The following is a 72,089-nucleotide window of genomic DNA, read 5'->3' as shown; positions in this document are numbered from 1 at the left end:
ATGAGTCTCATCAATGGTGCATACTCATCCCTTAGGAATCTGAAAGGAAAAACAGCGGTTAAATGTCTCATACACCCGGGCTTGATATATGGCTCATAGTGAAATCTGTCTAACTGCTGGCGCTTATTCCATTCCTCCCCTACATTTGGTATCCCAGTGGCCTGAGCAATCATCTCGGGTGACAAGGTGAAATCCACTCCAGCAAGGTTTACATGACCATTCTGCAAATGTAGGACGAATAAACGAACCAGTTCTCGGTGATGCTGGATTTGTGAGATCCGCTCACAATATTCAAAACATGATTGATATCGAGAACAGTTCATTGCAAGTGGACAAGCTTGCAAATGAGCCAAAGAAGTGGGCTCCTCCCTGACATGCCGACCACCTTTGCCACTTTTGTGATACCTCCTTGGCACCTCTATTTCTGGTGTAGAATCACTGTCATAACTCTGCTCATAAGCTGACTTGGTTTCTGACATATTGTTGAAGACAAGATGGCTGGAATATATATGCTGACTGTGCACACAATTGACTGTAGACTTTTTCCTGTTTTTCAAAATGCTGTGACCAAGGGGACACAAATACAAGGGAATTGTTAGGGAAGGGGGAACATTAGGAACATAGGGGCAATGGAAATAAACAAGGAATTTAGGGAAGGGAAAGGATATAGAAATTCTGATAATTTTTAGGGTTTGGGGTGAATTAGGGGATATTATGTTTGTAATAGAAGGGAGGGTTTAGAATTTCGTAGAGGGATAGTGTAAGGTTTTATGAAGAATTTTGAGGAAAATGTTGGTGAATATGGGAGGGGTAGGAAACACAAAAGTGGGAAAACCTTGGCAGCATATAATTTTGAAAACCCTACAGCAAACTAGACCTTTGAATTCTCACAGCAAACTGAGGGTTTTTACATTTAATTTTCATGGCATAGCTAGCATAATTTATTTACATACATCTTGCAAAACTGAGTACAAACCATGGACATGAAGCCTACCTATGTTTTAACTGAGTTAGAGGAGGAGTTGCACACTTGCTGGCGAATTTCTGAGCAAAAATCCCAACGCGTAGCGCGCCTCACCCAACGCGTAGCGCGCCCCTGGTGCATAGCGCGTGAGTAAATTTACACTGAAAAAGGTGTGCTGATGCGTAGCGCGCCCTGGGTGCGTAGCGCGCCCTGGGTGCGTAGCGCGCCAATGCTGATGCATAGCGCGCCCCTGAAACTAGCTCGATTTGCTCACCAGCTTGTAAAATCGCCCTAGAATGGATGCACTTGCTCTTGAGATGTGAATGGGTTGGTTATGAGGAGAAATGCCTTTATATAGACTCCCTTTTAATTTTTACTTGACCAAAACCCATTTTGTAATGTTTGGTTGTTGACACTTTTTCAGATTAAATAGGCTCTGACTTTTTGGTTTCCCTTTAAAAACAATTGGTTGAAATAATGATTTCTTCTGATAATTTTTTGCAGGGATAGCTCTGATGCTCTGGCAAAGGAGACCAAGGCTGCGCTTGGACATTTGGAGAACTTGAAAATTTTGACAATTTTTACAAAAATGAGATGGTGACTTATCTTCAAAACAGAGTTTTGAAGAGAAGTCCTTATTCAGCTGCACAATGACGAAAATTATTGAAGTGATGATCTATCAAAGACCTCCCTCTGGCCTGCTGGTCTTCTAAGACTTTTCAAGACAAAAAACTCAATCCTAGACCTAAGACCTCAAAATTTAAAACCTGATTGTAAATGACCTTTAAAGACTTATTTAAATAAACAGGCCTGAACCAGCAGTGCCAAGCATGAGGGGAATAAGTGATACAACCCACTCCATCAGAGTTTATGGCATGCCTAACGAAGTGCAACTGATCAAAACTGATGGGACACCTAATCATGAAATGCAAAAGAGCTTTGATCTCTGATGGAGGGATAACTAGACCGACCCTAACATTGGCTCCAATGGGGATGGTAGCTCGTTGGAGATGCCAAGAACCGCAGATCTCTGTAAGAGCTAGATAGTGCCTTCATCCATTGGGCGATGGAGTCATTATTTTCGACACAAAAACTTGAGAATTTGACTGAAAAACCAAAAATTGCTTTGACCAAACTAGACTCAAAACTTAAAAGATTTAGACAACTGACTTGACAAACTTAGACTAACTAACCTTCATTTTCAGAATTATAGCCTTCACCTCGGGCCCCAGACTGAAGATGATAAGTTAGTTTTACATGTGCAATAGAATAAAAGTAAAATGATATGTACAATGATGATGAAATGAGCAGAAAATACTCAGAAGTAATATTTCTTTAACAGCCGACCATTAATCGGCCCTCCAGGACATTCATCTCCATTCATTTCTTTGAGAAGAAAAGCGTTCTGACCACGATAAGCTGCAATCTTATAAGGACCTTTCCATAAATTGTCAAATTTTCCATGCTTTCCTTTGTCTTCATGTCGAGCATCCCATCTCAAGACTACCTCATCTAGCTGAAATGTGTCCGCCTTTGCTTTCCGGTCATAAATCTTTTTGATGCGCTCCTGTAACTTGCAAGTGTTTTGAAATACCTCCTCCCGTGTCTGCTGTAAATGAATCATTTGATTAATCCTTCTCTGCATGGGATCTTCCTCACTACCCGCTTCTTGAAGCAATTTGACGACCAGGACAACAAGTGAAGTTTGAAAAACTGTGTCTATTCCGTACACTAACTCGAAAGGAGACATGCCAATAGACTTTTTCTGACTCACCCTATCAGCCCATAGTGCATTTATCAACTTCTTGTGCCAGCCCTTTTTACTGATTTCCAACAATTTCTTAATGATATTGACCAAAGATTTATTAGATGACTCCGCCAATCCATTTCCTTGAGGATGATATGCGGTTGAATGTCCCAAGCTGATATTGTACTTATAACAAAACTCAATCATCCTCTTTGACTTAAATGCTGCTGCATTATCTGTGATTAATTTACTTGGGCATCCAAAACGTGATAAAATATTAGTTTCAAGAAAAGAGATAATTACCCCATCCGTGGCTTGTCGAGTAGGAATTGCTTCAATCCATTTAGTGAAGTAATCTGTGGCTGTCAATATACATCGATGCTGTCCTGATGATGCCGGATGAATTTCCCCGATGAAATCCAATCCCCACTGCTAAAATGGTGCTCTAACCTCAATTGGTTTGAGAGGCAATGGCTGTAGTTTCTGCTTCCCTTCGAAAATTTGGCATTCATGACAATTCTTAACAGCCTTATATACATCTGAAAATAATGAAGGCCAATAATAACCTGCCCTTAGAATCTTGTTCATTGTGGTTTTCCAAAACAGATGGCCTCCACAGTCGCCTCTATGAAAGTCTTCCACAACTCTTTTGGCTTCCTCTTCTACCAAACAATTCAATAATATTCCACCAGGATCTTTCCAATACAATGCAGAATTTAGTATGCAGAATTTTGCAGCTTTCAATTTCAATGTCCTACTTTTGTTTCTAGGGATTCCGGGAGGTGAAGTCAAATGTGGAAGTACGTATAAAATGTCAGCATACCAAGGAGAAGAAAGAAACATTTCAGATACCTGAACGGATGAATTCTCCTCATCTTCATCAGACATGGCAGCAATCAAATTTATGTCTAGACCTTGCAAATTTGTTTCAGCCATTAACTTGGCGAGTCCTTGACCTTTGATCAGCTTGGTTGGTTTAATCTCCACATCATACTCTAATAATGCAGTGATCCACTTACCCCTCCTACCTTCTGGATCTGCCTGTACTAAAATATCTTTAACCGCTGCGTTAGGAACATAAGCTAGAACATGGGAATGCAATAAATACACACGGAAATCTTTCAAAGCCTTTACAAGCACAAGTGCTTGCTTCTCAATGATGTTATATTTTAATGCTCCATCTCTTATAATCCGACTGAAAAAAGCAATGGGCTTTTCAACTCCTTCCCTCTTCTGCATTAATACAGCTGCCAAAGTGTGCTAAGAAGCAAATGAGAACAAAATAAAATCCTGAGTGTAGTCTGGGCTGATCAAAATAGGAGCTGAAGAAAGAGCTAACTTCACTAAATTAAATGATTTCACTGCCTCTTCGGTCCACTTTACCTGACTGTCCTTTTTCAGCATGCTCGTGATTTCTCTAAGATGCTCTGCTAGATTTGGAATGAAGCGACGCAGAAAATTCAGTTTACCATTGAAGGACTGAATTTCTTTCTTGTTCCGGGGCTGTTCAATTTGCTGAATGGCTTCAACACGTGCAGGGTCAATACGGATGCCATCTTTAGATATGATGTGGCCAAGAAGTTTGCCTTCCTCCATGGCGAAAAGACTCTTTTTCGGATTCAGCGAAATGCCATATTTTCTGCACTTTTGGAAAACAATTTTCAAATGATACAAATGTTCCTCATCAGAATTTGAAAACACGGTTAAGTCATCCAGATAAACAACCAAAAACACATCTTTCTCATTGGCGAAAGCCACGTCCATTGCACGCTGAAAGGTGGCGCCCGCATTTTTCAAACCAAACGACATCTTTGCATAATGAAACGTTCCCCATGGAGTGGTGAATGCTGTTTTGTCACGGTCATCTTTATGTACTAAAATCTGATTGTATCCGGAATAGCCGTTGAGTAGTGACATCCTTGATGCTCCAACTACTCGCTGCAATATATGGTCCATTTTGGGCAACGGATAATTGTCTTTTAAGGATACCTTATTCAAATTTTTGAAGTCAATACATAAACGGATTTCACCTGTTTTCTTCCTTACGGGTACCAAGTTTGATATCCAATCTGAAAATCAGATAGGCACAATGATTCCTGACTTATACAATCTGTTTACCTCTTTTTCAATTGATGGCAGCAGTTTCGGATTGATTCTCCTCAACTTTTGACGAAAAGGCTTCTGATTTGGCTTAATAGGAATAGTATGCTGTATGATATTTGTGTCATATGTTTTCAGATCTGAGTAATCCCATGCAAAAACATTAGAAAATGAAGACAGCAATCTGATATACTCTTCCTTTACCTTTGGTGACAATGACTTTGATAGCTTTATCATCTTGGGATTCTCAGCTGTCCCAATGTTTACATCCTCAACACCTTTTTCAGTTGGTCTCAATGTCGGTTTGCGAGCCACATCATCTTGGTCAAACAGCTCCTCTAAAGGAATCAATCCCTTAGGAATAATATTGTCTTTAAGTTGCAGCACGTCCATATGATTTACTTGTATATTATCACTACCATCATCATGTTCAGTATCTATTGAGGTATCTTTGAACTTACCCTTATTTTGCAGAAACTGATTGATCTCTTCATCATCTTGAAAGACTTGCCAACACCGCTGATTGTCTGGGACGGTAGGACGATGTTTCACATGAATCTCAAACTTGTTGCTAGAATTCATCGGAATTTTTAGATTGCTTGCTGCCTTAGCAAGTCCATCAGCAACACCATTTTGTGTGCGAGGCACACATGTCAAGGTATGTTCAGAAAATTACTTCAAAATATCTAAGGCTGCATTTAAATATGCCCTCATACGAGGATGCTTGGCCTGAAACTCACCCTTAACTTGCTTTATCACCAACTCGGAATCACCATAGACTGTAATCTTCTTCGCTTTCAACTTTCTAAGAATCTTAAGGCCAGCAATGAGAGCCTCATATTCCGCCTCATTATTTGAACAGTGAAATGCTAGTTTATAGGAACACACTCTCACCTTGCTTGGAACTTTGTCTTTAGCGGAAAAGGGACTTCGAATCCACACACCAATACCAGCACCTTCACTACCTACTGCGCCATCAAAATTCATGGTCCAAAGACCATCTTCATCTTCTTCCAAGTGTTGAAATTGTGTTAGTTCTGTTTTTTCTGTTTGCTGCCCCTTATCCTTGGCTGGATACTCCATAGTAGCTTGCTTTTCTCCTTTTTCCTTTTGCAGAACTTATCTGAAATTTTCAGTGATCTCTGGTATATCTTCCGCCTGAATTAACTGACTCCGCCTGAATTAACTGACTATCTAGATCATTAAAACTATCAGCAAATAAAACAAATGACTCCAAATCTGTATGTACATAATTTACAGGATGATTGATTGGCTTCTCTTTGCTAGTTATCATGTATTTCATCTTTTGCTCTCGATATAGCTTTCTCATTTGACCGAAGACTGGAATTGTAGCATAAGAAAAGTCTAGCTGTAGAGTTCCCTTCAACTTAGCCCCCCAAGATCTTGAAAGTAACATACCAAAACGTGGAGGAATATCCGCCACAACCACATCCATCAAGACATTCTTCGCTGGGATTTGGTCTAAGCTAACAACCAAATCTTTGATGAGCCCGATACATCTTACACGGCTGGAATCAAATGAATACAAATCATGATATTTTCTTGTAATGTCTAACCCCAACTTCTCCATGATCGCCTTTGGCATCAAATTGTGCGAAGCACCCGAATCGAACATAGCATTGTGCAAAACGTATTCATGCAATCTCAAACTGATATAAAAGGGAGGAACATCACTATCAGGGGACTCACCATCCAATGCTGGCCCAAATATCAATTCTGGCTGATCATCTTCAACGTTCACCGTGTCAAACATGGGATCAAAATTCAGAATTTTAGAGACTTGACTTCGGTAGCTGCTGTTTTTCATGATTTCAGTCAAAGGAATAGATACTTTTAATTTGGAAATTTCATTTTCCAAACTAAATGCTGAAACTTTATCAACTTCTTTGACCGGAACTTCCCTCCTATCTTTGATTACACTTGGCTGATTTGTCTTTCCTGCTGCTGATATCTTGCTAGTTGTGGGATCAATTGTCTCCTTTCCTTTTTTCTGTGGTATCGGTGAATCCGTCTTTGGTGCTGTGGCTTCTTTTCTTTTCTGAATCGGATTGATAGGCACATCTCGGTTCCTCAATGGATACTGCTTCTGTTGAGTGGACAAGGCATTCAAATACCCTTTTTGGTAATCATCTAAATCTGCATCATTAGCTAAGATAAAATCTTCATCTTGTTGGGCGCCTGAACTTTCTCCATACTCTTCTTCTTCAGTGATGTAAATGGGCAGATCATAAGGAGTAAAGAAGTGATTTTGGTCCCCTACTACATCAGCATCTTCATCTGAATCTTGACTCACAAAATTCTGCAAAAGAGGAGTCTTGATCGGTTGCTGGGCTGCCGGCTCTTGTATTCTTGGCTCACGCTGCTTAATTCTGAACTGAGGTTGTTGCTGGCCACGGTAATTTGGATTACGAATCTGCGGTTTTGATTTGTCAAGGTTGATTCTTTTGAGCACTTTTTCCATCTCACGAAGCCAAGGCGGTTCTGATGTAGATTCTTCCTTTATAGTCACTCTTTTCTTTGCCTTCAACCGTGCTCTCTTGTCATTCAGATTTGCCTCAACATTAATAGCAATCTTTTGCATATCTTCTAAAGTAGGCAGATCTCTATCCCGTAATGAATAGGCCATCTCCGGATCAAAACCATCCGGGAATTTGAGAAGAGCTGATTTTCTAGATGGCCTTAAATCATCTGGAATAGCATTATAAACTGTATTGAACCTGATAATATAGTCTTGGACAGACTCACCATGATTGCGTTTGATATTATTGTACTTGGCATTGATCTGAAGCGGATCCTTTCTGAGTTCCCAACGATCTAGAAACTGTCTTTGAAGTTCAGCCAAGGTAGGTATACTTCTGGCTCCCAAGCCTCTAAACCATTTTCTACCTCTCCTCAAATGTTTGCACAAACAACCACATAGTTACATCCTCTTCATCAATCTCATATAAATCACAAAAATTTGCCATTTTGTCTATGTGCTGCTGAGCGGACACACTTTGAGGAGTGCCATCAAATAAAGGAATCTTACTCTGATAATCCGCGGGCATATCATGCAAATCTTGAGGAAGAGCGAGAGGAGCAAACCGAGCAGCCATTGCTCTTGGTGGATTTGGTCTGGGAGTAGTTGGCGGAGAAGATGCAACCGAAGTATGAGGAGGTGTAAGTGGAGGTGAAGCGATGTGGGATGAAGGAGGGGAATTAGCTGCAGATTCTGAATGAGTAATTATAGGTTGCACAGGAATGGTGGGAATGAAAGGTGGTTCGGTGGGATTTTTCGAAGCGGGAGCCGTGATAGTAGATCCAATATTCGCAGATGCAGCTTCTAAGAAATCAGCAATATTTGCAGCTTGAATATCACTCTGAAGGTGCCTCTAGATAAAATTTTCAATTAATTTATTATGTTTTTCAACTTTAAGAGTTGCAGCAAAATCAGGATTTGGAACAAGATAATCAAGTGCACTTTCGGATTGAGTTTTGAACAGCGACAATTCAAATTTCTCGTCAAAATCAAGTTCTTCAAGATACTAAAAAACTGCAGGACATGAATGGGATTTAACCAAGGGAGTCGCCGAGCTTTCTTGACGGAGGATTTTTCGAATCAAGTTTGGGTTTTCGTAAATAGGAGGTGGATTCGGATCTGGATTAGCTCTCGTATGTCTTTTTGAAGCTAGTGTGTTTATCAGAAAATCAAGGAATTAAAATAATTCAGCCAATCGTTTTCTAGACTCAATCATCCAAAGGTCTAGAAAGATCAAAAGTACTGGGGTGATTTGCAAAACAAGTTTCACAAGCTAACCGGAGATTGACTGAAGCAGCGTTTATCTACTTTCGCTGATGCAAAGCAAAAGCATTTCGAAGGCTACCTGGCATAACTTCAGGCTCCGTCTAAGACTTGTGAAACAAACTCATCAGCAAGCAAACCATTGAGATTTCTTCCCCAGTATGGTCGCCACTATGTTAGCGCTCAAATCTGCCTCAGGCTGAAGAAGGCAAAACTCGAGGCAACATCAAACCACGCTCAGCCTCGTAGCTAGCCCTACGAGGACAGGAGAGGGCTCTCTCCGGGTCTATCTCGGCAAAAGGTTTTCAAAGGGGCTGAGATGACCAATAAGGAATACTAATCTTAGTCTAGATATTAAGTGCAGAGGTTTAAAGGTGATTTTTTGGGATTTTTTGTTGAATCAAAGGAAAAAGCAATTTTGGGTGCGGGGATGAGACACAGTTTCTGCAGAGGTCTGCTTGGAGCGAGGTAGGCAATTGTTTTGATGCTTTTAAAGTGGTGTGGTGAATAGATCAGACAGGTGAGGAGCTAAGGAGAGTAAGCAAGAGCAAGGGTTCTCCTTAAACTGAAGAAAACATGGAAAATTAAACAAATTTAAAGGCAGTGCACAACAAATTTATGGATTCTACCTTAACACTTCATTGTTCAATTGCAGAAGATGAGAGATGGAAAAAAGATACACCTAACAAACTTACAAGTACTGAAAGAAGCACACCATCAAGACATAAAGCCACAAGAATTCCAAATAGTGCTGCAAATCCCTGGTCTTCCCTTTGCCAAAATGCTGAAGTAAAATGTACAACAAAGTCTCAAAGCCTCTTCCCAAAGAGTCCAACCATGAAAATGACTAAGAAAATACATAATATAGGCAAGCTAACACATTCCCTTGCCTCTAGGGGTCGAGCTCATCATCCTAGGAGCTGTTTCAACCAATTCTAAACAAAGCGCTACAATCTAGGCAGTCAAAACAACTTGCCTCTATAAGCTAGGAAACCAATCCATTCATTAAATGTTTGCTATTTCATTAATGAATCATCTAGAATAGGTAAATAAGTGTCAAGACAACATAAAATTACATTAATTACATCAAGGAGGGTGAAAAATCCCATCACAAGTCAAAACTGGTCCAAATGGCTGCGTTTTCCTGAGCTGAAGATGAAAATTTTGGAAAATATCTTGATGCGTAGCGCGCCAAAACCCTACGCATAGCGCGCCTTTCAACCCACTTTTGGGGCACGTCCCGAAATCCAAATTTAGCTCAGCTTGGCTTGTTGGAAAGCCTTGGATGTATACTTTCCAACCCAAGTGGAATTTTCCAATTTGGTGTCCATTTGCCCCTCCAAATGTTCATTCTCCCAAGGCTGCTACCTGTGTGTCCAAAAAGGGGCAGTGAGGTCATTTTTTGCATGTTTTTTGACCTTTTGGGGACCCAAAACCTGATGAAATGCCTTGGCAGTGGCTGAGCAGATGTATTTCATCATGAAAAATCCAAAAATGCAAACCTTTCTTGAATTGGACCTCCCCATCTTCAGGGTAGCGCGCGGCGCGCTACGCGTTGAGGGCAAAAACCTGTTTTTAATACAAAAATTTCAAAATTGACAAAAACTTCTCCAAATTTTTTGAAATTTGAGCTGAGGGTGTCTAATCAAGTACCATGCTCCTTCAAAGAGGCTTCGGCCAAAATTTGGAGTGGATCGAGCCTTTTTCTCCATTTTAGTGCCTTGCTCAATCACCCTTTAAGGATCTTCAGTTTCTCTTTGCAAACATGCATGCGGGCCCAGTAATGATTCTTCATATGGCGGAGCATATCTTTGTCTCTGTTTGCCTTGGCTAACAATTTCTCTAAATGAGTGTTCACCCGGATGAGCATAGACTCTCGCTCAATAGGTGTCAAATCACCGGGTCTCTTACGGGCCAAGTTTCGGTCTTCTCGGATTCGCCACAACTCATAAAGAGTGTGTTCATCTTCTAAATGTTTGTTGCGCTGCTCCAAGTAGTTGATTGTCCAATTGGCCATTTCCAATTTCTGTTGCAACAAGTGATTCTCAGCCTTTTGTTGTTGAATGACCTCCTTTAGCTCTAAGCTAGGAGAGCTGATATCAAGGTCAATAATATCCGTGTCCGGATCTCCTGAAGGTCCCTCATCCAACATGGGTTGCTTGCCTCTGTCCTGTACCTGTGCCTGTACCTGTGCTGCAGAAGGCGAGACCCTTTCCACCTGATGTGGAGATAATACTCGCTGCGCCGATGAAGTCAACGAGACCCCTTCCACCTGATGTGGAGATAATACTCGTCGTGCAGATGCAAATAAGGCCCTGTGGCCTCTCTGATATGTAACATATGAAGGAGCGCTAACATGCTCGGGTTCAGGAATGTCAAACTGATGTGAAGGCCATCCCTCATCATGGACAATCTTAGGAAGTGGCTGTGGCACCGTGAAAAAGTCGCGAGAAATGAACTCCTCCCAAGCAATACCCTGCTGTGCCAACTGATGCATCACTATGATCTTAATCAGTGCATAATGATAGATGCTCTTATGCTGCTGTGCTGGGGCCTTCCTTTGTACTAAGGGCACCATCCTCTCTATGTTGCGACACATGAAAAATGGAAGGTTCATCATACGTACCCTTGTAAAATGCATTAACAAATGGATATGGTACGAATAGAGACGTGAAAATCTGCCCTCACAAGTGAAATATCGAATGATGAGTCTCATCAATGGTGCATACTCATCCCTTAGGAATCTGAAAGGAAAAACAACGGTTAAATGTCTCATACACCCGGGCTTGATATATGGCTCATAGTGAAATCTGTCTAACTGCTGGCGCTTATTCCATTCCTCCCCTACATTTGGTATCCCAATGGCCTGAGCAATCATCTCGGGTGACAAGGTGAAATCCACTCCAGCAATGATCCAGGTGGGTATTGGTGGCCACCTGCCAAGTCCACCTGGACCCCCACCATTGTCTTTCTCAGCATTTTCAGTTTCCTTAATTGTAGCACAACTTACTATTTTTAGCAGTTTTTCGGGTCCTGAACTTCTGGAGCCGTTTTGAGGCCCTAAACGACATTTTTTGGGGAATCCGTGAGCAACATTGGACATGTTGCCCGTTCCAACAATGATAGTGCTCGGATAGATCTTTCTAATGAGCTATTGTACGCGTCAAACAGAGATCATATGCCAAAGTTACGACCCCGGGAAGTTGATGTACCAACTTACCCCAAACGGGGCCCACAGTTTGGCATTTCATCTCCTAGGTTTAGGTTTTGGAATGTTAAGGGTTTTCCATTGTTTCTCAACAATAAATAGGCCTTCGAGCCTCATTGTAACACAGTTCAGAGGCATGTAGCCATCACATCTCTTCTCAGAGATAAGCTACCATCGCCCTAGCTGGTTTATTTCCATTTCTGGTTGTAAGCATATTTCAGTATGTTCCATTAATGAAATGAAGTATTATTTCCGCTGCATCTTTGTGTATATGGTTATCTCTGTAATTTGTTGCGTTCCTGTTTAAATCCGGATCAAGCAAGGTTTACATGACCATTCTGCAAATGTAGGACGAATAAACGAACCAGTTCTCGGTGATGCTAGATTTGTGAGATCCGCTCACAATATTCAAAACATGATTGATATCAAAAACAGTTCATTGCAAGTGGACAAGCTTGCAAATGAGCCAAAGAAGTGGGCTCCTCCCTGACATGCCGACCACCTTTGCCACTTTTGTGATACCTCCTTGGCACCTCTATTTTTGGTGTAGAATCACTGTCATAACTCTGCTCATAAGCTGACTCGGTTTCTGACATATTGTTGAAGACAAGATGGCTGGAATATATATGCTGACTGTGCACACAATTGACTGTAGACTTTTTCCTGTTTTTCAAAATGCTGTGACCAAGGGGACACAAATACAAGGGAATTGTTAGGGAAGGGGGAACATTAGGGACATAGGGGCAATGGAAATAAACAAGGAATTTAGGGAAGGGAAAGGATATAGAAATTCTGATAATTTTTAGGGTTTGGGGTGAATTAGGGGATATTATGTTTGTAATAGAAGGGAGGGTTTAGAATTTCGTAGAGGGATAGTGTAAGGTTTTATGAAGAATTTTGAGGAAAATGTTGGTGAATATGGGAGGGGTAGGAAACACAAAAGTGGGAAAACCCTGGCATCTATAATTTTGAAAACCCTACAGCAAACTAGACCTTTGAATTCTCACAACAAACTGAGGGTTTTTACATTTAATTTTCATGGCATAGCTAGCATAATTTATTTACATACATCTTGCAAAACTGAGTACAAACCATGGACATGAAGCCTACCTGTGTTTTAACTGAGTTAGAGGAGGAGTTGCACACTTGCTGGCGAATTTCTGAGCAAAAATCCCAACGCGTAGCGCGCCTCACCCAACGCGTAGCGCGCCCCTGGTGCGTAGCGCGTGAGTAAATTTACACTGAAAAAGGTGTGCTGATGCGTAGCGCGCCCTGGGTGCGTAGCGCGCCAATGCTGATGCGTAGCGCACCCCTGGAACTAGCCCGATTTGCTCACCAGCTTGTAAAATCGCCCTAGAATGGATGCACTTGCTCTTGAGATGTGAATGGGTTGGTTATGAGGAGAAATGCCTTTATATAGACTCCCTTTTAATTTTTTCTTGACCAAAACTCATTTTGTAATGTTTGGTTGTTGACACTTTTTCAGATTAAATAGGCTCTGACTTTTTGGTTTCCCTTTAAAAACAATTGGTTGAAATAATGATTTCTTCTGATAATTTTTTGCAGGGATAGCTCTGATGCTCTGGCAAAGGAGACCAAGGCTGCGCTTGGAGATTTGGAGAACTTGAAAATTTTGACAATTTTTACAAAAATGAGATGGTGACTTATCTTCAAAATAGAGTTTTGAAGAGAAGTCCTTATTCAGCTGCACAATGACGAAAATTATTGAAGTGATGATCTATCAAAGACCTCCCTCTGGCCTGCTGGTCTTCTAAGACTTTTCAAGACAAAATTAACTCAACCCTAGACCTAAGACCTCAAAATTTAAAACCTGATTGTAAATGACCTTTAAAGACTTATTTAAATAAACAGGCCTGAACCAACAGTGCCAAGCACGAGGGGAATAAGTGATACAACCCACTCCATCAGAGTTTATGGCATGCCTAACGAAATGCAACTGATTAAAACCGATGGGACACCTAATCATGAAATGCAAAAGAGCTTTGATCTCTGATGGAGGGATAACTAGACCGACCCTAACAGTACCTCGGCCTATAGTTATGTCAGAAAAACATGTGTTACCAGCAATTCAAGAAAATGAACAACCTCCTGTCAGTGGTAGAAAATCCTTTTACCGTCATATTCCTTCACTAGATGAAGCCAGTTCTTCCACTAGTATATCACTATCTACAAATCAATTGTACATACCACAAGAAAAACCTTTCTTTGCTGTAAATAAGATGTTTCGAACATATGTTAGTCATACTACACCTGTTGATGAATTCCAGTTTGCAAATGGTAGATTTGTAAAAGGAGGTAAATGGCCGCCTAAAAAATTTTTCAGTACTTCTTCATCCAATACTAGATAGCCAGCAACAAGAGTTGACTGAGCTCCTTTACTAGAACAAAAATCACAAAATCCAAATGATATGGACCAAGTATACTAGATAGGAAACTATCTAACCACTTGGTGTTCACATGTTGAAGATGTTCTAGATGACTTAGGCAAACAAGCAGATTTGATAAATGCTAATATGCAATTGCTCTATGATGAGAAACAATCAAAAAAGATAGAAAAGGAAGAAAGAAGAAGAAGGAGATAGAAGAAAAAGGCCAAAGAAATCCCAAGATTTCAAATAGATATGAGTGCACCCAATTATTGGGATCAAGAAGAAGAAGAATCAGAAGAAGCAGTAACTATGACTAGTGTAGAAGAGTCCACTTCAAAAAACACTGGAAAACTAACCAATGAAAAAAAGGAAGCATAGAAAACAGATAAACCTTTTGTTTCAAAGAAAGAAGTGATAACCCTTGACCAAGCTGCCTCTAAATTTCCTTCTTTTATCTTGCCATCCATAAATAACCAGAACAAGGCTCATTTCCTGAAAGAAGTGAATAAGTATCCACATGTTGAAGAAGATCTGTATGCTACCAATACAAGTGGTTATATTCTAGATTTGGATAATTCTTCAAACCCTGGAGAATCAATCCGGATTTGGATAGTTGCTCTGTATCAGATGTAGATTAAAACAAAATTGGATAATGTATCCATTATGGTCCTAGCAGAAGAAAGCATGACTGGTATAGTCTATGATTGGTCGATGGGACCATCAAAATAAGAGAGAAGAGCCATCATGGAAGCTGGATTGTCTACATTAGAATTATTGCTAAAGACACAGTTCGTGCCAAAACTGATTAATGAGAAAAAGCAATTGATAACGGATCTTAGTCGAATGGAATTAAAAGATTTGAAATACTTTGATCAATTCAGTAAAGATTTCATGGCTAAGGTTTTCAAAGCTAATCTCTCAAATGATGTGGCTCAAAAAATTTCTTTTTTGTCAAAATTACCAGGCAATCTAGGAGACCTCATTATGAAAGATCTAGATGTACAGAACAAAAGACTAGATCAAGTTTATTGGGTTGACCTTCTTTTCAGAATTACAGAGAAAGTTAAATACTTATGCTGGCAAAAGAAGGCGCATGACATCACACCCAGTTCAGATGTCTGCAAAATCATGCTACCATGGACACCATTCAAAAAGAAAAAGAAAACAAAGAGGTATGGTAGATTTAAACCCAAGAGAGTCTCAAATCCAAGAAAGTCGTTCCGAAAGTATAAATTTTTGAAGAAAAGATCAAAACCAAGAAACAATAATTGTTGTTTCATTTGTAAAAAGGAAGGACATTTCGCACGAAAGTGCCCACAAAATTCATCAAGTAAACTTAAAGCTTGTATAGATATAGAAGAATTTCAAGATGATTGGTCTATAGTAGAATCAGAAGATGATATTTCAGATGTATATATTTTGACTGAAATATCAGATGCAGAAGAAGAAGAGTGTGTCCAAAAGATGAATATTTGTTTATCTTGTTCAGATGATGATTTTTCAGAAGAGCTCCATTATAGTGAACAAGAAGAAGAAAGTGAAGAAGAAAGTGACATTGAAGTCACTAGCGAAACAACAGATGTTTCAGAAGATGAATCCGAAAGTTCATGGTCAGAGCAGCCAGAACAAAAAGGTAAGCAATTTGTGTTACCTTTTCCAGAAGTAAATTCTTTCTGTCCATTTCAGAAAAGAACCACAGCCTCGACCAACCTTCCAAAACTAGAGATCAATAGAGTAGAAGAAAATACTTTGTTAAAAAAGATATTCAAGACTAATAGCCTTATCCCGGTTCAAGTTCAAGTAAAAAATGAATGGATATTTGTTGATGAATTCATAGATACCGGTGGATCGAACAATTTGGCTAGACCATTTTTGTTTAAATCTCTGTGGAAACCATTGCAAAATATATTGGTGTCTGAAACCATAGGAGGATCTGTGAGTTTAACTCATTATGTAGACAATATTCCATTAAAATTTGGGGGGAGTATAGTTAAGATTTCTGCAATACAACATTTTGATCCCTCAGCTAGTTTAATGTTGGGAATTCCATTCTTAAATTCTGTGCTTCCAATAACAATCAACCAAGATAAGCTGATTATAAATCTGAAGAAGAAGGCTATTGCTGTACCTAGATTGTTTATTGCAAATTCAGAAGCAAGACATGAAAATACCCAGAAAAGAGGAGTCGGAAAGCCATTAAAAGATTCTGATGACTGGAAAGAAGTTCTACAAATCTATGAATCAAGAGCAGAATCTAAATCAAAACAAATGGCATGCATGTATCCCAATTGGTCTACAGAACAAACTGTTATCCATAACAGACTTCTAAAAAGTTGTTCAGAAAATCCACAACAGTTTTGGGTAGTAGAAAGTCTAATGCAAGAGATTGTGACCTTGCATGATAATGGAGTCAAAGGGAAACTGATTCCTTGCACTCCTTCAGATGAGAAAGAAATAAAGAGACAAATTAAAAAATTGTTAGAAATATAGCTCATCAAGCCAAGTGAGTCTCATTATTCTTGTTCAGCATTTTTGGTAAGAAATAATTCTGAGATATTCAGAGGTAAACCTAGAATGGTGATAAATTACAAACCTCTAAATGCAATTACTCAGAGTTTTAATTATCCACTACCAAGACCAAAAACCATAATGCAGAAAATATAGCACAGCAAAGTATTCAGCAAATTTGATATGAAGTCTGGATACTATCAGATTCAAATACAGAAAGAGGACCGGCATAAAACTGCTTTTATTTGTCTTGCTGGATTTTACCAATGGAAAGTTGTTCCATTTGGTTTGAAAAACGCCCCTACATTCTTCCAGCGAAGAATGGATTTCATTTTTGGCAAGTATGATTTCATTGTAACATATATTGATGACATTCTCATTCATAGTCCAGATGTAAAAACCCATCTAGAGATTTTAGAGATTTTTCTAAAAGAACTTCAGCGGCATGGCATAGTTTTATCAGAAAGAAAAATGTCTTTATTCCAAGATAGTATTGATTTTCTGGGAATTCATGTAGTCAATGGTGCAATTCAGATGCAGCCACATGTGTTGACTAGATTAACCCAATTTCCAAATGAATTGAAAGATACAAAAACAATTCAGAGGTTCTTAGGAGTCCTGAATTACATTCACAAGTACATCCCAAGATTGACAGAGAAAACAACTCCAATAAGAAAACATCTCAAAGAGGGATGGTCACTAGAAGCAACAACAACAGTCAAACACCTGAAAGCAGAATGTTAGCAATTGCCAAAACTCCAACCACTAGGTGATGGTCTACTTATACTCCAAACTGATGCTTTTTTAGATTTTTGGGCAGTCATTCTTTTTGAACGAATGGAGAAAGGTGAAGAAAGACTCTGTGCCTATGCATCAGGTGAATTCACACCCAACGAGAAGAATTATTTCATAGCAGAAAAAGAAACATTGGCTATATTCAATGGGATACAAAGTTTTGAGTTATACCTTACAGCTATGAAATTCTTAATAAGAACAGACTCCAAGAATTTCAAATATTTTTTATCTGCCAAGATATCAAGACAAATTGCAAAAGGAAGAATTCTTGCATGGCAGATTTGGTTCCAACAGTTTGATTTTGAAGTCAAATGGATACCAGGTAATTCAAATTATTTGACAGATTCATTAACTAGGGATATGAATAAAGCATTCATTACTTGTCCAGGTTCGTGTTTTACCATTCCAGGAAAAGGACCACAGGATGATAGTTTTTATACATTTGTTGATAGATTTAGATTGCTTGAAGGACATGCAAGCCATCTTGCAGAAGAAATCAAGAAAGTTGTGGGAATGAGACTAAGAAGAAACACTTGGATAAGAAAATGCCAAGCTTGGCAATCCAAGAATATAGGTATGTGTTTAGGCCTAGATGCTGAACTGGTAAAGGTATATCCTTTGCCTAACATGAAAGTAAAGTTATTTTTCAGAAGTCTCTCAGATGTATGGTCTAGTGAATATATTGAAAAATGATATGGATCCTAAAGGTTTTAAACTTTTATCAACTTATTGGAGGAATTGATTTTGGTCTCAGCATTTTCACAGGAGCAAAAATTTTATATCTTGAAGCCATTCCTTTTAAGTCTGAAGTAGAGAAATACATTCTATCTCTAAAAATCCCAGACATTTTTGAGGAATTCGAAGCATCCCTTTTGCAAAGGTTTGATGAGAATTATGCACCAAATGACACTTTTCCTCAATATGAAATTTTTGAAGGATTTGCTGACTGGGAGATAAAAGATGGTTTCTGCAGAAAAAATCCAACCACTAGGATATCTTAGTGCATTCAAAGGACGTTGCAATATCTCAAAACTTTCTCATCTCCATGGGATTATCATAGTCTCAAACTAAGGGAAAGTATCACTCCTAATCCTTTTGCACAGGTTTCTAGTCATGAGCAGATCAGAGAAATCTAGACCAGCAATAATGAAGAAATGATTAAGCAATATGATGGATAGTTCAATGAATTCAGAAATCTGAGGTTAACAGAAAAAATACAGATTCTACAAAAAATGGATGACTTACAAGGAGATCCAAAGGCATTAAGATTCATAATTAATCAAAAGGCGTTGGTAAATATCAACGTTATTTCAAGTAATTGGAATAACAATGTAATCCATATTATTAGTCTGATGATTACAAATAGAATCTATACATCTATGATTTTTGAATTAGGTTGGAAAAACAAAGATTTTATGAGTGATAATTGCAAAGAATGGGTTCGACATGCAATTGAAAGTTCCACTAATATGTTTCAAATTTTTAAATGGGAACTTTTAAATGGCATCGAATTCGCAGTACAGAGGTCACCCATGATCAGAATTGTCTTTAAAGATTCTTTCCTAGATATCGAGATCAGTCCATTATCTTTCCTTACCAAGTTGGGAAAACAATTGGCTAGGTACACACCTCAGCAACAAGGTATCCACTAAATAAAGATGAATACGGAAAAGGGAGAATCATCAAGAGCATCATCAAAAAGGACAATAATTTTAGATGAAGATGCCAAAGGAAAAGGAAAAGCAAAAGAATCTACTTTACAGGATGATTAGCCGGATGCCCAGGACCCAACAAATATCGATTGGGATGAAGAGTACTCTAAGCTGATTGAACATCACTACCAAAATATGCTCAATGAGTCCAGGCTAGCACATGATTCTTTAGAAGAATTTGATTTTGATAATGACTATGATTCAGATAGAAGTCTAACAGGGCCATGGTAGAATATTTTGTACATATGTACTAGAAAAGTTGAGTAGACACCATTGGCGAAAATATGCCGAAAGGACCCTCAATTATTGCTACTTTTTCATTGTAGTTTAGATGAGTAGAGTTAGATAGAGTCTATAAAGAGAGAGAATAGCAGATGTTCAAGACATTGCTTGACTGAGAACTCTGAGATCTCATGTTGTAAAAAGCCTTATGTATTTTGCTTGTTTTTATTAATATCGAAGCCTATTGGGCTACCTATCTGAGGACAGTTTTTGTCATCCAAAAGAACCTAGAACTGTAATGCGAAGGCGTTGAAGACCCATGGAGAGAGGTCATATTTGTGTGCGCATGTTTGGTTGAGGAGAAGTAACCCATTCAGATTTGTTGCTTGAAAATATTCGAAATTGATTAAAAGTAAGTTTCTTATATCGAGGCTTTTGTTACATTGTCTCTTTGTGCTCAGTTTAGTAAAGCTTGCTATAGTGTTGCTACAGTTCCGCACGCTCCATGTGCTATCGGGTTGCCTATTAGTTTGTTGATCACCCATTTTATAAGTACTAAGAAAAGAGTTCATCATTGGGTAAGAGCTTGTGCATTTGAATTGAATGGTATGCCTACATTAGCGCATTTGAATGTGATTCCATTGGGCTCATACAATATGTTTTGAGTATGGATTGTTGGTATCTTCATATGACGAAGGTGGATTATTATTACAAGGCTATTGAATGCTTGGATGACAATGGGGAACAAAGAATCTTATAGGATAAGAAAAAGGAAACATCACTCAATATGGCTACAGCTATGCAAGTGAAGAGCAGTCGCAGGAAAGGGTGTGTGTAATTTGTAGTGCATATTTCCAGTGATAAAGGTGAGGATGTTGAGGATTCAGAAGCCTTAAAGAAGTATCCCGCCTTGCAATAGTTTTAGGATGTATTTCCGGCAGATATTTTAGATTTTCTGCCTCACAAGGAAGTGGAATTTTCTACTGAGTTGGTACCATGCGAAGCACGAGCATCAAAGGCACCATATATGTTAATTTTAGGTATGTTCTATGCTTAGAGAAATTTATTTCAATTTTCACAATTAGCTTAATACCTTTTCCAGATTAGCAATCACATCAGCATTAAAGTAAACTGTAGATAGAACATAAACATAAATTGCAGAAGACAAGCCAAGACAAGAGGACACAAGATGTGGCACTAGCCAGGGACAAACCCCAATGTGGGGAAACCCTTGATCAATTCTTCTTATATGTTCTTCAATAGTTTAGCAGAGAGAGAGAGAGATAGTGCGTTTACAACAGAAGTCAACACTTTGACTTATCTAGATAAGAGCATAGATCATCTCTAAGATGAAGATACATGAGATCAGTTGAAGACATGTTGCTTCAACTAATTCTCCAAGGTGACTCCTTCAACTATCATTGTGCTGCATTTCGTCATCATGCTGCACCTCACCGCGCTGCACCATGCTGCACCCATCATCACTATGTTGCATCTCATCACGCTTCATTAATAATGACTATACCCATCACTATACTGCATTATGTGCCATTGCTGCACCATGTTGCCATCCTGACCTATGTGTTGGTTGTCCCTTGCTTGCTTGTTGTCCCTAGCATGCTTGTTGTCCTTAGCATGCTTGTTGTTGCATGCTAGTTGTCCCTTGCATGCTAGCTGTAACACTGCATGCTTGGTGTATTTGTTGCTAAGTACCATACAACTGTCCCAATGTTAGTTAGTTGTCCCTTGCATGATGCTCTCCTTCAAAAATAGATGCTCTGGTTGTTTCAGCAGTTCTCGGTAGTTTTGGCAATTCCGATTGTTCACGGAAGTTTTGGCAGTTCCGGTTGTCCCTGACAGTTCCGGCAGTCTCGATAGTTTTGGCTTTTCTGGAAATTTTGGCTTTTCTGGCAGTTCCGGCAGTTCCGGATTTTCTGACTTTTCCGGCTTTTCAGGGTTTTCTAGCAGTTCTGGCTTTTCTGGCATTTCCGGCTTTTCCAACAGTTCTAGCTTTTCCTGCTTTTCTGGCTTTTCCGGTAGTTTCATCTTTTCCATAAGTTCCGGCTTTTCCAGCAGTTCTGGATTTTTCGGATTTTCTGGCACTTCTAACTTTTCTGGCATTTCCATCTTTTCCTGTAATTCCAGCTTTTCCGGCAATTCTATCTTTTCCAGCAGTTCTGACTTTTCCGGTAGTTCTGTCTTTTTGCCCTCTGGATCAGGGCAACATTATTCCTTAGGATCTCTCCTCCTACTAAAACCCAAAGACAAGTAGAGAGAGGAAGAGATCCCAAGTGTATTGAAATGACTTGAAGGCCACCTCTATTTATACTAAAACGTTGAGCACATGTGGGGTTCATTTGGTTGTTGGCTGACCTTGACGAATTATCTTATAACGCAAATAAATTCATAACTCCATGAATACTTATCAGAATTGGATGATCTTTAGATCAATCCTACACCTCTCGATGAGCAGCATCTAAGAAAAATATCAGCTGACATAAATAAGATGATCCACATGGAGTTTGGCCCTAGTTTCCAATTTTAACACTCCCTCTCAACTAGGGAGAACTCCGTACGTTGATCCATATGTCCGACTGTACTATCTCTGCCATCAGTGCCCTACACTGCTCTGCTTTGATCTGTTGAGCTCTACTCTGCTCTGCTTTGCTCTACTCTATTGAACCATGAAGAAGAATAATTGATTGAGAATGTCTCATACCATTCTCTACTGACCCGAAGTTAGTTTCATCTGAAGAGAGTGTGTCACATCACTCTTACTGACCCGGATTTAGTTTTATTGATCCCAGATCAATATCACAAGAGAGTGTCTCAAACCACTCATACTGATCCCATATCAGTTTCATTGATCCAAGATCAATGTTACAAGAGAGTGTCTCAAACCACTCATACTGATCCCAGATCAATGTCACAAGAGAGTGTCTCAAACCACTCAAACTGATCCCAGATCAATGTCACAAGAGAGTGTCTCAAACCACTCATATTGATCCCAGATCAATTTCATTAATCCCAAATCAATGTCACAAGAGAGTGTTTCAAACCACTCATACTGATCCCATATCAGTTTCATTGATCCTAGATCAATGGAGGTCATCCTAGTATAGGGAGTATGGTAGATACAGTGATGCGTCCATCGATAGTACTACTATGGTCCCTATCCTCATTTCCCTTCTCATTGATCAGATGAGAGGTACTTCCCATGAGTCCCAGACTGCATGGGTAGGATGCCTTGACAGAAGAACTAATTATCCTATCCACAGGAGAACGAATCATCCTATCAGTGGATGCCACGGAGAACTAATCATCCTGGCCCACAAGAGAACTAATCATCCTGTTCCACAGTCACCACGGAGGACAAATCATCCTGGCCCATAGGAGAACTAATCATCCTGTTCCATAGTCGCCACAAGAACAAATCATCCTAGCCCACAAGAGAACTAATCATATTATTCCACAGTTGCCACAGGAGAACTAATCATCCCGACCCATAGGAGAACTAATCATCCTATTCCACAGTTGTCATGAGAGAACTAATCATCCCGGCCCATAGAAAAACTAATCATCCTATTCATAGTGCACCACCAGGGGAGGGTGAGTCGCCCTGTGGTCGTATGTTGCTCCAGTAAGTACCCCAATCCCCCCAGAGCTCCCAGAGCTCAATGCATGCAACATGTAGGACCCTTATTAGAAGGTCTCTCAATGACTCCAAGTCGTTTAGGAAAGTCACAAATTTGACCTTTCCCTGGGGCTTTGACAAAATGTCTGCAACCTATACATCAGTCTCAATGTGATGGAGCCTCCTCACTCATCGACTTACCATATCACAGATAGGGCAGTATCTGATGTCCATATACTGGAGCAATCATCGAATATAGGATTCCTCAATAATCAAATCCCCCCTTTGGTTGTCACAGAGAATCACAGTGGTATTCATCATGTGTACAAACAGCTCACTTAAGAGCTTCTGCAACCATGCAGCTTCACACGAGATCATACTCGTGGCTATGTATTCGGTCCTGGCGGTGCTTATAGCAACCGACTTCTACTTCCTACTCATCCATGATATCAAAGCAGAATCCAAAGAGAACCAGCACTGAGAAGTGCTCTAGTGATCCTCCACACTGCCTGCCTAGTCAGCATTCGAATAATTATGCAGTTTAATATTTCCGGCAGTGTATCTCAATCCATGATAGATTGTGCCTCGAAGATATCTTAGAGGATTCTTGGCACCAATCTAGTGAGGCTCAACCAAATATGAGCTCACCATGCTAACTGCAAAACATATGTCCAGATGGAAGTTGACCAAGAACATTAACGCGAATGAGTTTATGAAACTCAGAGGCATTTCCCAAATCTGGTCCGACATCACTACCATATAACTTCTAAAATTTAAGATCCTCGAGGTAGTCATAGGCTTGTAGTTTATCATTCCACATCCAGAATCCAACTCCCTCTTACTTTTGCAAATGAGAGGGTCTGCACCTGTCAGAAATAGGTCATCCTCATAAGGTTCCGGTATGATAGGTCTATCATCCACAACCTCCGGGTAATGGTTTGGATCAGTTTCACTCCTAGTGAATCTCAGCTTCATCAGACAGCTATCAATCCTCTCATACTACGCCCAGGGTGTTTCACTTCAAGCCATAGAGGGATTTCTTCCACTTGTACACATGAGATTCTCGATCATGAATCTCAAACTCCTTGGGTTGTTCCGAACCTGTGGAACTGCTACATGAGGGGAATGGTCCCCTTGTAATATTTTCCTTTGGTACGTCTCAGAAATGTACTTTCATGCTCTTTTTGAATGAAAGCATACCTGTCACCATCTGACTCACAGACCTCCGGTGCTATGTGTCAATGGACATGGTCCCCAGTAGAATTCCTGCAACGTGATACAACCCTGAACTCAAAAACATCTTTGAAAATTCTATTTTCAAAGACTTACCTTTCCATCGATGAGTGCCACCTCATAACCTTTGACTTCCATTACTAAAATTGACACCAGGTTCTTCTTGCGATCAGGTACATAAAAGAGATTATGTAAATGAATAGAGTTACCCTTTCCAGGATAGGTGGCATTGGCTCCAAGTATAATCCCACGATTGTTTCCATCTCTACCAAATTAGAGAGTGCACCCTTCTATCCGATGAAGTGCCTTGAAGCACTACAATCTATAAGCCAAATTCCCAAAGAATCTGAAGGAGAGGGCCAATACAAGATAACGCTTCTTTATCTTATCAAAAACAACATTTGATTCTTCATACCTGGGGTTCCTTGCTTTCTTTGAAGAGTCATCCATTTCCTTGATGACCTGCATTACCTGTCATTCCTTTGATCATTGAAGATGTCCCTGGAATGATTGTTATCTTCATCAAGAGATGTGTCTCTACCATTCGGACACTCCTTCGCATAATGGCCGAACTTATTGCAACCAAGGCATCTGCCTTTCCTTACACCCTTAGATCCGGACTTCCCAATGAAGTGATCTTAAGGTAGGCCATCAGAAACTTTTGTTACGCTATTCTAATAATATTCTCTGCTTCGACTTCACCCTCGGTGAATTTGAAGAGGGATGAGGAATCCACTGATCCTTTTGTCCTTTCCCAACTGTCTTCGGTGATTTCTCTTTCACTCTTGCTTGGGCATTGTCTTCACCTCAGCTCTGATACCGTGTTAATTTTACGTATGTTCTATGCTTAGAGCAATTTATTTCAATTTTCATAGTTAGCTCAATATCTTTTCCAGATTAGCAATCACATCAGCATTAAAGTAAACTGCAAATAGAACATAAACATAAATTGCAGAAGACAAGCCAGGACAAGAGGACACAAGATGTGGCGCTAGCCAGGGACAAACCTCAATGTGGGGAATCCCTTGATCAATTCTTCTTATATGTTCTTCAATAGTTCAGCAGAGAGAGAGAGAAAGAGATAGTACGTTTACAACAAAAGTCAACACTTTGACTTATCTAGATAAGAGCATAGATCATCTCTAAGAAGATGATACATGAGATCGGTTGAAGATACACTGCTTCAACTAATTCTCCAAGTTGACTCCTTCACCTATCGTTGCGATGCATTTCGCCATCATGCTACACCTCACCGCACTGCACCATGCTCCAACCACCATCACTATGCTGCATCTCATCACACTTCATTAATCATGACTGTACCCATCACTATACTACATTATGTGCCATTGTTGCACCATGTTGCCATCTTGACTTATGTGTTGGCTGCACCTTGCTTGCTTGTTGTCCTTTGCTTGCTTGTTGTCCCTAGCATGCTTTTTGTCCTTAGCATTCTTGTTGTTGCATGCTAGTTGTCCCTTGCATGCTAGTTGTAACATTTCATTCTTGGTGTATTTGCTGCTAAGTACCATACAATTGTCCCTATTAGCTCTGCTACATGTCGCTGATTTTCAAAGAACGGAAGTAAGTTCGGTCCTTGGTTTCCTGCTTAGAAGAGGTCTGCACCATTTATCCTCCTCCTGCTCCTTCACTTCGCTTAATCCCTTCCACCCTGATGCCTCTGTTTTTTCCCCTTGTCTTCCGCTGCTGTGATATTGCAATGTGATCTAATCACTATCGCATATCGCATCCATGTGTGTTATGGCTCTGCCCTTTGTCTTTCGCCGATGCGATATTGCGATGTGATCTTATCGCTATCGCATATCGCATCCATGTGTGTTTTAAGGTTTCGCCCCTGACTTCCGCTGATGCGATCTGATCGCTATCGCAAATTGCGCCCATGTGTGTTATGGCTCCACCCTTTGTCTTCCACCGATGCGATATTTTGATTGGTCCTTCACCGCCGGATCTATCCGCCCACGATCTGATGGCTCGCGTTTGTTCGCTCTCATTTCCTCCTGATGTCTTCCTCCAAGTCAATCTTGTTGTGTGTGGAGCATGATTGTTCAGAGGTCTTTGTTTCAGCCGGATGTATACCCCAGGAAGTTTTGTACACCCCTCCACGCGGGGGGGTGCGGGGGGGACTTGTCCCCCCCACAGGGGTCCAGGGGCCACCAGTCCCCCGGCAAGGGCTCGAGGGCAGCACCCCTGAAGCCAAAATAAATGTAAAATTGCCTTATAAAAGTATAGTAATTTCTAGTCAATCTGGGTCGTTCATTAGGCGGATGATCTGACGGTAGAAATTATGTTCAATTTAGGGTTTTTTGCCCTATAAGGCAACCCCTCTCTTTGTATGAGGGTATTGTATTTGAGGCTGTGAAATCGATGTGTATTCTGTGAGTGAGAAATAGAGAGGTGAGACTGTGAGAGAAAACAGAGGATATTACAATGAATCTGCTGTAGGTTGTGTCTCTTCATTTTGTTGGATAATAGAAAGGAAGGACTGGCTGTTCGAGGTGGATGTAGCCCAAAACTGGGTGAACCACATATATCTGTGTCTCTCTTGTTTTATGCGTTTTCTGTGTTTATATTTCTGCAATATTTTATGTGTTCCATTGCTCCGTAATATATAATTTTCTAACAACTAGTATCAGAGCTGAAGGTCTATTTGGCTGATAAACTCGCATGAAAGAAGGGTTCCTCGTTCGAGTGGGAGAAATGGCGGAAGATGGTAAGTTTAGGGTCGAGAAATTTAACGGCCAAAACTTCTCGCTATGGAAGATGCAGATGGAAGATTATCTGTATCAGAAAGATCTGTACCTACCATTGAGTGGAAAAACAAAGAAGCCGACGGCTATGACAGATGAAGAATGGAACCTTCTCGATAGAAAGGCACTCAGAACAATACGGTTGTGCCTTGCTGCATCAGTCGCCTTCAACATTTCGAAGGAAACAACGACAAAGGGTTTGATTCAGGCGCTATTGAAACTATATGAAAAACCCTTGGCCTCAAACAAGGTATTTCTTATGAAACGGTTATTTAATATGAAGATGTCGGAAGGTGGATCTATTGCAGATCATCTAAATGATTTTAATACAGTTACAAGTCAGTTAAGTTCTATAGGGGTAGACTTTGAAGATGAAGTTAGAGCTCTGTTATTCTTGTGCTCATTACCAGAAAGTTGGAATGGTTTAGTAATGGCCATTAGTAATTCTGTGTCTGGATCTAGTACTTTAAAATTTGATGATGTTGTTGGTGCTATCCTTAGCGAGGAAATACGACGGAAAAGCTCTTGTGAGACATCGAGTAATGCTTTGAGTGTAGAGTCTAGGGGAAGAAAAATGGAAAGAGGAAAGAGCTCAGGATATTGCAGTAAATCAAGGAAAGGTAGATCCAAGTCCAGATCGGGGATAGTGTGCTGGAAATGCGGAAAGAAAGGACACCTAAAGAAAGACTGTAGATCTCGGAAGGGAAAAGAAGGAGATGCACAGAAACAAAACAATCATGAAGCAAATATGATAGGTGAGGTGTTATAAGATGCTTTGATTCTTTCTTTTGAAAATATTACTGATTCCTGGGTGGTAGATTTAGGGGCCTCATTCCATGCCACACCTGATAAGAAATACTTTCATGAATATGTTCAAGGAGATTTTGGACAAGTTCGTTTGGGTGATGATAAACCCTATAAAATTGTTGGAATGGGTAAGGTTCTTGTAAAACAACAGAATGGAAACCAATGGCTACTAAAGGAGGTAAGGCATGTTCCAAATCTAAAGAAAAATCAGATTTCAACAGGGCATTTAGGCGGTGAAGGTTGTGTGACAACTTTCACAAATAAAGCCTGGAAGGTCACCAAAGGAGCCCTAGTAATAGCAAAAGGCGAAAATGTTGGTGCCTTGTATTTATGAAATGGTATTTCTAACTCTGTTAATGCTTTAACTTCCAAAGGAGTAGATGTAGCATTATGGCATCATAGGTTCGGACACATGAGTGAAAAGGGGATGAAGATTCTTCACTCAAGGAATTTGTTGCTGGGTTTGAAGAATGTTGCTTTGGACTTTTGTGAGAATTGCATTTATGGAAAACAGAAGAGAGTCAGATTTCTCAGAGTTGGGAAAGAAAAGAAGAGCGAAAAATTAGAGCTTGTGCATACAAATGTATGAGGACCTGCTCAGGTATCATCTCTCGGTGGCTCTCGTTATTATGTTACTTTTATTGATGATGCAACTAGAAAAACTTGGATTTATTGTATTAAGAATAAATATGATGTATTTGATACTTTCAAGAAATGGAAAGCTTTGGTTGAGATTGAGACAAGAAAGAAATTGAAGTGTCTTAGATCAGACAATGGAGGTGAATATTGCAGCAAAGAGTTTGATAGGTACTGTTCAGAGCATGGAATTCGCAGAGAGAAGACAGTTCCAAAAACACCACAAGAAAATGGTGTGTAAGAAAGGATGAACAGAACAATCATGGAGCGTGCAAGGTGCATGAGATTGCATGCAGGATTGCCTTTACAGTTTTGGGAAGATGCTGTAGATACTGTTGTTTATCTAATAAACAGAGGGCCTTCAAGTTCCTTGGATGGTGGTGTTCCAGAGGAAGCATGGACAGGTAAAAAGGTAAACTACTCTTTTTTAAAGCCTTTTGGTTGTGAGGCCTTTGTCCATATTGATAAAGAAAATAGAACAAAGCTTGAGGCAAAGTCAAAGAAATGTACCTTTATTGGATATGGTGTTAATGATTTTGGTTATTGCTTATATGATTATGAAAATCACAAAATCATTAGGAGCAGAGATGTAATATTAAATGAAAAGGTCTTGTATAAGAATCAGTTGCAGGAAAAGAAGCAAGAAAAAGAAAACAAGGAATATGCAGTTCTTGATGAAATCACTGAAAAAGTAAAGGTGCCTGAAAATAATAATAATCAACAACCACAACAAAAACAACCACCACAACAACAACAAGCACCCCAAACACCTGAAAGTGGTGTTAGAAGATCTACTAGGATAAGTAGACCCCCTGCACGACACTCTCCTTCATTATTTTATTTATTGTTGACTAATTCTGGTGAACCCGAATGTTATGAAGAAGCAGTGCAGGTAGAAACTAGGAAGAAGTGGGAGCAAGCCATGAAAGAAGAGATGGACTCCTTAGCACATAACCAGACTTGGGACTTAGTCAGGTTGCTTGTAGGTAAAACAACATTGCAGAATAAATGGGTTTATAGGCTGAAGGAAGAAGATGGAGGAAAACAGAGGTACAAAGCTAGACTTGTGGTAAAGGGGTTTGCACAGAAGAAAGGTATTGATTTTGATGAAATATTTTCTCCTGTTGTTAAAATGACTTCAATCAGAACTATTTTAAGTCTAATAGCAGCTGAAGATTTGCATCTTGAGCAGTTAGATGTAAAGACATCCTTTCTCCATGGGGATTTGGAGGAAGTGATATATATATGCAGTAGCCACAAGGATATGAGGTGAAAGGGAAGGAGAAACTAGTGTGCATGTTGAAGAAGAGCTTGTATGGCTTAAAATAGGCTCCAAGGCAGTGGTATCTAAAATTTGACAAGTTTATGTCTGAACAAGGTTATACTAGATGTCACTCTGATCATTGTGTTTATCTAAAAAAGAAAAATGATGGCAACTATATTATATTGTTATTGTATGTAGATGACATGCTTGTTGCAGGGTCTAACATGCAGGAGATAAATGTGCTCAAAAGAAAATTGGCAAATTCATTTGCAATGAAGGACTTGGGAGTTGCAAAACAAATCCTTAGTATGAGAATCACTAGAGACAGGAAAAATCGCAAATTAACAGTGTCTTAGAATGAGTACATACAAAAGGTGTTGAAAAGATTTAATATGCATAATGCAAAACCAGTTAGTACACATTTTGCTAGCCATTTCAAACTTAGTAAGGAAATATGCCCAAAGACTCAAGAAGACATGGATTATATGTCTAAAGTTCCATATGCATCAGCAGTTGGAAGCTTAATGTATGCAATGGTCTGCACAAGGCCTGATATTGCACATGCAGTGGGAGTTGTAAGCAGGTACATGAAAAATCCAGGAAAGGAACATTAGATGGTAGTGAAATGGATTCTCAGATATTTGAAAGGTACCACAAATCAAGCATTATGCTTTGGTGGTTCAAACATTTCTCTACAGGGATATGTTGATGCAGATATGGTAGGTGACAGAGATAATAGGAGAAGCACTATGGGATATGTATTTACTGTTGGTGGAACAACTGTCAGTTGGGTCTCAAAAATCCAAAGTGATGTTGTACTTTCAACAACAGAAGCAGAGTATGTTGCTGCTACAGAGGCTAGTAAAGAAATGATTTGGTTACAAAGGTTTATGGGTGAATTGGGTAAGGAGCATGATATGGGAACATTATATAGTGATAGCCAAAGTGCCATTCATCTTGCAAATAACTCAGCATTTCATTCCAGGACTAAACACATACAGCTCAAGTACCATTTCATACGATCAATGTTGGAAGACGAAGAGTTGAAGCTGGAAAAGGTACACACTAGCCAAAATCCTGCAGACATGCTAACAAAAGTTGTAACCAGGGAGAAACTAAGAACATGCTTAGTTTCAATTGGTCTTCAAGGATGATGATGAAGATGAGAAACAGCTAGGTCCAAAGAGGAGTCATTGTCCAGCAAATGAAGTAGCGGTGGAGTTGCTACAATCATTCTCAGAGTGGGAGATTGTTGTGTGTGGAGCATGATTGTTCAGAGGTCTTTGTTTTAGCCGAATGTATACGCCAGGAAGTTTTGTACACCCCTCCACGCGGGGGGGACAATTCCCCCCCCGCGGGGGTCCGGGGGCCAACAGTCCCCCGGCGGGGGCTTGGGGACATCGCCCCCGAAGCCAAAAATAAATGTAAAATTGCCTTGTAAAAGTATAGTAATTTCTAGTCAATCTGGGCCATTCATTAGGCGAATGATCTAATAATAGAACTTATGTTTAGTTTAGGGTTTTTTACCCTAGAAGGCAACCCCTCTCTTTTTATGAGGGTATTGTATTTGAGGCTGTGAAATCGATGTGTATTCTGTGAGCGAGAAACAGAGAGGTGAGATTGTGAGAGAAAACAGAGGATATTACAGCGGATCTGTTGTACGTTGTGTCTCTTCATTTTGTTGGATAATAGAAAGGAAGGACTGGTTGTTCGAGGTGGACGTAACCCAAAACTGGGTGAACCACGTATATCTGTGTCTCTCTTATTTTATGCGTTTTGTGTGTTTATATTTCTGCAATATTTTATGTGTTCCATTGCTCCGTAATATATAATTTTCTAACAAATCTCCGTCGTTCATCCATGCGATCCAACGGCCGATAATTGTTCCCGTCATACTCATGCCTCCGCCATATTCCTGTGTCCATAGCCGGTTTTGTGCTTCCGAAGGAAGAAGGTGGCCAGTTTTTCAGCTCTCGGCGTAATAAATCCTCAACAACTACATTTAACAAGAAAGCATGGTCGAGAAGGAAAGGACCAGCCTCGAGCATATCAGCGCATTTATCAGTTATGGAGTTCCACTCCACCTGCTCAAAAAGTAGAGCAAAGCACCACAGAACGTCAAATTCATCAATTAAAGCAAGCAGATTGTAGTAGAGACTCCATCAGAAGAGTTAAAGAAGTTGTGGTCAATTATGACCCCTCCACGCATAGAAGAACAGAACATTTTTGTAAAGAAACTCTATATATACCCAGAATAGAGATGTGATGAGTGTTGGATGAGTGTTATTTTGCTGTAAGGTTGAACTTCTGGAGATTGTAACTGTTGTGATACCTGCAGCGTCTGGTCTTCATTTTCAGCTAATGCAAGCTTCTTTTGCTATTAATTGCTCACTGTCCACTTCTTCTTCTTATTCCAGGCTGTGCCTGTTTGCATTTATTCATGTGCTGTTAATGTTTAGCATTAGAGGGGCTGTCATCCCACCTCTGTGTTAGATTTTAACATGTATCATTGAATTTGTATGCAGGTTTCTGTTGTTTTAATGCCAAAGAGTTGTCATCCTGTCTGTGTATTAGAAAACAGATTTACAGACCTTTTAACTAGTTGTAGCCGGCCATCACAGGGTCCTGTGCATCTGCTGGTGTGGTCAGTCTTCTCCATTATCACCTTATCCTCAAACTGTGAGTAATTGGTGGTTAAAAGCCTTGTAGTCTGGGGGTGTTCACCCATGTCTGGGGTCAAGCACAATAGAAGTGGTTATCTGGCTTGAATATGCAGCATTTGTTTCATTCATCCACCAATTTATCCAACTTTTTGTTGAGTTTGTAATGTTCCCGAGCATCTCTGATATACAACCTAGGAGAGTTTCTTGGGGTGATAACAGTCCCAATGTTAGTTAGTTTTCCCTTGTATGCTTCTCTCCTTCGGAGATAGATGCTCCAGTTGTTTCAGCAGTTCCTGGCAGTTCTGGCAGTTCCAACTGTTCACAGCAGTTCCGACAGTTCCGGTTATTCTCGGCAGTTCCGGCAGTGCCGACAATTCCAGATTTTCTGAAGTTCCGGCATTTCCGACTTTTCCGGCTTTTCCAAATTTTCTGGCTTTTCTGGAAGTTCTAACTTTTCTGGCAGTTCCAACTTTTTCCAGCTTTTCCGGCTTTTCCGGCTTTTCCGGCAGTTCTGGCTTTTCTAGCTTTTCCAACTTTTTCGACTTTTCTGGTAGTTCTGGGAGTTCCGGCGTTTCCGGCAGTTCCAGCTTTTCTGGCAATTTCAGATTTTCTAGCTTTTCCAGCAGTTCCATCTTTTCCAGCATTTCTGGCAGTTCTGACTTTTCCGGCAATTCCGGCTTTTCCGGCTTTCCGAATTTTCCGGCTTTTCCGACAGTTCCGGATTTCTCCCCTCTAAATCAGGGCAACATTATTCCTTAGGATCTCTCCTCCTACTAAAACCCAAAGAAAAGTAGAGAGAGGAAGAGATCCCAAGTGTGTTGAAATGACTTGAAGGCCACCTCTATTTATACTAAAAAGTTGAGCACATGTGGGGTTTATTTGGTTGCTGGCCGACCTTGACGAATCGTCTTATAACGTAAATAAATTCATAACTCCATGATCAGAATCGGATAATCTTTAGATCAATCCTACACCTCTCAATGAGAGGGATCCAAGAAAAATATTAGCTGCCATAAATAAGATGACCCACATGGAGTTTGGCCCTAGTTTCCAATTTTAACAATATAAGATGAGCACACCAAAGTTAGTGGAATTGAAGTTGCAGTTGAAGGAATTGCTTGACAAAGGATACATCAAGACAAGTGTATCACCTTGGGGGGCGCCAGTGTTGTTTGTGAAGAAGAAGGATGGTACTCTTAGATTGTGCATTGATTATAGGAAGTTGAACAAGGTGGCCATCAAGAATAGGTATCTGTTTCGAAGGATTGATGACTTGTTTGACCAGCTGAAGTGAGCAGCATTTTTCTCGAAGATTGATCTGGGATCAAGATACCATCAAGTATGCATCAAATAAGAGGACATATACAAGACTTCTTTCCATACCAGGTATGGTCGTTATGAATTTGTTGTAGTTCCTTTTAGTTTGACTAAGTCTCTAGCTACTTTTATGTGCTTGATGATTAGTGCGGTGTGTCCATATCTGGACAAGTTTTTTATTGTATTCATTGACGATATATTGATATATTCTAAGAATGAGGAAGAGCATGCCGAACACTTAGCATCATTGTCGATATTTCTAAGAGAGGCACAAGTTGTATGACATGCTTAGTAAATGCATTTTCTTTCAGACAAAGGTACATTACTTAGGACATGTTGTTTCCAAGGAAATCATAGTAGTAGATCCAGAAAAGATAAAATCTATCATGGAATGGGAAGCTCCTAGGAATGTGGATGAGGTTAGATCATTCATGAGGTTAGAAGTTTATTATAGGAGGTTCATCAGGAAATTCTCATAGATTGATTATCATATTACATCATTGCAAGGGAAAGGTAAAAAATTTGAATGGACTGAGGAATGTGTAGCAAGTTTCGAGCAGTTGAAGTAGTTGCTTACAAATTCTCTAGTTCTAAAGTTCGTAGATCCAGACAAAGAGTTTGTGGTGTGTACATATGCTTGTAAGAGAGGACTTGCTGGAGTCCTGATGTAGGAAGGACAGGTAGTATGCTATGAATCACAGAAACTAAATGAGCATGAGCATAATTATGTGATGAATGATCTTGAGTTGGGTGCAATCATTCATGCATTGGAGATGCGGAATCATTATCTTCTTGGCAAGAATTTTGTATTGATGAGTGATCATAATTTATTGAGATATTTGTTTGACCAATTGAATCTAAATTCCAAACAAGCTAGATGGTTGGCCATGATCAGTGAGTTTGACTTTGAGATCATGTATATTAAAGGGAAGGATAACAAGGTTGCAGATGCTCCTAGCATAAGAGTACAGGTAAATAACATTGCAGCTATGAGTTCATACGGGACATATATATAGGATCACATCATGCAGGAAGGACAACAAGATGACAGGTATAGGGATCTTAGGCATAGGTTACAACAAGATACAATTGATCAAGATGTGGACTATCATCTCACAACGGATGGTTTGGTTAGATTTAGGGATAGGTGTTACGGGATAAAACACCCTAGGGTCTGGGTTGAGAACCCCAACATATCGAAGGGAATACACCAACCCCTGTGCACACAACTACAAGGGCCCGCGCACATAGCTGCGGACTTACCAAGGTATTTGCACGCACCGTTGCAGGAACCTTCCGCTTCGCCCAAGTATAAAATAGATAAAATTAAACCCAAGTCATGCATTATTCTTACTTAGATATCTTATGACTCTTCTATGACTTCCTTTTATATTCTTCTTCATTACAATACCATGGTCCATGAACCATGGGAAGGTCTCAAAGCAACTTGACTCTAACAAACTAAGGGGCTTTGACCTTCCTAAATCCCCCTTTGACTCCTATCGACCTGCGCCACTCACACTCTACTCCTCAAAATGCGGAGACTTTACAATATTTAACAAAACTTAACAAAATTTGACCTAGGGGACCCTGTGCCAACAAGCCCCCAACACAAATTCGTGACTTGTCCCAAGTCATTCTACTGGTGTTGCCTCAATCTTTTCTTGCAAGCTGCTAAATTCTATCTTCAATTCTTGAAGATCTATTGTTCCCTATGCAGCGGCCTGGCAAACTTCTTCAACCAATTTCTTCACTGTTTGACCTTCGACTGCAAGGCCCGTGGTTCTCTATGTCTACTGAAGAGATTTTATCTTGCTCTGAGTAGTCTTCATCTGATCCATGAGATTCTTCTCCTGTGACTTCCCCACAAAAGCGTCTGTGGGGTTCGCGCCCTGATAAGGTAGCATAGTGATTCTATGGACCAACACCTCATCAATTGGAATGGGCCCTCCCAACTAGAGGCACCCATCATTATCCAGCACCAACAATTGACGCACATAGATGGTGTTAATTATGTTGTGGCTGAAATACGGAACATATAGCATGTTGATAAACCCTACGCGCTCAATCCCAGTCACCCACTTCATTGGCTTAAGCCTTGTGACTCCTGCTTCCTTGTAGTAGACTGATTTCAAGATCACCTAGATCCCAGTCCTCCATCTTCAGAAATAATACCCAGGACAACAAGTCATCCTCAACAAACACTTCCTCCAGTAGCAATGGTGTTAATACTTTGTACTTCAGCTAGTCAGGGTCCTTAGTGACCTTGGTAGTGGATTTCCTAGGGGGTACATAAGGTGGTAGTTGAGTAATTGGCACTGCTTCCTCTGTGCTGATATCTTCAACCCCCATAGTAAATTCTTATTCATCCAGTTCTAAGGGTTCCATTAGTTGCATGCGTTTATCCATCTGAACCTTCTGTCTAACCTCAGTGGGGTTTTTGCACAACGATTTCCAAACTGGGGCTTGTTGTGGCTTCCTCTGCTTCTCTCCTACCGTGGAGGAAATCAGTTTTGGCCTCGGTGACCTAGGCGTTGTGGTAGGTACTAGTGGTGTTGCAATCATATTGTCAATGCTCTCTAAGAATATTTTCTTTTTCCACTCGAACAAATCTTCCTCAAACCCAAGTCCCTCCTATGAAAAATCCTTCTCTACCTCTTGCCAATCTTGTCTAGACATGCAGCAATTGTCTCGGCTCAAACTTAGGTGCAAAATCTCAAGGCAATATCTCTAGAAGAAAAGTGTTCGAATGTGGAGTGGGATGTTGTATTTATAGCCCTTTTTGAATTCAAATCCATTGATTCCCTCTAGATCTCCTTCATTAATGCTCTTTTGGCGGCATATTTCCAAAGATATGCTCCTTAAATGCTTTCCCCCCGCTCCCTTTAATGGAAAAATAACCATCCAATCATCTACAGTGCTTTCAATGGTCACTTTCTGGCCAGGCTACGTGGGACCCACCTTACTAGCGCAGATCCTTCGTCACAGTTCCCATTTGTGCCATTCTCCTAACCGTCATGCATCCCAATCTCTTTGCCAAACTTTTCTCCTGACATCATAGTTTATAGTCCCATACTTCCTTGCAATTTCCTGAAGTACTAATACTGTCCAGCATCGATATAGTCATTGCGCAGAAGCGGGATCGCCCTTATACAACTTCAACTGGCTCCTATTGATTCTTCCTGGAAATAGCTCCCCATTCAGCTTAATGAGCTGAACTACACCCCCATCCATAATCGCCTTGATAATGTATGGTCCCAGGCAATGCATTTGAAACTTTCTTGGGAACTTAGTAAACTTGCTATCATACATCAGCACTAAATCTTTGTTTTTAAAGGTGCACTTCTTAATGTGGTGATCATGCCACGCATTTTCTTGAGCCTTACACACCTACTGATGAAAGCCTACCAATAAGCGATCTTTTTCTAACTCAAGTATCTGCACGAGGCATTCTTCCATTATATCTCGGTCTGCCATCTCTGTGACTACAAAAATCCTCAAACTGGGCACTATGTACTCCATTGGCATCACTGTTCTTATCCATAAACCAGCCTAAATGATGTCTGCCGAGTCAACTTCTTATAGGTAGTTCTATATGCCCAAAGAACAGCTGGTATGTGCACATCCCAAGTTCCTATTTGCATTACAGATCTTTGTCAAAGCATTCTCCATGATCTTATTGAAAGCTTCAACTATTCAATTTGCTTAATGATGGTACGACATGCTTTTATAATGATACATATGAAATTCTTCAAGTAAAGAAGCAATCGTTTCATTCAAGAAATGAAAACCTCTGTCGCTCATCAAAATCTTAGGATAGCCAAACATAGACAGAATGTACTCAAATATAAACTTCGTAATTGTAGCGCACTGCAATCCTTCACAGGTTATGCCTCAGCCCACCTGGTCAAGCATTATGTCACGTGATGATGTAGCATGCTCCTCTCTTCTTTCCTGGTGGTTAAATTAGTCCCACAAAATCTATTTCCCATTTGTCAAATGCTTGTAACGAGACTTGTGGGTTCAGAGGCAATTCATCCCTTCACGACAGCTTCCCAGTCCTCTAACAGACATCGCATGCCCTACAATATTCCTTGGAATCTTTGTGCACAGTTGGCCACCACAACCCAACTCGTAGGATCTTTTGCGTAGTCGCTCTTCCAGCATAATGTCCTCCAACAACTCCTCCATGTGCTTCAGCGAGGATACTTTGTCTTTCATAATCCAGTATATACCTGCACATAACTTCATCTGAGTCCATTTTATACAAGTGCCCTGCAATTATGAAGAAATTTGTGGCCCTGACCACCAATTCCTTCTTCTACTGAGTCATATATCCTTCAAGGGCTACACCCGTAGACAAGAACTGGATGATATCCACAAAATTTTCATCTGCAGCATGCACGACAAAGAGTTGTGCATCAAGAAATCCTTCATCAAGACTTGTAGGTTCTTCAATATTCTCAATCCACGAAAGGTGATCAGGTCTAACATTTAATCTCCCTGGCTTCACAATTACTTCGAAGTTGTACCCTTGAAATAGTAGTAACCACCTACAAATTCCTCCCCCCAACACAGGCTTGTTGACCAGGTAATTCAAAGCGAAATGGTGTGTATACATTTTGAAGTGCGCACCTAACAGATAATTCCAAAAATTTTGGAGCACATATACCATTTTCAACCCTTCGCGCTCTGTGGTTGAATAGTTCTTCTCCGCCTTAAACAATTTTATGCTCGCAAATGAAATCAGATGGTTGATATCTCTAGTGCCTGGTTGGGTTAAAAATGCTCCTAATGTTATGCAGGACACATCCACATGTACATGGAATTCTTTCTTCCAACCGAGGAACACTAGAATAGGTGTTGTAACCACGTTTTCCTTCAAAACATCTAAGCTTTTCTAGCAATCATCATCCCAGCAAAATGTTGCATCTTTCTTCAATAATTTCTCCATGGGCGCAGTGATCTACGCATATGCCCTAATGAACTTTCTGTAGTATCCTATATGGCCTAATGTAGTGCACAGTGGTTTTACGTTCCTCGGAGGCTCCATATTGGTAATCACTACAATTTTAGGTCCACTATCAACCCTTGCTTACAAACAACTTGGCCCAAAAGTATTCCATATGGTACACAAAATATACACTTCTTTAGATTTAGGGAGATCTGATACTTTCTACAAGTATACAACATTAGGTGAATACTTGAAACATGCTTTTTAACTAACCCAAACACCATCCAATCATCAAACTAAACCTCCAAAAACTTATGAATAAAGTCCTTAAAGGTTGCGACTACCACCCTAGAAAAGGTTGCAGGGGCACTCTTAAGTCCAAAGGGCATAACTGTATACTGAAAAGAGCTCCATTCTGTAGCGAAGGTAGTCTTACTTTGATCTTCTGACACAATTTTTATCTAGTGATATCCTGAGAATCCATTTGTAAAAGAGTATGCTTCTTGACCACCGACATTCTCCAAGACATCATCGTTCAACTTCCTGAGATCTATGTAGATCCTAATTTCGCCCTTTTTCTTCTTCTCCTAAACCACCATAGGATTAACCAAGTATGATTCTTCTACAAGCTCAATAATTCATGTTGCGAGCATCTTATCCAGTTCTTCGTGCACCTTTTCTTTGTACTTAGGATTCAATCAGTATGGGTGTTGCATTACCGGCTTCACATTTGGCTTTAGATTGATCTTCATAACACCCAGATCACCTACTGTCCCTTTTAGTTCAAAGAACTTTGTTGGAAACAAATCCTGATATTCCCATAATAACTCTGCGACCTTGTCAACTGTGCACTCATCCCAGTAATCGCCTATATTTGCGAGCTTCAGTTGCGCTTCCGACCTAATGTTCACTTGCTTGGTCTTTAATGGCTTTGAAATTTTAGGAACCTCTACCTTAGGCCCAGTTACTTCAGATTCTCCCTCTGATTCGAGGATATTGATATTCCTGGGATCTTCCTCACCCTCTTCTGTGGTAACATTGTAGCATTCCAGAGCATGGCACAGTTGTGTACTCCAGTCAAGTTGTACCCATGTGATAGGATCTATAGGAATTTTGAATATTGTAGCATTGATTTCTTGAAATGCTTCATCAATACATTTGAATCCATACTCAAAACTAAATGTTAGTAGGAAGCTTTCCTTCAGAATGTCCCACTCCACGGTTCCATGGCGCAGCTCTGTTTCTAAGTACCAATTCATCATAACAATATCCAAGGTATGGTATAATATATGTTCCCATTCAGGTTGTGGTTCGTCTCCCCATTCTTTCATCCGACAAGCCAGATGCTCACACAAATCATCCTTCCCTGTATATTTTTCAATAAGGCAAGTATTTGCATAGCCAATCACAACTTCATCATCCTTCGGTATTCCTTCTAGTCTATAAATTTGTTTTTATGTGTACCCCACCATTTGGCAGGCATAGCTCTCAGTGCAATGTCCAATGCCTGGAACTGATGCTCCTGTCGTACTTCCCTTTCAAATTTATCAAGAAACAATTTTACATCTTCTAAGCCATCATAATATGGTAAATTGCGTACCAAAGTCGATATACACTAGAGTGATTCAGTAAGTTTGTTGCATCACAGTGTTGATACTTCATGAAATCTATTCTACCAATGCTTGAGCTCCTCTTTTGAATCCGAGTTGCAGGATTTGTCCTTCTCCCAAGTAATTCTTCCATCCACCATAGGAATGATCCAATCCTCATTCTACACCGTAAGCTTATAGATCTATTCAATATCATCCTCCTCATAGTAATCTTGGACTGGTTTAGTATACCACGCAACCTCAGCTGGATCTAATGGAACAATGAATCTCAGTTCCTTTTTCTCAAACATCGTGTTGCACTTCTTTAGGTTGATGACCGCATTCATATCAAATGCCCAATCGATTCCAAGCAGCGCCGGGTAGAGATTACTATCATCCACTATTTCGATCACCTCAAAATCATCTATAATGCGTGCCCCTTCAATGTCGACAGTTACTCCATGGAAGTGCCCCATACGAATAATCTTCTGTTAGTTCACAAAACATTCGCATCAGATCCCAAATCTAGGATCACCTGGTCCATTTCAAATTCTCTGATTTGTGCAGTCAATCTCATCTCCTGACCAGTCCTTTTCTTACTTTTGTCTACTTTATGCACTGCGCATTGTTCAGGCAGCATCTTACCCTTGCCAACACAGTTGTCTATTAACTCTTGCAATCCCTCCACCACTTTCTGGTCCCTTAAGAGCTTCATGCAGGTCTGTAAGAAGGATGTCAATACTAAAGGATTTGTTTCCTGCGCAACAATGACCTCTTCAAGATTTTCTATTCATGCACTTTGATTCTTTGATGTGGAATCTCCTGAATCCATAAATCTCTTATTTTCCTCCATAGATGTTTATTTTTCCTTTTGAAAATCAAAGTCAGTATCCTTGTCAGCAGCCCTACGCACCCACAGATTCTCTTCTAACTGTTTTCCTGCGGCTTTATCTTCCCCGATAGCTATACCGCTTTGCATAACTATATGACCACTGGGGCCATCCTCCCATGGTTATGACCTCATCATCTGGATGTTTTGAGTTAGTTTTTTGTTCTTATTCTCTTTCATCTTTGCGATGAGTATAGGACAATCCTCTATAATGTGGTCAAACTATCGGTAATATTGACAAGGGGAGTGTGTCGGTTTCTGACAATCTCACACAAAGGGGCCTGGTTCCCCACAATTGTAACAAATAATCCTTCCATGACCTCTTCTAGCACCTCCCCCTCATCCTCTTCCTCATCCTTGGAATCCTCCACATGCTACAGGTGATCTAAAATGATCATATGTTAAAACTGAAGTAGAATTGATAATGCCAACAATGAAAAGAATGTTAACTTAAAGCGTTGAAACTGTGAGAACTGTTTGAGAAGAAAGACTTTATGACAGATGATAAACATAAGAAAGATGCAAAACATAAGTGAAAACATAAAATACACAGTGATACCAGACAGCAAGATTGATTATAGAGTTCGTCCCTGATGGACTACGTCTCTGGGTCCGCTTTCAAGATGGGCGACTGCTTTATTAGGATTGAATTCGAGGAGGTCGATTACATAGAAAATAGACCAAACTGAATGTGCACACAAGCACTTTTGATCACTATCATAAGAAATCTCTCTGAACCAACTTTCCAACGCCTGTCACGGTTCCCAATTCCAACTCCTGATGCTCTTGTTCCACTGAAAACAAAACATCCTATTTCCTCCATAATCTACATACAAAACTCAAAAATCACTCTCCCCTCTTCAATGAGCAAAACAACGTTTTTAAAACCCTGCAAATACATTCTAACTTCTTCATCCAAGTTTAGGGATGAACTAGCTGACTTTAGGTGTTAAATTTAAGGTTTATTTGTTAAGGATTTAATGTCATAGGTCTTAGGATTAATCAAATAACAATATTCGACTAAAAAACCCACTCTCCAACCTTATACTAAATCGAAACCGTTAGTTGTTTGCTAATCGAGCGAAGGAGGAGACATCGCATGTGACTGTTGTTTAACTAACCCGCGATTATAACCCAGTGGTTACACTGCCTGCTGCCCGAAACAGTGACAGTTGGAGATTAATCTAGTGTTCACATAGCATTGCTACCCGCCTGACCATAGCTATCCACCAAACTGCGGGAACAAACCTTGACTGACGGTGAGATGTTGTTCACATGCTTGTCCCGAGGCAGTTATTGTTAGGTGGATTCCTGCACGGTTAGACTCTGTTGTTTGTAACCCTGACTACGACTGCTCACATGGCCACTGCGGTTAATTCCCCATGCATTTAGGCCCATGGTTTATGACTGTTATATGTTTTATGCAATGTTTTGTAATTTATTACATAGGCAGAGGGTTTTAGACTTAGGATTACAGTTTTTTAATGTATTTTTAATACATATTATTGCAATGTTTATACAATAGGTCTTTGTAATGTGTATTACAATTACAACGTTCTTTTAATATGTTTTGTTTGCATTAGGTTTTTAGGCCTTAGGTCTTAGTTCTTAATACTGTACATAATTTTGTTCTAAAATAACCATGTACAACAAATTGTCACAAAGTGACATTTGCGACAAACGTCGCATGATGACAACAACCAAACTCTAAAAGACGGATGACCAACCCACGTCGACAACCAAATCCTGGTGAAACTGACGACAACCACATGTTGAAAACTAGGTACCAAACCATATCACCATGAAAACCATATACATTACCGAACAACCTGAACCATAAACATCACTGTCAAAGTGGATGACACCAGACATCGAATGTTGAGGACGAAACTAAACCTGTGTAACTAATTTGATGAAATCCTCCTGGATCAATCCTCTCCACTTGAAAGATTTTGGACCACAAAAGTTTGACTTAAATAGATATTAGATGAGGGTAGAGCTCCCTCACTCTCCAACTTGTCTGGAAGATGTACCAATACATTCGATCAACCACCTAAAAGTGATGACCCCGATGACGTTGATCATGGCACACTTTGAATCTGTGAACTGTTCCATCCATCTGTAGTATGAACAACTTGCGAAGATGGTTAAACAACCTGTTATGAACATGGAAATTGACTTCTTTCCACGAAATACCATGAGTTAGTGATTCATAATCATCTTTGAAAACAGTCTCTACAGGATATTGTTCAATACCATTGACATGTATTAACAATCTATATTGCGGAATGATAGAGACAATCAAAGACATTTTCGACATTATACCAGCTACTTGATTTGATATACTTTCCTGATTCCTAATTACTAAGTGAACTTGTTGCAATAAACCCATCAAACTGTAAAGTGAAAACTTTTGCAACTTAGTTTGATTTTGAAAGTATTGAAGTGGTTGTTGATTTTTTTGAATCATCGTTTCCTTATTCATTAAATGATGTTTCCATTGATTAGCACTTTCCCCTTATGCATAAGTTTCCCTTAGATGTATTAAATACTTTGACACTGCTCTAGAAAAGGCTTTGATATGAAAACAAATAGGCTTCCTCTCCACTTGAAAAGAGGCTTCCAAACTATTTGAAACAAGAAATGGTGACAAAATACAAGAGAAATTTAACAATAACTTTCCCCAATACTGACCTACATCCTTGTAACTTATAACTTCCAAACTTGGACTGAATTGATTCATTCTAACATTAGGAAGAGGAGCTTTAGGCATCAACTGTAATTCATGTTGTATTCCTTGCTTATGAATAAGATGTTTGGTTTCTTTAAATAGAGATTGAAAAGTTTCTACTTCTTTGATCAAACTATCTTTAAGTTGAGACTCATAACCTAAAGAAACATCATGTTGATTCTTATGTTGTTCCTTTACACACATGATTACAAATCTCTTATTTGAACTTATTAATCGCTTCATTTTATTAGCAACAATATTCAAGTGATTTTTGTTTTGATGTGCCCTGACAATAAATTCAACCCCATCTTTCTTAAGGTGATATTTATGCTCTCTCCTATAAAATATTGCATCACGATCATAAATATAAGGACTTCCTAAGACAACTCCACATATGTCTACTGGAACCACATCTAATTCCACTTCATCAATGTAATTAGCTGTAATGGAAAATCTTAATCGACATTGTTTTGTGACTTTTATCTGAGTTGATTTATTTAGCCATCCTAATGGGTAAGGTCTTGGATGATTCTGTGTTTCCAAACCCAAATTCTTAACTAAATATTCAGATATTAAATTGGCCTGTGATCCACTGTCTAACATTGTATCTATTTTTGTGTGCTTAGAAGTTATCCTTATGTTAAATAATTCAACTCTTTTATCCCCATTTGAAGGATTTATGTTTGATGAAGATGCAATAGCATGCGAACTTGAACCAGTGTCAGAAGTTTTACCCGTCGAAACCATGGCAGTTATCCTCCTTTCATCACCTGAATCAGAACCTAGATCTTGATAAACTGTTGCAATTGCCTTCTTTTCATCCTTCTCCTTAAGGAATTTTTTGGGCTTAAGTTCTGGATGAATTTTCCAACACTTAGATTCATCATGCCAATTATCTGGCATTGAGAACAAGTAGACCTTTCCTTCTGAGATATTATTGATTTCTTTCTCTTCGAATTGTTCTTCTCTTTAATATCATTGGAATCCTTGTTTTCCAACTCTTTGGATGATTGTGATGAAAACTTGAATGGTTTGCCACCTAATTCAATATGTATGGCTTGAACACACACTTTGTCAAAATCATCAGGATTAAACATCAATAATGTATGCTGCAAATATGGATGTAAATTGCCGATGTATTTTAATAAAGTTTCACGTGTATCCAATGAAATACCAAGCGCCAATTATTTCTTTCTAAACTCCTGAGTAAACTCCTGAACACTCCACACTTTACCTTGCCTCAAATGTTGCCAATCAATTACATCTTGTTGCATGTATCCTAAAGGATAGAATTGTTTCCTAAGAGATTTTAAAAACTTAGACCATGAAGAGATGACTTTACCTTTCCACTTTACATCTATTTGAGTTTTACTTTCCCACCAGATTAAAGTTGTTCCCCCCATTCTAAGTGTAGCTAACTGAATTTTCGTTTTATTGTCAGAATTGTTCTAAATATGAAAATACACTTCTAACTGCTTAATCTAGTTATCTATCTTTTTAGGATTCATTTCACCATCATAAATAGGTAACTCAAATTTTACATCAAGTTTTAAAAGAGATGTTTTCTTAGGTTTCTTTTCTGTTTCAGATTCTGAACTGGAAGAAGAAGAAGAAGATGATGATGATGATGGAGATGATGGAGGGGAAGGTGGTTTATCATACTTGCCTTTACCTTTTTCCTTCTTCGATGTCTTTGAAGAAGAAGTTGCATCTCTCGCCTTCTTATCTTCGTAGAGTTCTCCCAACATCTGTTGCATATTCAAGAATGCTTTCTGAAACTGTTCATCAGCCATCTTAGTTTCTGGATTTTCCCCTGCATCAAATCCTATCATGGTCGACTTATAAGTGACTCTTCGCTTTCCAATTTTTGGATCAATCTGCTCGAGGATTCCTTCTCCACATTGTGACTTTGACCTGGTTAACATTCACTGAAAAATTCTACAAACACAACCTACTCTGGTACCAAATTATATGATTTGAAATGATCATATGTTAAAACTGAAGTAGAATTGATTATGCCAACAGTGAAATGAATGTTAACTTAACGTGTTTAAACCGTGAGAACTATTTGAGAATAAATACTTTACAAAAGATGATAAACATAAGAAGGATGCAAAACAGAAGTGAAAACAGCAAATTCATAGCCATACTAGACAGTAAGATTGATTACAGAGTTCGTCCCTGATGGACTACAACTCCGAGTTCGCTTTCAAGATGGGTGACTGCTTTATTAGGATTGAATCAGAGGAGGTCTATTACACAGTAAATTGACCAAACTAAATGTGCACGAAGGCACTTCTGGTCGCTTTCATAAGAGATCTCTCTGAACCAGCTTTCCAACGCCTATCACGGTTCCCAATTCTGACTCCCAGTGCTCCTGTTACACTAAAAACAAAATGGCCTATATCCTCTAGAATTTGCATACAAAACTCAAAAATCATTCTCCCCTCTTCAATGAGCAAAACAACCTTTTTAAAACCCTGCAAATACATTCAAACTTCTTCATCCAAATTTAGGGATGAACTGGTTGACTTTAGGGGTTAAATTTAGGGTTTATGGTTAAGGAGTTAATGTTATAGGTCTTAGGATTAATCAAATAACAATATTCGACTAAAAAGCCCACTCTCTAACCTTATAATAAATTGAAACCGTTATTTGTTTGCTGCCCAGGTAGAGGAGGAGACATCGCATGTGATCATTGTTTAACTAACTCGCAGTTATAGCCTGACAGTTACGTTGTCTGGTGGCCGAAACGATGATGATTGGTGGTTAATCCGATGTTCACATAGCACTGGTACCCGCTTGACCGTAGATGTCTACCAAACTGTGGGAACAAACCTTGAATGCCAGCAAGATGTTGTTCACATGTCTGTCCCGAGGTGGTTACGGTTAGGTGGATTCCCACGCAGTTAGACTCTACTGTTTGTAACCCCGACTACGACTTCTCACATGGTTGCTGCGGTTAATTCACCACGTGATTTAGGGCCACAGTTTATTATTGTTATATGTTTTATGCAATGTTTTGTAATGTATTACATAGGCCAATGGTTTTAGACTTAGGATTATGGTTTTTTAATGTATTTTTAATACATAGTATTGCAATGTTTATACAATAGGTCTTTGTAATGTATATTACAATTACAATTTTTTTTAATATGGTTTGTTTGCATTAGGTTTGTAGATGTAGATTAGGGTTTTAGGTCTTAGGTCTTAGTTCTTAAGACTGTACATAATTTTGTTCTAAAATAACCATGTACAACAAATTGTCACAAAGTGACATTTGCGAAAAACGTAGCATGATGACAACAACCAAACTCTGAAAGATGGATGACCAACCCACGTCGACAACCAAATCCTGGCGGAACTGATGACAATCACATGTTGAAAACCAGGTACCAAACCATATCACCATGAAAACCATATACATTACTGAATAACTTGAGCCATAAACATCATTGTCGAAGCTGACGACACTGGACAATGAATGCTGATGACGAAACTGAACCTGTGTAACTGATTTAACAAGATCTTCCTGGATCAGCAGGTGCGCCTTGATCCTGCTGAGTACATGTCTCACCTTGTACTCTATATGTCAGAGTTTTGTCTGTCATTAACTTATAGCTTCATCAATTTCACTCATAATGGCCTACAGACTTACAAAAATGGCAGAATAGTTGTTGGGGAGTCTGTACGAACTTCTGCAATAAATGGCAATTGTTTGTTGAGTGTTTTTCTAATATTTGGCAAATAGTGCACCATGGCACTACACTATTACTTGATCCAACAAATTATTCATCTTCGGAGGGATAGGACCTCCCCAATTAGATAGTTTTGATATACTAGGCAATGATCCTTGTCATGACCATTTCCTTTACACTTTAAGCACCATACTTCAACACGAATCTATTTTGGACTTCTTTCCCCTTTTTTAGATCATGCCACTCCATATGCAGGCTAGCGAACTACGACTGAATCTTCTGCACTCCCAGATTTGTATCCTGAATAGGTGAAACCTCCAACATCATAAAAATTTCTAGCACTTCAGCCTGCAATCCGAGCTCCTGTTCTGACAATGGTAATCTCAAATGAGGTAACAAGGAAGAAATATACCAATCCTTATGTTTCTCATCCAAGATCTGTAGATTAGCTTGTTGTAGTAGATAGTTCAACCTTTGATCAAAATCCCATTCAAATTCATTCACCTTCTGCTTAATTTCTTTGACCTTAGTCATAGACTGGGCTTGAGACTTAGGTTTTCTTAATTCATTATTCAATGCAGCTTTTGTGTCTTTCAATGATGTGGCTGGATGAGTCATAATGTACTTAATATACCAACTCAACACCCTATCTTGCAATCTTGTGACCAACTGTGCTTTCTTTTGATCGTCATCTATTATCTGTTGTGACTTCCACACAGCATCTGCTACAAACCAGAATTGATCATGGTGTTCTATCCCCAGACCCCTGAATACATGCATCTTCATAGTGTTCTCCATACTGAATAGAAGAGGTGGAGATGGATGTGGAGGTGCAGGTGTGTTAGGTGGAGGTGATGGTGGAGGTGGAGTGGATGGATGTTGTATTCCTGTAGTGCCTTGATCTACGGCTGCGACGCACCTCTGGGCATCTCTAGACTACTATTTTCTTCTTCGTTGTGGGTTGCTACCAACAAAGGATTGTACTTAGCAATTGTATCTAGATCTTTTCTGAACTGTTTCCCACTTCACGTATCTCCAGTCAAGTCTCCTCTAAACATCAATTTAGTGGCATAACCCGTTTCTAGCACAATAGCATTTTCATCCAAGTTTTTAGAGTTCATATATTTGCCTCTTGGTCCTTTTAAAAATTGGCATCCAGCTTTGCTATAACTACAGATGTATCAATCGCAAACTCAATAATAAATCCACCCAAAATACTATTGATCCAATAATCGACAGCCTTCGCAACCTTTTTTCTGATCTTTCCAAGTGCTTCACTAACTCTGGAGTCCACCCAATATGGTTATCCAACTTCCAGGTAGGTTGAGAATCCGCAAATAGAGCCAACCATTCATATAATTCACACGGAAAAGAGCAGAAGAAAACTTTGTGTTCCTCTATATACAGGTATCTCTGCAAGTACTCATCTTTCGACAGGCACGGGTTCCTGTTTTCTTGAGTTGCAAACTCGTGCAGCTTCTGATCTATCTACTTCTCAATCTACTTCTTAGTCTGTATCCACTTATGACACATCACACATTCCTCAGATAGATCTCAGTCCCAGCAATAGAACCATTTGTTGGCTTGAGGGGGCTTGGGCCGAGGTTTGAAGTTAGTTGTGCTAACCAACAAAACCCTACACTATCAGCCCTTTTGGAAACAACCCGCGTAGTGTAGGCTGCAGTCTCACCTGAGGCAGTATTGGGGGATGATATAACCAAATTTCTACATCCAGAGGACTATGTGACGTGTTTCTGTCAAACTTAGGGCTTTATCTTGACCTCTGTAAACCCTAACCCTTAAAACCTGGAATTTACAGTAATTAACAGTTAGCAGATTTATGTCCTTTGTAGATTGCTAAACATTCATAACATCATATAAATAAATAGATCTACATCTTCATGAATCTATTAAGTACTTTTCCTCATTAAATGCATTCAACACATCAAAAATACAGTAAATTCAGAGATAAACAATAATATGCATATGCATATATAGTTCTTCAAAATAAGGCTTTTATTATGCTTCATATCTTCAATTACAACTCTTTTCAACCATGCACACATAATTGTAGGGGCCTGAGCACTCAGCAGCGGATTTACCAAGGTCTCCATGCACACAGCTATAGGAGCCTTCCCTTTCACCCAAGTATAGAATAGATAAAATCATACCCAAATCATGCATTATTCTTACTTAGCTCTCTTATGACTCTTCTATGACTTCCTTTTATATTCTTCTTCATGAAAATACCATGGTCCGCGAACCATGAGCGGGCCTCAAAACAACCTGAATCTAAAAAAATAATGGGCTTTGACCTTCCTAAAGCCCCCTTTGACTCCTATCGACATGTGCTACTCACGCTCCACTCCTCAAAATGCAGAGACTTTACAATATTTAACAAAACTTAACAAAATTTGACCCAGGGTACCCTATCCCAACAAGCCTCAATAATCCTCTTTCAAATGCATACACATAGATTACATATAAAGGAGATGGACATCTCTATGAGGAAACAAGGGTTTCCTATAATTGGGAGTGCGGGAGGCACAGGGATAAATTAGACTTGATAAGCGACCAGTTGGATATAATATCAATATCATATCTTTCTCCCCCCTTTGCCTTCCCATGAGGTGTATTTATATCACCCCAAAACAGTTGTTTCAATTGGGATACAGTTAAGCCACGGGCTCCTGTAGGTGGGCTTCCAGTGTAACCCGTAAACCCCACCCATAAAATAGGTATTTATAATTTTTTAATATTTCAAATTATATACGCGGGTTGGGTATAGCTGGACCCCCGTGTGCAAGCACTTTTTGAAGGGTAGATTCGCATATGGAATTTAAAATAATAATTTTTAGTAAATGGACCAAGCTTGAAAAGAAAGGGTTGCCCAAGGCCATGAATCAGAGCATCACGTATACAAGGGTGATAAATTATGCTATAACAGATGACCCCTAATATATGAGCTCAGAAGGGGTACATTAGCCGAAATGTATTAAGTGTATCGAAAGAATCATGCAAGGACTTGGGAGGAGATCACCATATTCTAACCTGCTAAACCAGTGGAAGAGATCAGAAAGAAAGCTCATGTCTGAGGCAGGGATACCCATGCTCATACATAGTAAAGCATGTATGCATATCAAGTGTAGAGTGAAGCCAATATGTATACAAGTACAAAGGAAACTGAGAAATACATAGTGAATCATCTGATCATAGCCACAAAAGTACATATCAAGGCCATGTCACAATATCACATATAAAATAATTGAGCAATGATGTTGAAGGAGATATTTGATCATTGATGTCACATAACTAATCCTCAAAGTAACAAGTCAAAAAGTGGAATAATGGTACTGCATACAACTCAAGTGCCAACATATAAAATGTTGTTGTGATGAACTGCAACATATAAGGTGGATGGTGTCACTGGTAGAAAACTAGAGGAACTGAAAAGTGAACCAAAAAATGTTGATGCAACCTGAGGTCTTCATCGACCACCATGGTACATTTCTACACTATGGGAATAAATGAGCTGAAGTTGACCATGTGAGAAATCATTTGATTACTGATCATTGATGTATACCGTTAACAAACGTGAGACAATTCATTGATAATGATGATGAGAGTCAAGGTACCCTAGTAAAATATAACACGTGCGAATAAATGAGTTGAATTCAAACACTTGAGAGAATCTATCAATCAGGAGACATTGATATATTCTCATTATCGATAGCGAAGGAGTTTGCCACTAATGACTGCAAACCCTAAGGTATTGTCAAAGGACTATTGGCCTTATTCCCAGAGCAATGATTTGGAGTCGATGTGAAAAGATCTACTGGAAGGAAGGCATTAAGGCATCCCACATCAATCCAATGCGAGTGAAAGCTAATAATTTGGAAGGAATCAGAGGAAGAAAGATGAAGTAACCATACTGAAGCACGTTTCCAACATACACAAGATGTGGCTAGCGCACGACAGAAGCCCTCTGAACCAACCAATAATGAAAGCTGACACAGAGGCGAGGAATCCACTAATAGGGTCAAATGGAAACCAAAGTACTATACGAATCCCAATGTGTGATAATGTAAGTTTACTTTGAACACAAGGGAAACCACTTAGTCAAAGACCCGTGATATTGATCGGTGTTGAGTACAAGGTCACCTATCAATGATGGAAATAGGGTCCAGTTGCGACTTTAGGCCTACTCTCAAAGCAATTTGTCGAAGTCGATAAGAGCATACCCACCAGCAAGAAGTCAATGGATACCTTCTTAACTAGCACAAGCAAAGGACCAAATAACTAATGTGATACTAATCCGAATTGGATCCTAAAGAACTCTCTAAGTTTTCATAACTCTATAAAATTCATGCCAAAGTTTCAAAGTCTTACAAAGGTCAAGCTTATCAGAAGTATCCTTGAACAATTGTAATTTGTGAGCAGTGCCGAGCAACGAGGACCCTCAGTCAAGCACGCAGACCGTTGGCCCATGGTAACGCGCGCTGTCACGAAATAGCAAAACGGGAAGCCTTTTTGAAAAATGGGGGAGGTTTCTAATATGCGATTAGTGACAAGTTGCTAATCGCATATCGCTAAGCAAACCCCTCAAAGAAGAAAAAGCCCCGAGCAACCCAGACTCGGAAAGTCAAAAACCATATGGAATTCGCTGATTCCGTCAGAGATGGGTCCCACACAAAAACCGACAGGATATCAGAAGGGCTTCAAGCGATAAGCGGTTTCAACTGAGTCCCACCCATTCCAAACAATGGGTGCCACGCGTCCGGCGGAAGAGAGATAAAATCGCTCACATCGGACGGGTAAACGTCATGCAACTTAACCGCCCGATATGGATGGAGACCATAGGATCTGGAGGCTCCAAATCGACGGCAGACATGCGATCCGACGGATGACCGAATTCAACGGGGTAAACAGGCCAACTTGTATAAAGGTTTGAAGTCCGACATGATCGATGACTTGGAAGAGGAATCATGTTTGCGGGCATTCTAGGAAGTTAAAAGGAAATAACGACGGTTCAAACATTTCCAAGAGAACTGATACTTAGTTCGTTATGAAAGAGGTGGCCACCTCCCTGTAAGGCGTTACACAGAGATGATGACACAGAATAGGGGAATTCAACGGACAGAGGCAGAAGAACCAGAATGTCGGGAAGCGAAAACAAACAGTCATAAAGTAGATTGGCTTTAAAGCCACGAACTAAGGGAGAAGCAAAAAGAAGGAGAGTTAGTCAAGGCAGAAAGCCAAGAGCAGAGAATAGAGAGAAGAATTCGAGCTGACCTGAGGGTAGCGTCGAGCCAGACAAAGCTAGAGAGAGTCAGAGAGTCTGTGTACTCCAGAGAAGGCTTGAGAGGTTCAAGAAAACCCCTCTGTATATAGCTTGTCATGTATGAGTCTTAGATTGGGCTCATACTACTATGACCAATAGAGGTCTAGTTTCGATAAGGAGAGTCTATGTACTCCAAAGACTTGGGGGATCCAAGTCCAGTCCTACTGATTTATATCTATTGAGTGAGACTCAAATTGAGCTCACTGTTGTAAAACTCTGCTTTGAAAACATAATAGAGAGGCCACCACTGAAGGCTGGACCAGGAGACGTAGCCCAGGAGTATTAGGTGAACTCCTTATTAAACTTGTCGTGTTTACATGTTTTCCTGTTATGTTTTCTCTAACTACTTCAGTGTCTATGTATTTCACAATCTTATTGATCTGTTGCATAAAGTAACATAAGCACATTCATGCACATGAGTCTGTAATACCTTTAATTCTTTTTCCTGGATAAATTCCAGATCAAGTTGTATTAGAGCTCTAGGTTACTAAGGTTAGACAAGCCTGTGCTAGATTTTATTGTTGAATGCTAACTAGATCAAAGCTTAAATTAGGAGAAGGAAAGTTGGTTGAAACTAACCCTGAAATTGGAAGAGTCTATCCTAAGAGGAAAATGTCAGAAGAAAGTCCCTTGGAATTAGACCCTCAGTTCATGGATAGTTTCATGACCATGAGAGCCATGGTAGAGGAAATGTATAGAGAATTTAAGAAAGGTAGAGAGGAAGATGCATCAAACTCCTAACGAGATAAAGGAGCAGAAGAATCTCTCCTCCATGACCACTCTAAAGGCAAAGGGAAAGAATAAAAACTTCTGACACCTCCTAGTAGCCCTGAAAACAAAAAGAAGACATATTTGATTAAATTAGATGTTAAATTTGATTTACCAATATATGATGGAGAGTTGAATGCAGAGAAGCTGGACAATTGGATTAGACAGATTGATGTGTATTGTAGGGTACAGAGCATTGATTCAGATAGTAGTAAGATTCAGCTGGCTAGCCTACACCTTGGAGGCACTACCTTGGTATGGTGGGCAGGTAGGACACAAGCTGACATGAAGAAGCATGGTAAAAAAAATTCTATCTGAAGTGAATTTGTTTTTGCAATTAAAAAGCAATTCTATCCACTAGCCTATATGCAGCAAGCCATGATGAGCTGGCAAACTCTTCAACAATTAAAAGGGCAAAGTGTACAAAGTTACACCCAAGAATTTAGGAAAAGAGCTTTGATTCTATGAATTTCTTTAGACTCACCTGAAACTCTCCTGAAGTATATAGGTGGTATACACAGCTACTTAAGGCACACTATTCTCATGTTTAATCCCACTAGCATAGATGAGGCATCTGTTCAAGCAACACATCTAGAGGCTAGAGGTAAGAATGTGAACCCAGAAGTTGGGGGATCACCAAAACCCACTGCAAGCAAGAATAAGGAGAAAAGAAAAAAGAAATGGAAAGAGAGGAAGACAAATACTGTACAAAAGACCAAATCTTCATGCACTCACTGTAAGAAGGATGGGCATGATGGTGAACACTACTGGATTCTGCATCTGGAGCTGAAACCCAAGAAGTACGATGGAAAAAGAAGAAGGCTGCTGCAGCTATTCAAAAAGATTTGGGGTCAGATTCAAGAGATGAAACAACAATTGTAGCCACAGGTATAAAAGGTAAAAATTTTGAAGCATCTACTAGTAATTCTACACAATCTACTAACAATGAAGAAAATGAGAGGAAAAGACATGAGCTTTTTCATATTCGAGTTGTTTCCAAGCATCAAAAGTTTGATACTTTGTTTGATAGTGGCTCACAAGTAAATTTAATTTATGAAGCAATTGTAAAGAAGTTGGGATTACTAACCACACCTCACAAAAAGCCATATCTATTAGGTTGGTTATGTGATAAAGCACAGCTACAAATGACTAAACAATGTAAACTTAGGTTTTCTTTTGGGTTAGCATTTGTAGATGAGGTTGAGTTAGATATTGTTCCCTTGGATATATGTGGAATTGTTTTAGGAAGTCCTTACTTGTATGATAGAAAAGCTATCTTCTATAGAGTTGAAAACATGTATCAACTCGTTAAAGATGGAATCGAATATATTGTAAGAGCTCATAAACTCAAGAATAATTATACTCTCATAAACTCAGGGCAGATGAAAAGAATTATAAATTCATGCAATTTTTTTTTACTGATGGTTGTAAAGGAAAAGAAACCTAATAAAACCAATGTATTTGAGGGCTGTAATGCTAAATAGCAAGCTGATTTATAAAAAGTTGTTTCAGAATATGATATACTATTTCAAGAACCTAAAGGTCTGCCACCCAAAAAGGAAATAGTACATGATATTAATTTGCAGCAAGATGCTCCAATGCCTAACATTGGAATGTACAGGTTGCCCGCTTTAGAGAATGCAGAAATCAAGAAGCTGGTACAGGAGCTGCTTGAGAAAGGGTTCATAAGACCTAGCACATCGCCTTGTGGGTCTCCAATTGTCTTGGAAAGAAAGAAAGATGGCTCATGGAGAATATGCATTGATTACCGAACATTGAATAAGATAACGATAAAAAATCGTTATCCCCTTCCTCGCATAAATGATCTATTAGATCAGTTGAAAGAAGCTATTTATTTTTCCAAGTTGGACTTGCATAGTGGCTATCATCAGGTCAGAGTTGCAGAGCAAGATGCATGGAAGAGTGCTTTCAAGACAAAGTAGGGATTGTATGAGTGGTTGGTTATGCCTTTTGGCTTAACTAATGCTCCTGCTACTTTCATGAGAATAATGAATAATGTACTCAAGCCTTTTATTGATGATTTTGTCATTGTATATTTGGATGACATTCTTATATTTAGTAAAACATGGGAAGAACATTTAAAGCATGTCAAGCAGACTCTAGATGTTTTGAAAAAAGAGAATCTTTATGTTAAGCTCTCAAAATATGAATTTGACAAAACATCTTTGAATTATTGGGGTCATATTGTAGGGGGTGGTGAATTGAAGATAGATCCCTCTAAGGTTGCAGTCATTGTAAACTAGCCTAAACCCAAATCTGCTACTGAATTTAGAAGCTTCATAGAAGTAGAACAATATTGGAGAAACTTGATTTCTAACTTTTCCCTAATTGCAGCTCCCTTACATGCTTTAACAGGATTTAACAAGGTGTTTCAGTGGGGAGGCAAATAGCAAAAAGCCTTCGACACCTTAAAGGAAAAGATTAGTACAACACCAATACTAGCACTGCCCGATCTTCAAAGACCATTTGAGATTGAAACAGATGCCAGTGACTATGCCATGGGAACAATGTTGATGCAACACGGTAAACCCATATGTTATCATTCTAAGACATTTAATTCTGCAGTAGTTAACTATCCCACATATGATAAAGAATTGATGCATTAGTACAAAGTGTGAAAAAGTGGAAACATTATTTAATGGGCAAAGAGACAGTTATACACACTGATCATCAACCACTTCAATATTTGCACTCACAAACTAAGTTGCAGCAATCAAGACACTATAGGTGGATGGGTTTTCTACAACATTTTCATCTTGTCATCAGATATAACAAGGGCATACATAATAATGTTGCAGATATGTTGTCCAGACCAATTATAAATGCATCCACTATACTTAAGCATAATTCAGTATTGCATGAAAGCTACATCGAACAATATGCTCAAGATATAGATTTTAAAGATGTATATGCAACTTTAAGTCATGGCAAACAAGTAGAAGAATTGGATTATCATGTTAAGGACCAACTCTTGTATCATTTGGGAAATTTATGCATTCCTCAAACAGAAAAAGGATAATTCGTGAAGCACACACTTCTCTAATATCAGGTCACTTTGGTGTAAGTAAAACAGTTGGACAGCTGCAAAGATTTTGTTATTGGCCAAAAATGCATGAGACAGTTTCTAGATATGTAAGAGGGTCTACCATTTGTGCTAAAAGCAAGCCCATCAATAGAAAACTAGGCTTGTACACTCCACTACCAGTTCCTTCTCATCCTTGGGAAAGTGTTTCTATGGACTTCGTTGGGGAACTGCCTAAATCTAGAAAATGTCATGATTACTTATATGTTGCTGTGGATAGGTTCAACAAAATGTGTATTTTAATACCTTGTAACAAACAGATTATAGCTGAACAAACTGCAAATTTGTTCTTTAAACATGTATGGGTTCATTTTGGATTACCCACTTCCATTATATCTGACTGAGATACCCGATTTGTTGGGAAATGTTGGTCGAGTTTGTGGGAATTGATGGACACCAGACTGAAGAAGAGCACAACTTTTCATCCGCAAACAGATGGCCAAATAGAGGTAGTCAATAGGACAATGATCTAGTTGCTCAGAGGCTATTGCAGCAAGCATCCCAAGCTTTGGGACAAACATTTATATTATGTGCAACATGCTTACAACCGAGCTAAACATTCTTCTACACAACGATCTCCTTTTGAGACCTATTTTGGTTTCACACCAAGGTATCCTTTGGATTTTGTCTTTGGTAAAGACATTTTAGTTGATGGACACAGTGACGTGGACAAGGCAACCAAGTTCATCAAAAAAATCCAAGAGATTCACCAGGCAGTACAGGAACAGATGGAAAAGAGACAAGCCAAGTACAAGGCAAGGCATGATAAGCATTGAACTGAGCATAGTTTCCAAGTTGGTGATCAAATATAGCTATATATCAACAAAGACAAAATGCAAGGTGAAGGTAAGAAGTTGAAGCCAATAAAGTATGGACCTTTCAAGATACTTGAGAAAATAGGTGAGAACGCTTTTCGCCTTGATTTACCAACTTACATGCACATCTACTCAGTTGTTAATGCAAACAGCTTGAGACTATTTGAACCTTCATTGGTTGAAGATCCCAAAGAGAAGAGTCAATTGCCTTCTATAGATGATCTGTTACCTGAATATCTCAATGAGTTGCAGGAAGATACATTTCTGGACAGGAAGGTGAGAACTACGCGCAGGGGGGATGTTGAGTACTTGAGGATTGGACTCAAAGGTTCAAAACCAAGCAGTGCAAAATGGATAGAAATTGGGCAAGCGAGGAATCTGTACCCTCACTTGATTGATGCTTAAAAACCAACTTTTGGTGGTCCAAAAGATTTTTCAGTGGGAAGGCTGTGATCCGAATTGGATCCTAAAGAACTCTCTAAGTTTTCATAACTCTGTAAAATTCATGCCAAAGTTTCAAAGTCTTACAAAGGTCGAGCTTATCAGAAATATCCTCGAACAGTTGTAATTTGTGAGCAGCGCTGAGCAACGAGGACCCTCGGTCAAGTGCACAGACCGTTGGCCCATGGTAACACGTGCTGTCACAAAACAACAAAACGAGAAGCCTTTTTGAAAAACAAGGGAGATTTCTGATATGCGATTAGTGACAAGTCACTAATTGCATATCGTCGGGCAAACCCCTCAGAGAAGAAAAAGCCCCGAGCGACCCGGACCTGGAAAGTCAAAAACCATACGGAATTCACTGATTCCGTCAGAGGCGGGTCCCACACAAAAACTGGCAGGATATTAGAAGGGCTTCAAGCGGTAAGTGGTTTCAACCAAGTCTCGCCCGATGCCACACAATGGGTGCCACGCGTCCAGTGGAAGAGAGAGAAAACCACTCACATTGGACGGGTAAATGTCATGCAACTTACCCACCCAATATGGACGGAGACCATAGGATCTAGAGGCTCCAGATCGACGACGGACATGCGATCCAATTGATGACCAGATTCAACAGGGTAAACAAGCCAAGTTGTATAAAGGTTTGAAGTCTGGCATGAATGATGAGTTGGCAGAGGAATCATGTTCATGGGCATTCTAGGAAGTTAAACGGAAATAATGGCAGTTCAAACATTTCCAAGAGAACTGACACTTAGTTCATTATGAAATAGGTGGCCACCTCCATATAAGGCGTTACACAATGATGATGATGTAGAATAGGGAAATTCAAATGGACAGAGGTAGAAGAACTAGAATGCCGAGAAGTGGAAATGAACTCTCAGAAAGCAGATTGGCTTTAAAGCCACGAACTGACAGAGAAGCAAAAGGAAGGAGAGTTAGTCAAGGCAGAAAGCCAAGAGTAGAGAACAGAGAGAAGAAGCCGAGCTGACCTAAGGGCAGCATCGAGCCAAACAGAGCCAGAGAGAGTCAGAGAGTCTGTGTACTCCAGAGAAGGCTTGAGAGGTTCAAGCAAACTCCTCTGTATATAGCCTGTCATGTATGAGTCTCAGATTGGGCTCATACTATTGTGACCAATAGAGGTCGAGTTTCAGTAAGGAGAGTCTGTGTACTCCAGAGACTTGGGGGATCCAAGTCCAGTCCTACTGATTTATATCTGTTGAGTGAGACTCAAATTGAGCTCACTGCTGTAAAACTCTACTTTTAAAACATAATAGAGAGGCCACCACTGAAGGCTGGACCAGGAGACGTAGCCCATGAGTATTGGGTGAACTACTTATTAAACTTGTCGTGTTTACATGTTTTCCTGTTATGTTTTCTCTAACTGCTTCAGTGTCTATGTATTTCGAAATCTTATTGATCCATTGCATAAAGTAACATGGGCATATCCATGCACATGAGTCTGTAATACCTTTAATTCTTTGTCTTGGATAAATTCCAGATCAGATACTGAACATAACTTTGATAGACTAGGTATGGCCAACTGAAAATAAGTTAAGAGTCATCGCAGAAAGGCTGACTCAGGTTTACTTCCCTTGAACAAAAGCACAACTCAAATGTGACTATATGGCATCATATGATAACTTTGTATAAGTTTGTCATGTAGGAGGCATAAACAAACTCTCCATATGATTGGAAGAGATAACCAAATGGAGGAGTACTGACTCAATGACAAGGTTATGGCTCTCCTAAGTCAAACTAAAGTCCATCCCAATGGAGGAAATACTTGCTTTGAGTGCTTTGTTCAAGGGTGACACAATTGACTCTTGTTGCCATCAATTATGGAACTAAAGTCCTGTTCCCACTCTATTTTTTGGAATATATAATTGTTATTTTTTTCATATTTAAAAATCCTGAAAAAAATAAAATAAATAAATAAATAAAAAATAATAAATAAATAAATAAATAAATAAATAAATAAATAAATAAATATATATATATATATATATATATATATATATATATATATATATATTAAAAATAAATAAATAAAAATAAAAAATGCTTATTATATAGTGGAAAGAACGATTGTCTAAATATAGATGTGCTAGTTCCTGGGAGTGGAACATTCGTATGCTCAATGCAAGGTGAGGAAAATGGTCAATGAAACTCAAAGGAATGTTCTTTCCATGGGCGTAAGGTGTCGAGTTGTAGAGGCTAAGTGATTTCAAGGTTGATTTTGCAGAAAGACATGGTCAAAAAGTGGCTTATACATGAGTCCAAGTGAATCCATCTTAAGGCCAAAAGGTACAAATAGTCAATATGCAATGCAGCAGGACAACTCAACATGTGGGAGCCTCTAAGGTATAAAGACAAAAGAATAGTAAAGAAGAAGAGGAATGAGTTTTCATCGCAAAGTCATGGGGGGACTACAGAGGACTCTTGAGCCTAAGAACAAAATTTCATCATGGGTGCCAAGTGACAACAAGGTATTATCTAGGGTGCCCATTATAAGGTAGGCTCTACCACACAAGTTAAGATACTTCTAAGCAATGATAAGGTTCCGTGTCATATCTTGGTGGGGTCGATCCTAAGGCCAAAATGGAAAAGGAAACTGATAAATGCATAATGCAGGTGAAAAACCTAACCTATATGCCAGTTTTAAGAACCAATACTTGTGAGAGTGGATCAACCATAAAAATGCCCAAAGGAGAATTCTTCCAAGTTCTGTAGACATAATTAGGAACACTAGACAAGAATTTAATATATCCCATATATAAACTTTAGATAAAAGCTTGTGTTATAGAATACAAAACTTGAAAATGCATACCTTATATGTACAATATGGTACAGGGAACCACGCAGCCTTGTAGCTTACACATAATAGTTCTTTAGGAAAATCGCCTTGCGGGGCTTAGGCCAACGACTCCTTTGGTAGTTAAAACTCATGGCTTCAAAAAGTTCCTCCTATAAAGGGAACTCAGCTTCCAAGAAATCATGAGAACTAGAAGGATCAAAAGAGGGAATTAAGGGGTCCCATGTCCCCGTAGGAGAAATCACTCGATCAACTTCCAGAACCAAGTCTTGAAAAGGAAAATAATAGTCCAAAAGATCCTTCCCAGAAGCAATTAAAAATTGAGGAAACAATGCCACATAGTTCACCCATGGATGGGTAGAGTCTACTTGAACACTTGGGAGATACTAAGGGGTATTCTATTTTAAATTCGAATTAGTGGAGTGATTATCAAATCCAAGCTTATCAATAGTGACAATATTTTCGTTATGAGGAAAATGCATCACTTGAAAGAGTGAAGACACCACAACATTCATATCATAGACAAAATCATGCCCAATTAGCATATTAAAGTCTAAAGGGCGATCAACCACCATCATGTTGATTAAGACAGTCTTCCCACCTAAAGTAATTGGTTATTGAGGAAGAAAACCCATAGATTCACCATGTCTTCTATCATAGGCTAACAAATGACTATTATCTACCAATAACTTTGGAGAACCCAAACCTTTCCAATTCAAGGAGGACATAATAGTTGTAGAGGATCCTTCAGCCACCATACATCGATAGACGTTTGTGGAATTAACTCTAACCCTTATTTGGAAAGGTGGAGTAGAAGCAAGACAAGGCTCGAAAAGATTATTCCAATCAAAGGAGACACTCCTAGAACTTGGAGGGGGTACACTTGAAGAGATTGGAATGCCCCCTATACCAGAAGACTCTGTACTAGAAATCAATAATACTCTTTGTTAGGGTTTCCTATACCCAGGAGCCCAGGAGGCATAGGGATAAATCAGACTTAATCAGGGACAAATTGGATATAATATCAATATCCTATCCTTCTCCCCCTAAAAGAGGAGTAGAATCAGCTAGAGATTGCACTGACTCGACCACTTCGTCAACCAATCGTTGATTAGACCATTGAGAAACCATAACATATTAAGGAAGAATTGTCAGACTCATACCATAACCTTTGTACCACTGAAATACCAGGGCACAAATGAGTAAGATGGTCTCCCTTACATATCTTACAAGGGAACTTTGGTTTAAATCCTCTACTCCTAGGTTTCTGATCAACATCCATTCCGCCAACATGACTAGCAGTGGTTGGTGGAGAGTCCCCAACATGACTCATAGAGGTTAGTGTCTCTTTCCCAAGAAAGATAAAACTTGTCCCCCTATTCCTACTCACAGAAGCAGGTGAGTCAACAGAAATATGACTCACATAGGTGGGTGACCCATTGCTAGTATGACTTGTAGTGACTAGACTTATTCCCCTAGCGTGACTTGCAATGGCCGAAAGCTCATCTCCATCATGACTTGTAGGGGTTGGGGATGATTCATGGATATAACTATTCTTCTTCTTCTTCTTCCTCTTTCTGTTCTTTTTAGATAGCTTTTTACAAGAGGGAGGAGAAAGAGGAATTCTAGAATTCTCTTTTCAAGAAGATGAACAACTAACACCCATTTGATGCCCTTGAAATAAAGCATTCATCTAAGAAGCTTCAAGAGCATTTGGAATATTCATAGTGGACCATAACTAAAATGGTAGTCCAACATTCAATCCAGGAATATTCAAAGTGGCCATCATGGGGGTACCATTGTTTTCAAATAAAGGAATCCACAAGGATCCCCTTTTGGAAGGATCCCTTGGTTGGCCTCCATAGGAATATTGGTCATACCCAACTTATAAGAAGATCCTTCCCTTACAGGATCGTACAAATGACTTTCCAAGGAAGAGAGATGCACAATCAAACCTTTTCCCTTAAGGAGGAAACTCCACAACTTTCGAAAGAAGGATCAAAAGCCTTTCAAAACCAGTGGAGTGGTTGGTCAATCACTCAGAATCTAAGGTCCAAAAGTGACAAGACAAATCCACTTAAGGCTAACTAAATACAAAGAGCAAAGAGAACTCCAGTATAAAGACCCTAAAGATGCAACCAATCAAGAAAATTCCAAGTATTTCTGCTCCAGTTGATGAGGATTGGACACCAAAATACAAGAAAGTGAAGATAAGTACCTTCCGAAGATAATTTGGGATAACTATGGCCCAAGCCTGCCAGCAAAGGTAACAGAAACAGTTATGCTGACCCCTAGACAAAAGCCTTTGTCAGTGCAAGTTCTCGAGCTTCACAAGGGCACCCTTCATAAGTACTAGTGAGAGTGATACAACTTCTACCTCAGGTACCATAGGTATTCCCTCCCATAGGCACCTATGAGGTCCCTAGGAATGGCAACTAAAGTCACCAATTCATTTTAGAATCCGGGCGAAACAATCTTTGGTCAGGATCCAATAAGTAGGAGAGGGGGTGTCTCTCTTCCCTACCTTCACTTGCCCTTGTGCTTAACTCCCAGAAGAGAATGGAATTCCCAAACAACTTAACAACACTAGATTTCACTATTTTAATCAACGTCTATGTTTAAATTTAGAGTGGCCTTGGAGAGTTAACTCTCCACACACCTATTCCAAGGCCCTAAATGACCTAGACTAGTTGATGTATATATGACAAATCAAAAAATTCTAGTTCATTTTAGTTTTAGCGCTTGAATTTAATAATTGTTCTTAAGTCAAGGGTAAAATGGAAGTGCAACTTATGATGTTATTCGACCCAAGAAAAAACCAATAGAAAACCTTCCTACATGCATATGCAACCCTTTTTCTTCAATGAAAGATTTATACAAAAGATTCTACGAACAAAATAAGAAATAAATAATTTCTTTTCTTTTTCAAAACACATTCTCACGCACTCAAAATCTACAAAAGGACTAAAAATGATTACAATGCATCTATCCTATTGCAAACTAAAAATTCTTAATGCAAGATTCCAAGGCTTTCTCTTCAAGAAAGAAAATGTGTTTCTCAAAGAGATCAAGAGGCCAAAACTTGACGAAAAGGAGGAGAAATCCAATCACAAACTTTTCACCAAAATCAAGAAAATTCAACCTAATGAAAGGACTTCACACTTGCTCAAAAATGATAAGAATACCAAAAATAAAACCAAAAAGAAAAAGAAGGGCAACAAAAAGATGTTTTTATCTTTTCTTTCTTTTAAGGGCGCAAAGAGTTCTTGAGAAAACAAAACTACTAAAGACTTCAAGATCAAATTCGAGCATAAATAACCTCAAATTTAACAAGCCATAGGAATCATTAACATGATAAGGCTTAAAGTGAAAAGAAGCTACAAAATCAAACAACTGATCTGAACAACAACATACAAACTCCAGTAAACAAGAAAGATTTCAAGAAGACTAAGAAAAACTTTTCAAGATTGCAAGAAGGATTTTCTCAAAAACCAAGAAAAAACCAAATATGTCAACTTTCAAGAAAGAAAGGCAAAGCAATGTAAAGGATGGGTGTAAGTGGATTGAGACGAATGTCCTATTCCAAAAGCTTAGAACAGCCAAGAAATTCACGAAGAAGCCTTGAACCTAAACACAAAAATGAACACTTCACCAAAAAGCAAACCCTAGGTTGACTAGGTTTTTCCACAAAGAAAGATAGGAAACAGAAAATCTACAAGAAGCAAGATTCTCCCAGACAATCAATGACAAAACAAAAGTAATAAAAATCAGGCAAAACCTTTTACTAGACTCAGAATCTGAAAAATCCATTCAAAACCAAGGATACACGATTGTGCAATGACATAACGGTGTGTATATGAAATTGTACTCAAGGAAACCCGTGTATGCGCGTGCTTCTTTAGACAAAAGTGTTTGTGTACACGATTGTGTGAATTAAAAACCGCATATACAAAAGCTAGCAAAGAAAAAATAAAAATTCATTCTTGATCCAAAAGATCAAAATTTTTGCCCAGATTGCAAACAAGTCAAAGATACTGGAAAAACCAAGAAACCAAACAAGAAGGCCCAAATCAAGAGAGAAACAACCCAAACAAGGAAATACAAGATTGTATTCCCTAGTGGAGTCGCCAATTCTATTATGGGATAAAACACCCTAGGGTCTGGGTTGAGAACCCCAACAGATCGAAGGGAATACACCAACAAGAAGCAAGCAAACAAGCAGTCCTAATGCTTAAACTACTAAAGTGGGATGAAGAGATAGTACCTGTAGGTCCTATGTTTGAGGATGTTCCCATAGGGTCCAAACCCTCTACTTCCTCCAATGCTTCAAAACCTGCAACACATTCCAGAAAAGCATATATACTAGCAGTAGTTCAAAGCATGTTCAAGATATGAATGTTAGATCATATAAGAATATAGATATAAAACATGAGATCATACATAATTAGATCATAACATGAGTTAAAGAATAAATATCATCACATCAGGAACAAGACAGAGCTTCTTTATTGATGTCTACAAAGAATGTGGAAGAATACAACTTGATTCGACCACGGCTCCAAGCGAAACCTTCCTCTGGATCCGTCCAACCCAAGCCTCAACAATCCTCTTTCAAATGCATACACATAGATGCCATATAAAGGAGATGGACATCTCTATGAGGAAACAAGGATTTCCTATAGTTGGGAGTGTAGGAGGCACAGGCATAAATCAAACTTGATCAATGACCAGTTGGATATAATATCAATATCCTATCTTTCTCCCCCTAGGCCTTCCCATGAGGTGTATTTATATCAACCAAAAATAGTTGTTTCAAGTGGGATACAGTTAGGCCACGGGTTCCTGTAGGTGGGCTTCTAGTGTAACCCGTAAACCTCACACATAAAATAGGGATTTTATATTTTTTTAATATTTTAAATTATATACGCGGGTTTGGTATAGCTGGACTCTCATGTGCACGTGCTTTTTGAAGGGTAGATTCGCATTTGGAACTTAAAATAATATTTTTCAGTAAATGGACCAAGTTTGAAAGGAAAGGGTTGCCCAAGGCCATGACTCAGATCATCAAGTATACAATGGCGATAAATGATGCTATAAGAACAGGATATATGTGTCGAACACCAATGAGCTCAAGAAGCTTATCATTAGGGAATGTCATGCTAAGCCATATTTAGGTCACCTGGGATATCAGAAGGCATTGACAACGGTGAAAAAGTTCTATTATTGGCCTAATTTGAAGAGTGAACTGACAGATTCTGTGGCTAGATGCTTGGATTGTCAACAAGTAAAAGAAAAGTGTAAGCATCCAGATGGTCTACTACAACTGATTCCAATTGTAGAGTGGAAATGGGAGGTCCTTTCCATGTATTTCATTACAGTTTTTCTGAGGACATATAGACAACATGATTCTATTATGTTTGTGGTTGACAGGTTGACTAAGGTAGTGCACTTCATTCCAGTGAAGTCTATTTATTCATCTAATGATGTAGCATAGGTCTTCATTAGGTAAATAGTGAGGTTGCATGGTGTACCAAAGAAGATTGTATCAGAAATGGATGTTAAGTTAATTTCTAGGTTCTAGAAAGAATTGTTTGTGGGTTTGGGTAAAGAGTTGGTCTTCAGTGCAAGTTATCATCCACAAACACATGAACAGACAAAAAGGGTCAACAAGATTTTGGAGGACATGTTGAGAGTGTATGTTATGCGTCAACAGTGAAAGTGGGAAGAGTATCTTCCACTGGTTGAGTTTGCTTATAACAACGGTCATCAAGAGTCACTGAGGATGAGTTTGTTTGAGGCACTTTATGGGCAGTGTTGTAATACTCCTATCAATTGGAGTGATCCAATGAACAGGGTATTAATTGGACTAGATATGTTGGCAGAGATGGGACAGGAAATGTAGGTAATCAAGAAGAATCTAAAGGCAGCACCAAATAGGCAAAAAAGTTACGCAAAACATCACATTGCATTTAAGGAGTTTTATGTTGGAGAACATATGTATTTGTGCATCAAACCCAAGAAGATATCCTCCAGGATTGGGTCATGTGTGAAGCTAGCACCTCAGTATTGTGGTCCTTTCAAGATCCTTGAGAGGATTGGACCAGTGGCCTACAGACTTGCACTCCCTCCGAAAATGAAAGTCCATGATGTTTTCCATGTGTCATTACTTAAGATGTTAAAGATGTTGATCATGTGATTGACTAGTATGTATTGCAGGTGGAACCAGAAGGAGAATTTCAGTCGAAACCTCAATGAATTGTGTAGAGAAAGATGCTCATGCTCTAGAACCAAGCATTCATGCAGGTTAAAGTGCATTGGAAACACTTTGGGTCCAATGAATCTACATGATAGATGGCTTATAAGATGTGGGCTTGTATCCTTCATTTTTTTCCAGTGGAGGCAAATGAGTTTTGGTTTATGTACATATTTATATATGCTTGTCAATATAAATACTTTAATGAGTTGTGTTATAAAGCTCCAATAAGTGGTATGGTTGTCATTGTAAATACCGTAATGAGTTGTGTTATAAAGCTCCAATAAGCAATATGGTTGTCATGTTGCTATGTTTGTCATTTTGGTTTTCCTTTCAGCATATTGTTCATTGTATTTATTGCATCGAGCTAAGTTATAAAGCTTCATGGGTTGTATGATTTTCTTTTCAACGATCTGACTAGTTGTAGGTGTTATTGAACACCGAGGACGGTGTTCCCCTAAGGTGGAAGGGTTTGTAACAGCCCCGGGTTGAAAATCCATGTAATAATGTTAATAAAGGAAAAATAATAACCAAGATCATGGGACAAGTATTCCAAGTTGAATATTGGGAAAAAAAATAGTGATGGGGATCACTTCTGATTAATAAATGGCCATGGAAATTGGAAAATGAAATGGAAAAGGTAAAGTCGCATTAATTGGAATTTTATTTATGAAAATAATGGAAAATAGGAGAAAAGGAAGGTGAAAGGTCACAGGTTGCATGTGAGGAGGAAATTGAAGGAAAATAGAGGAAAATGAAGAAAAGAGAGGCCTTAATGATAAAAAGGATTTTAAGGATCAGTTCATAGCTTTTGTCAATTAAACCTTTTGTTAGTTTTAGCTTGAAGCTCTCTCTTCTATTCTCTCTTTCTCATACTCTTGGAAACTTGGATTTTTCTTGGAACACTCTTGGAGGAGTGTGGCTTACTTGGGATTTGGAGCAACAAGGAAAAGGCAGAGGAGGAAAGTGCAAGAGGATAGCAGGATCAACAACTATAACAAGTTTTTCTTGGAGGTACCGAGTTTCATGTAAGATTTCCTTGCTAGTTTTGACATGCATGGCATATGCATGTGGTTATTTGGTTATGATTTTTTATTTTCATGGAGGATTTCCTAGATTGATAGTGGTTTTGCCTAGCTTTCCATTTCTTGGATAGCCATGGTGTTGTGGGTTTTACCTTTTATTTTTTGGTTGGTTATCATGTTCCTTATGGTTGTGCGTTGAGTTATTATTTCTTGGAGCCTTGGTTGGACAAATTCTTTGGAATCCCTAGAACAGCTTGGGTTGAGTTACTAGTCTTGAAAACCTTGGTTGGAAAAATGCTCTAGATCCCTTGGTGGGTTGAGTTACTACTCATGGAAGCTTTGGTTTGACAAACTCTATGGAGCCAAGCGACAACTATGGGTTGAGTTACTAGTTTTAGAAGTTGGGTTGGAACAAACGCTCTAGAGCCCTGGACAGTTTAGATAGAGATCGAAACGGTGATGGTTAGTGATGTTCGATCGTGAGGTGGAATCACTGGTTCAGGGTTGAGGTGGTTTGGCCTCTATAAGCCTTGCTTTAGTTTTATTGGTTTGTTCCATGAGACCCCACATTCATGCTTAGAATATGGCGCGGGGGTGATTGGATGAAAGAGAGATTTGGTTCAACCCAATCTATGGTTGGGTGTTACATGGAATTCCCTGACATGGTTGGATTTGCATATGTTAATAAGATCTCTTTTCCTCTTGTGTTTTATGTGTAAATATACTTGTTATTATGAGGCTATGATGGTTGTTCTATCATTGTTGTTTATCTAGTTATATGTTGGTTACAAGTATGGCTTTATGACAGCCTTGAGCTATGGCTCTCATCATGTTTTGGTTAGTAGATGAAGTGTTAATGAATACATGACCTAATAGATTTTTTTGCAGATATTATGAGAGGGAATCAGTCCTTCTTGTCAATTCTCATATAAGTATGAGACACCTATGTTCAGGTGTGTAATTATGACCTATAGATTATATGTTCATGATGTATTGGATGAAATGACTGGCATGGTTAGGATGGGTTAGCTTAAGTCCTTAATGAATTTTTTAGTAAAAGGATTTCTCTCTATGTTGTTTATCATTCCTAAGTGTTTCATGAAGTTTTGGGCAGAGGTCTAGATCCTAGCCCTTAAAAAGTGGCTTAGATTTCACGATGCTTGCACAAAACTACCTGAAAAATATTGTAATCATTGGGAAGCAAGCCTATGGGAGTGACTTGAGGGTTTCAAATAGCTTAAGTCCTTAATGGTTTTTTGAGTTAAAGGCTGTGTCGCTGTGTTTTTTTATCATTCCTGAGTGTTTCATGAAGTGCTAAGCAAAGATCTGGATCCTAGCCCTAAAAAAGTGGCATAGATTTTGTGGACACTGGGACAGAACTGCCTAAAAAATATTGTAATCATTGGAAAGCAGGCTTGTGGGAGAAACTAGTGGTTTAAGTCAGTAAAATGCAAGTTAACATGGGGGTAGGGCACCTAGAGTGGTTGGTTAGCCCTGGGGGTCCTGTAGATCCCGAGGAAGGTTAGTTTGGTTTTTTTTTTTTCGATTCCAATTCCTTAACTGTACTTAGGGAATTGGATCATATCTTAGTAACTCTTCATCACATATTTACCCCGGTGGACCGATTAGCTTGGGTAAGTGTGGGAGGAGGGTGTTACAACTAGTGTTGTGGACCATGATAGGAATAAGATCAATGTATTTAAGTTGCATATCTTGGAGAGTCTTCTTCATCCAAAGGATTTGAGTGCAATAATTATTCATTGCTACATACTCAACTTTAGCAGTAGATAAGGACATGGATATTTTCTTTTTATTGGGCCAAGAGACTAGGAAACTCCCCAAAAATAAGGTCATTCCTAAAGTGTTTTTCTTTTCGTCAACACTACCAACATAATACATGTCAGTATAAGCAACAAAATGGAAATATTTACCTTTTGGATACCACAATCAATAGTTAATAGTCCCATGGAGATATTTGAAAATTCTCTTAGTTGTATTTACATGACTCTCCTTAGGATTAGCTTAAAATCTTGAAACCAAACCTACAATGTGCATCATGTTAGGTCTATAAGTTGTTAGATACAAAAAAATTCCAATCATTAATTAGTAATTGGATTGATTTACTTCACGAGATTCATCATGTTTACTAAATTCAATCACCATGGGTGTACTAACAAGTTTGCAATCGTCCATTCCAAATTATTTTGACTTTTCTCTCAAATACTTGGATTGTGATATGAATATACCATTGTCTCTTTGTGAAAATTGCAAACCAAGAAAGAAATTCAACTCACCCAACAAGGAGATTTCAAAATTTTGCATGTATTTAGCAAACTTGTGGCCCATTTCCTCCAAAATGCTCCAAAAAATGATGTCATCTACATACACAACGATAACTAGAAAATGATATTTCTTAACTTTTATGTATAAATTTTTGTATTTTTATCCTCTTTTGAAGCCTTGTTGTTGTAGGTGCTTGTCCAACCTTTCATACCAAGTTCTTGGAGCTTGTTTCAACCCATGGAGAGCCTTTTTTAACCTGCAAACTTGATTTTCATCACCAGTCAACTTAAATCCTTCAAGTTGTTTTATGTATACCTCCTCTTCTAAATCAACATTCAAGAAGGCTTACTTGACATTCATTTGATATACCTTTACATTCTTATAACATGTAAATGCCAAGAAAATTCTAATAGCATCTAATTTAGCTATCGGTGCAAATATTTCTTCAAAATGATTACCTTCTACTTAAGTATTGTGACACCCCTAGTATGTTTTCCCCTTGATTTTTGTAATGTCTCATGATACTTGATATTATAAAAGAATATATTATATGTAATGTCCTAAAGTGTGGTACCAAACATCCATGATATAAGAGGGAAGAGGAAAGATAAAACTAGGTGGGGTTAGCTAACACCTTTAATTTATTTTATGGTGCAAATAATAAGAAGAAAAAAAGATGAAGAGACTAAGAGGAACATGGAAAGAGACCCTGAGGAAATGATAAAAATACAAATGCATAGCAATGTGGGGTTTGTACCACCTCTTGGTGAAGCTCATGATTAAATCTAGAAAGAGTTATGAGATGAGGGAACGAGATTCCCTAAAAGAGGAAATTGTGACCATAAGTAAAAGAGGATTAAGAGGAAATGGGAATGAGTGCTTGCCACAGACCAGATGAGAAACCACTCAGGGTGCTAGCTAGGGCTAATAAACCACATTTAGAAGAATGCTTGCTGAGAGAGAAATTATAAACCACACATTGTGCTTGTTGTGGGCTAATAAAGCACTCTTAGAGTGCTTGATGTAGCTGATAAACCACCCATTGTTGTGAATCATGCTATTCTTGACTAGCCGATAAACCACCCAATGTAATATGTATTTCCTATCCTATGTGTGTTGAAGATGGCTTCCTTCTAAGTCTGTTGAAAAGAAATTCCCCCCCTTAGCCCCCTTAGATCATGGATCTGACTTGTGGGTGACTGTTGTAAGTGATTCTGGCTACAGTAGGTCTATAATTGGGTGGAAAATTGAAGTCCCACCTTTAGTTTTTCCTTTCTCTATATTGTAAATGAAATGCATTGAGCTGAGAGATGTGAAATTAAAGAAATTATCTATGGAAATTGATGTGTAGCTCTGAATGATTTTGCATTGTTGTGCGATGTTGGTGCATGATTGTATTGGATGAAATTATTCAATTCCTATGGTTATTTTTATGAATTTTCTTCATGCATCTATGAGCTAAATACATGAAATTATCTAATTATTGAATATGGAGTGAATTTTGGGTTGAATGGATGCAAATTACAGTATGGAATGACCTATTTCTTGTGTAGAAATGAGAGGTTGATATCATGATTATTTCCCAAGGAATGGGTTATTCTTGTGTTCACTCTG

Source organism: Pinus tabuliformis, chromosome 7 (genome assembly GCF_031772625.1).
Source record: "Pinus tabuliformis cultivar Carrire ecotype Pingquan chromosome 7, CPIR1, whole genome shotgun sequence".
Lineage (NCBI taxonomy): Eukaryota > Viridiplantae > Streptophyta > Pinopsida > Pinales > Pinaceae > Pinus > Pinus tabuliformis.
The sequence above is the reverse complement of the archived record's forward strand: the minus strand, read 5'-3'. Positions refer to the sequence as shown.